Source organism: Chiloscyllium punctatum, chromosome 49 (genome assembly GCF_047496795.1).
Source record: "Chiloscyllium punctatum isolate Juve2018m chromosome 49, sChiPun1.3, whole genome shotgun sequence".
In the NCBI taxonomy this organism is placed as follows: Eukaryota; Metazoa; Chordata; class Chondrichthyes; order Orectolobiformes; family Hemiscylliidae; genus Chiloscyllium; species Chiloscyllium punctatum.
Genome location: NC_092787.1, coordinates 34,078,248 through 34,146,068, shown reverse-complemented (window position 1 = coordinate 34,146,068; position 67,821 = coordinate 34,078,248). Strand labels below are relative to the sequence as shown.

General features: G+C 43.5%; 1 protein-coding gene across 3 annotated transcripts; it reads right to left on the bottom strand.

Moving 5' to 3' along the window:
• Window positions 1-26,210: 26,210 nt before the first annotated feature.
• LOC140469551 (uncharacterized) lies at window positions 26,211-42,925 on the bottom strand. Of its 3 annotated transcripts, none has more exons than XM_072566164.1 (3): window positions 35,306-35,393; window positions 32,635-32,752; window positions 26,211-27,255 (listed from the first exon to the last, which is right to left on the bottom strand). In XM_072566164.1, the coding sequence occupies exon 3, from the start codon at window positions 27,144-27,146 to the stop codon at window positions 26,499-26,501; it is 648 nt and encodes a 215-aa protein (XP_072422265.1). In that variant the 5' UTR covers window positions 27,147-27,255; window positions 32,635-32,752; window positions 35,306-35,393; the 3' UTR covers window positions 26,211-26,498. The 3 variants fall into 3 exon arrangements, with proteins under 3 accessions (XP_072422265.1, XP_072422264.1, XP_072422266.1); XM_072566163.1 differs by having other exon boundaries at window positions 35,073-35,384; XM_072566165.1 differs by lacking the exons at window positions 32,635-32,752; window positions 35,306-35,393 and adding an exon at window positions 42,805-42,925.
• Window positions 42,926-67,821: the final 24,896 nt, after the last annotated feature.

Below are 67,821 nucleotides of genomic sequence, written 5' to 3'. Positions count from 1 at the left end.
AATTGTTTTTAGTTAGATTCCTACAGTATGGAGGTAAAAACAATGACTGCAGATGCTGGAAACCAGATTCTGGATTAGTGGTGCTGGAAGGGCACAGCAGTTCAGGCAGCATCCAAGTAGCTTCGAAATCGACGTTTCGGGCAAAAGCCCTTCATCTTTTGCCCGCAACGTCGATTTCAAAGCTACTTGGATGCTGCCTGAACTGCTGTGCCCTTCCAGCACCACTAAACCAGATCCTACAGTATGGAAACAGGCCCTTCAGCCCAACAAGTCCACACTGACCTTCTGAAGAGTAACCCACCCAGCCCCATTCCCCTAACAAACGCATCTAACACTATGGGCAATTTAGCATGGCCAATTTACCTGAGCATCACATCTTTGGATTGTGGGAGGAAACCCACACAGACACAGGTAGAACATACAAACAGTCACCCAATGCAGGAATTGAACCTGGGTCCCTGGTATTACGAGGCAGCAGTGCTAACCACTGAGCCAACATGAAGGTTCATGTGGTAAAGGTAGAAGAATGGCATTCGGTGAGATCATCCTTCGAGCAAAATGGCCTTGTTTTGCAAAGTAACAATTCTGTGAACATTTAATTCTGAGCCCTCTAAGGAAATATAAGGGCAGAGTTTGTAAAGAGATCAGACTGAATGAGTATCTTGGTGAACAAAAGATACAGATACAGAGAGGTATTGGGATGGAATCACAAATCTTATTAATTTGCACACACCCCAATATTACCGCAGTTAAAAATAGGAATGCTTAATAGACTGGAATTAGAGTAGCAAATAAATCTTAGACATTTATGCAGCTGAAGGGGATGAAGGGTAAAGATTGGTACTTATTATAGTCCAGACACAACAGCCAGGAGCACAGCCTTCCTGTATCTGTTCTATTTAGTCCTTTAGTTCATTTGAAAGGTTTCATTTTTAGTTACACCAGAGCAGACAGCTCTATTCTCCTCAATCTCTCCTCAATACTGCTATTAAAATTCAAATCACTGGCGTATACTTCTGTCTGGTTAATGGATTAGAATTGGCCGATGAGACTGTAAATTTACTGTATGAAATGTCTGCAATTGTATTGCCAGACTGCCAGACATATGAGGGGATTTATGAAAAAATCTTAGCATATGGTCAGGTGAATGTCAGAGCACCCACTGTTCAGATACAATCTACTGATAATTGGTAGAATTGACTTAAAACTGATTGGCAGCAACACAGTGGTCAGAGCATCATAATTGTCAAAGAAGCTGGGAACAAATTTCCCATGGGTTAAGAGTTGTAAATAATACAGGTGGTGCCAGTCTTGCTGGTAAGATGTACAAAGTTGTTTGAAATGTTGCTAATTTACTTTCAGAAACATGATGACAGAAGGGCACATTACTAAAATATTTGCATTAACCAAGATTGAAACATTCAGGAGAATTGAAGGGAGAGCTGGAGTTGTGAGTTATGATACGAGCTGGCAGTCAGAAGGAGAGAAAATTAGAAGAGGTTGCTAAAGAACTTAGTCCTAGTTCTTTAGCTTCATACCATTCTGCTGGTGACACTAGAGCACAGGTACAACTTTAGCCTGCTCATTTGAGCCATTGGAGCATGTGCAGAGGTCAGCTGTTTAAAGGAACACTGTCCCTCTGTGTGACAAAGACTAAAGTCAACCTGGACAGCAGGGAAATCTGATCTTGAGCAACAAATAACAATATAATAAGCTAGAAATTATTCTGAATTCCTCCTGCAATTTTATTATTGTAATAATTGAGTTAATCTTGTTTTACAGGGAGAGGGTTCAGAATGGGAAACTCAGATGTGACATCAAATTAATCTGAGAGTCACTCAATTCAGCAGGTCCTGATCGTTATTGGTAATATGGAAGAAGAAAGCAGCATTCCCAGCCAAGAAAAACCATTCCCATGTTGTGCGTGTGGTCAAGGATTCAACCGGTCATGTGATCTGGGAAGACACAAATGTGACTGAATGAGGGCCAGAAATATGCCCAGTTTCCAGCTGGAATCTCACTGACAGAGTCACATTGGGGAGATGTCATTCAACTGCCCCACGTATGAGAAGGGATTTACTCAATCTTGCAACCTGTTGTGGCACCAGAGAGTTCACAGTGGATTTAGACTCTTCACCTGCTCTATGAGAGAGAAAGGATTCATTCAAATCTCCCACGTGCAGAAACATCAGTGCATTCACACTGGGGAGAGGCCATTCACCTGCTCTGAATGTGGGAAAGGATGCACTCAGTCCTCTGACCTGCTGAAACACCAGGGAGCTCACTCTGGGAAAAGGCTGTTTACTTGCTCAGAGTGTGGGGAGGGATTCACTCAAATCTATCACTTGCTCAGGCATCAATGAACCCACACAGGGTAGAGGCTATTCAAATGGTCCATGTGTGAGGAGAGATTCAGTGATTCATTTCACCTGCTGAAACACCAGCGGGTTCACACTGGATAGAAACTGTTTACCCCTCTATGTGAAAAGGGATTTGCTGAGTTCAACATGACTGAGACACCAGCAAGTGCGCAGTGGCTCTGTGGTTAGCACTGCTGCCTCATGGTGCAAGGGACCTGGGTTTGATTCCAGCCTTGGGTGACTGTCTGCATATTCTCCCTGTGTCTCCAGTTTCCTCCCACAACCAAAGGATATGCAGGTTCGGTCAATTGGCCATGTTAAATTGCCCATAGTGTTCTGGGATATGTTGGTTAGGTGTGTCAGGGTATGGAGACTAAAAGGGAGGTGGGGGGTGGGGTGGTAATGGATCTGGGTGGGTTACTCTTTGGAGGGTCACTGTGGACTTGTCAGGCTAAATAGCCTGTTTCCACACTGTAGTGATTCTATGGAGGGATTCCACATCATCTTGAAAACCTCAACTTGATCTCCCCTCATTCTTCTAAATTCCAGAGTCTAGGCCTAAACTCTTTAATCGCTCTTCATACGACAAATCCCTCATCTCTGGGATCAGTCGAGTGAACCTCCTCTGAACTGCTTCCAAAGCCACTACATCTTTCCTCAAATAAGGGGACCAAAACTGTACACAATACTTCAGGTGCGGTCTCACCAATACCTGTATAGTTGCAAGAATGCTTCCTTCCCTATATATTCTATTCCTTTTAGTTATAAAAGCGAACATTCCATTTGCTACTTTTATTATCTGTTGAACATGTATGCTAGTTTTCTGTGATTCATGAACGAGTACACCTAGATTTCTCTGCACTGGAGCACCCCAAAGTCCCTCCCCAAGATGCAAGACCTCACACTTACCCAAGTTAAATTCCATCTGCCACATTTTGGTCAACTCTCCAAACCTATCTATATCCATTTGTCAGCTTCTTACTTCCTCCATGCAATTTACTGTTCTGCCTATTTTTGTGTTGTCTGCAAACTTAGCAACAGAGTCTTCTATCCCTGTATCCAAGTTGCTAATGTAAATTGCAAATAACTGGGCCCTGTAGCAGCCCACTAGTTACATCTTGCCATCCAGAAAAAAAAATTATCTCGACTCTGTCTTCTGTCCATCAACCAGTCATCTATCCAGTCTAATAAATTATCTCTAGTCCCATATGATCCAACCTTGTGAATTCATCTTTTGTGCGGCACCTTATCAAATGCCTTCCTGAAGTCCAGATAAATTACACCTACAGAATCCCCATTATCCCCTGTGCTTGTTACATCTTTGAAGAACTCCAGCAAATTAGTCATACATGATTTATCTTTCATAAAAACATGCTGACTCTGATGGATAGCACTTTGCCTATCCAAATGTCCTGATATTGCCTCCCTTGACAATTGATACCAGCACTTTCCCAACAACAGATGTTAAACCAATTTCCAACATTTGGCTCCCATCCTTTTTGAATAGGGCATTATATTAGCCATTTTCCAATCCACTGGAAGTTTTGTGTCCAGGAAATTTTGGAATATTGTAACCAATGGATCTATTATCTCTGCTGCTACTTCCTTTCTTACCCTCAGACATAGGCCATCAGGCCCAGGGGACTTGTCTGTCCTCAATCCTAATAGTTTGCTTAGTACCTTTTCCCTATCAATGGCGATTGTTCTAAGTTCTACCTTATCAATTGCTTCTGACTTGCCTGTTCCAACAGGAATGGTACTATTGTCCTCCACCGTGAAAACTGAGACAAAGTATTGATTCAGCATCTCTGCCATCTCAGTGTTACCCACTATTAGGTTTCTGGTTTCATCTTCCAAGGGACCAACATTCACATTAGCTACCCTCTTCCCTTTTAGATACCTCTCAAAGCTTTTGCTATCCCTTTTGATATTTTGTGCTAGTTTTCTTTGTAATTTACCTTAGAACTTTTTGTAATTTTTTCAGATCCCTTTGTTTATGTTGAAAATTTGCCAATCTTCCAGCCTGGCCTTTGTATTATGGTAAACTTAGGTTTTGACTTCATATCGTCCTTGGCATTCTTGTTTAGCCATGGGTGTTTTTTATCCCCCTTATCATCTTCCTTTCTCATTGGGATATGTTTTAGTTGTGAGGTATTGAGTACATAGAACATAGAACATAGAAGAATACAGCGCAGTACAGGCCCTTCAGCCCTCGATGTTGCGCCGATCAAAGCCCACCTAACCTACACTAACCCACTATCCTCCATATACCTATCCAATGCCCGCTTAAATACCCATAAAGAGGGAGAGTCCACTACTGCTACTGGCAGGGCATTCCATGAACTTACGACTCGCGGAGTGAAGAACCTACCCCTAACATCAGTCCTATATCTACCCCCCCTTAATTTAAAGCTATGCCCCCTTGTAATAGCTGACTCCATACGTGGAAAAAGGTTCTCACTGTCAACCCGAGCTAACCCCCTAATCATCTTGTACACCTCTATCAAATCACCCCTAAACCTTCTTTTCTCCAATGAAAACAACTCCAAGTGCCTCAGCCTTTCCTCATAGGATTTTCCTACCATACCAGGCAACATCCTGGTAAACTTCCTCTGCACCCGTTCCAGTGCCTCCACATCCTTCCTATAGTATGGCGACCAAAACTGCACACAATATTCCAGATGCGGCCGCACCAGAGTCTTATACAACTGCAGCATAACCTCAGGACTCCGGAACTCAATTCCTCTACCAATAAAAGCCAGTACGCCATATGCCTTCTTCACTGCACTATTTACCTGGGCTCCTTAAACATCTGCCACTGCTCATCTGATGTCTTACCATTTAGCCTTCCTACCCAATCTACTCGGGTCAAATCTGTCCTCATGCCTATATAATTTCCTTTGTTTAATTTCAGAACACTTCAGTGGGACTCCAGTTCCTCACTCCCAAAATGTATTTTGAATTTTATCTTACTAGGGTCACTATTCCCTAGGGAATCCTTCACTATGATGTCATCAATTAATCTCTCCTCATCATATTATAAATAACAGTAGTATCAAAAAATAACCCTGACATGTACTTGTGAAGTCATTGGCGGTAAACCAATCCTGATGAACTAGGAAATCTCTTTACACACACTGTGCAGGTGCACAGTCTTTACCCAGTGTGAATGTGTTGAAGTACAGAGATGATGGGATCATTTCCAAAACTTAGTTACAATTGTGTATCTGTAGAATAACACTTTACGTACAATATGAGTGACATAGTGGCTCAGTGGTTAGCACTGCTACCTCACAGCGCTGGGGACCTGGGTTCATTTCCCACCTCGGGCAACTGTCTGTGTAGAGTTTGTACATTCTCCTTGTCTGCGTGAGTTTCCTCCGGGTGCTCTGGTTTCCTCCCACAGTCCAAAGATGTGCAGGTTAGGTGAATTGACTATGCTAAATTGCCCGTGGTGTAAGGTGCATTAGTCAGGGGTAAATATAGGGGAATGGGTCTGGATGGGTTGCTCTTCGGAGGGTCAGTGTGTATTTGTTGGGCCGAAGGGCCTGTTTCTACACTGTAGGGAATCTAATATCAGCACCTTTAATTAAGCAGAGATGCATAAAATCAGTACAAACAGCCCAACAATTCCTTGGTGTAAGGGAAAAAATCCTTCAGCTGTGTGGTTTTTGTGAATTTGCTGGTGTGTTAACAGCTTGGATGGTCCAAGTGAATCCCTTCCCACACATGGAGCAAGAGAAAGGTTTCTCTCCAGTGTGAACTTGCTGGTGTCTCAGCAGTTTGAATGATCAATTGAATTCCTTCCCACAAACAGAACAGGTGAACGGCTTGTCCCCAGTGTGGCTGTGGCAAAGTCTTTTCCCTGGGGTTGGGGAGTCCAGACCTAGAGGGCATAGGTTTAGGGTGAGGGAAAAGATATAAAAGAGACCTACGGGGCAATGTTTTCACACAGAGTGGTACGTGTATGGAATGAGCTGCCAGAGGAAGTGGTGGAGGCCAGTACAATTACAACATTTAAAAGGCATTTGGATGGGTATATGAATAGGAAAGGTTTGGAAGGATATGGGCCGGGTGCTGGCAGGTGGGACTAGATTGGGTTGGGATATCTGGTCAGCATGGACGGATTGGACTGAAGGGTCTGTTTCCATGCTGTACATCTCTATGACTGCGTTGGTGCATTTCCAGCTGGGATTGGTAAAGAAATTCCTTCCCATGATTCCCACAGTCTCTCCCCAATGTCATTGCACTGGTAGTTGAACATTTCAAATGAATCTTCACAGACGTTTCCCCACATAGACCATGTGTGTTTCTCCCCAGTGTGAATGATGCTTTTTTCTTCAATGACAAACATCCTGAGATAATTAGGTGATAATAAATAGAGTGACTGTCAAATCTGGATGTTTCATAAGTGCAAGTCAACTTTTCAAACAGAAAACTAAAGTAGAAGAACTCATACAGGTTGTGAAACTCCTGTGAAATCTGTGAACACATACAGGTTGTGAAACAGAGCAACAAATCAGTTCATTTGTGGAGACAACACTTGGGGAAACTCTGGATTATCATTAAACTGAATACATTCATAAATATCTTTCAGGGAAGGGAATGAATCAATGTTTGCACAAGGCTGCACAGAGACAGCAAGGTTGGAGAAGCTTGTATGAAGAAGCAGCATTTGTGTAGATCTATAACTTAATCCTGTTACTGCTTTCTCCCCACACCCATTGATCCCTCCCAAGGACTAAGAGCAACATGCTAGAAATCGAAACTAAAAACAGAAAATGCTGGAGATACTCAGAGGTCAGGCAACATCTGAAATTGGAATAGACGTAGGACCATTGCAAATTTGAAAATGTTTTTAGATGATCATCCAGAGGACTAGAATATATGTTCCATGCTGAGTGCTGGAAAATGGGACTAATGTAAATAGGTGCTTGATGACCAACATGGATATTGTGTTCAACAATTTTTTTTAATCAGAGATTTTGGTCCCATTTGCAGATGGTACAAAAATAAATGGTATAGTGGAAAGTGAAAAAAGTTATCTAAGATTAATAAGGTATTTTGATCAATTGGGTTAATAGGCTGAGTGGTAGATGGAGTTTGATTTGGATAAATGAGAGGTATTACATTTTGTTCAAACAAACAAGGGCAAGACTTACACAGTTAATAGTAGGGTCCTGGCTAGTGTTGAACTGAGAGGTGTAGGGGTTCAGCTACATAATTCATTCAAAATTGGGTCACAGATAGACAGTGTTACGGCGTGGAGGTCAACACCCCTCTGTTAATTAAAACCCAAAAACACGCAGAGAAGATAATCTCACCTTATAAAAGGAAGGTGACAAGTGGTGTAACCTACCCCTTACCCCCAAACTGTTATAAACGAGTTGATATGTGAAATGGAATTCCTGATACGCACTTCATAAGTAACAACTTACTTATCTAACTCCAACAACAAATTAATAGAACCACTAACAAACCAAGCAATTGCTTTCCAACTATTATTCCCTCACTGAATTAAATTCTATGCTGTTTTCAATGCAATTTTAATAATCCAGGTCCCACTTTTACAAATCCAATTACTAAGAACAGCAAGTTAAAACTTAATCTCTCAAAACTGCAGCAAAAACGTTTCTCCCAAAAACAGTCCTCATCCGCACTGTTGATTCTGCTGTCTTCTTCTGTCTGAAACACTTTCTCAGTCTGTCACATTCTGGTGTCTGAAATATTAGCTGAATGTGCCTTGTACCTTTACAGATTTTTTTTTTCCTTGGAGGGCTGGAAAATTCTTGTAAGAGCTCAGTATTTCTTATATGACGGGTTGTTCTGTGTTCAGATGACTGTTCAAAAATCCCTTGATTTTCAAAATTTTTGGGTTTATAATCTCCATTATGGCACATTAAATTCTTACAGGTTTCCAGGTGGCAAATTTAAATTCAATTGGTCCTTGGTCTCCAAGTGCCGTTTTAAAATAATTGGCTGAATTTAAACTGTTGCCTGGGTAAAGTGCGGCTTCAGTCTGCTAACTGTAAAACCCTTTGTTTCATTTCAAGTGCATGCAGCTGCACAGTTGTTCATTTTAATTCTAGGCACCTGAGTGGGTGGGGGCTATGGACCTAATGAGGGAGTCATGGAGGGAATGGTCTCTGCGGAATGCTGTTAGGGGTGGGGAGTGAAATATATCTCTGGTGGTGGAGTCAGATTGTTCGTGGCAGAAATGGTGGAGAATGATGCGCAGTGTCCAGAGATTAGTGGGGTGGAAGCTGAGGATCAGGGGGCTCTATCTTTGTTGTGGTTGGATGGGTGGGATTCAAGGGCAGAGGTGTGGGAAGTGGAGAAGATACACTGGAGGTCGTTGTTGGCCACGTGTGAGGAAAATTGCAGTCCTTGAAATAGGAGGTCATCTGGGATGTCCTGGAGTGGAATTGCTCCTCCTGGGAGTATTTCCAACAGAGACGGGAGGAATTGGGAATAAGTGATTGAGTTTTTACCGGAGCTGGGTGGGAGGTGGCGTAGTCCACGTAGCTGTGGGAGTCAGTGCGCTTGAAGTAGATGTTCGTGTTCAGTTAGACGCTGGAGATAGAAACAGAGGGGTCCAGGAAGGGGGAATGGAGTTGTCTGAGATGATCCAGTGAATGGAAGTCAGGTTGGAAGGTGTTTGTGAAGTGGATGAACTGTTCAACCTGTTGTCTCCTGCTTTCTATTTATATGTTTGTCCTGGATGGGGTTCCTGGGGTTTGTGGTGATGTCATTTCCTGTTCATTTTCTGAGGGGTTGATAGATGGTATCTAGATCTGTGTGTTTGTTTATGGCGTTGTGGTTGGAGTGCCAGGCCTCTAGGAATTCTCTGGCATGTCTTTGCTTAGCCTGTACCAGGATAGATATGTTGTCCCAGTCGATGCCCACAGTCATCCTGAACAGAAGGGACTACATAGAGAAAGCCAATGCACTACTCACAGACACCAACACCTACCAATAGGTTGCGCTAGACCCAACCCCACAACTAGGAAACAAAATTACATATCTCCTAAGAAAATTACACAATTCCGGACAATTAAACAAGACGGAATTCCAAACAATGAAACCCGGCGGGACCAACACCCCACGATTCTATGGACTACCAAAAATCCATAAACCAGGAGCCCCCCCCTCAGACCCACAGACTCACTACCTGGAACTCCAACTTACAGACTGGCCAAAGAACTACACGTAAGACTGAAATACCTAGAAGAAGAGTCACAGCACTCCATCCACTCCACCCAGGAATTCCTAAAAATCATCAAAAACACCAAAACAGAGGAAGACGAAACAATGATCTCATTCGACGTAACAGCACTGTTCACCTCCATCAACAATCGACCTGGCAAAGGAAACACTTACCACACTTTTAAAAGAGACCATCACACACACACCAACCACCATCAATCACATCACCAACAAAAACATCATGAAGCTAGTGGACCTGTGCCTCACCACCCACTTCACTTTCAACAACAAAGTCTACAAACAAACCAACGGCACCACCCATGGGATCTCCGCTATCAGGATTCATAGCAGAAGCGGTAATGCAAAGACTAGAACAAACAGCCCTACCAACCATCAAACCAAAAATCTGGGTCCGCTACGTAGATGACACCTTTGTCATCACAAAACGAAACAAGATAGAAGAGACAATTAACATCATCAACAACACCCTCACAGGCATAAAGTTCACCAAGGAGGAAGAAACTGACAACAAACTCACATTCCTGGACGTCACAGTCGAAAGAACGGACAACGACAAACCTGCGTATACAGAAAACCGACAAACACTGACCAAATACTTAACTACACCAGCAACCATCCCAACACACACAAAAGAAGCTGTATCAGAACATTGTTCCAACGAGCCACCTCTCACTGCAGCACAGACAAACTTCGGAAAACAGAGGAGAACCACCTATACAACTTATTCAAGAAGAACGGATACTCAAAAATACAGCCCGCAGATTCCACAAGAACAAACCAAGTCAAGCAGACCTAACACAGCCAGAAACCCTAACCACCTTACCATATATCAATGTAGTTTCAGAAGAAGTGACAGCCAGACTACTAAGACCCCTTGGAATCAGAGTAGCACACAAACCCCAACACACTCAAACAAAAACTAACAAACCTAAAAGACCCAGTACATCCCATGGACAAAACCAACGTCGTCTACAAAGTTCCATACAAGGACTGCCACAAAAACTAGGTAGAACAAACAGGAAGAAAGTTAGCCACCAGGATACATGAACACCAGCTAGCCACAAAAAGATACGGCCCTCTCTCCCTCGTAGCCCTACACACGGAGGAAAAAAAACATTTCAACTGGGACAACACATTTATCCTGGGACAGGCTAAGCAAAGGCATGCCAGAGAATTCCTAGAGGCCTGGCACTCCAACCACAATGCCAAAAACAAACACATAGATCTAGATACTATCTATCAACTCCTCAGAAAACAAACAGGAAATGACATCACCACAAACCCCAGGAACCCCATCCAGGACAAAAATAAATAGAAAGCAGGAGACAACAGCTTCGCTTCACTTGGAGGTTGCCACTGATGATGTTACCTAGCCAGGAAATGAAACATCTGGATATCAAACCTAGAGCTCAGCAAGCAAACAGACAGCCTAAATTCTAACAGATTTGTCAGGAATGACATCCCTTCGATGAAACAATGCTGATTTTTCCCTATTTTACCATACACCTCCAAGTATTCAGAAATCTCAGCCTTCGTAATGGACACCAAAATCTTACCAATGACCTAGATCAGGCTAATCGGCCTATAATTTCCTGTCCTTTGTCTTACCCACTTCTTAAACAGGGATTTGCATTAGTGATTTTCCAGTCCTCTGGACTAACTTCAACAATTCCTGAAAGATTATCACTAATGCCTTCACCATCTCTTCCAAAGTCCCCAGGATAGAAATTAAGAATAAACAATGTTTCTTATAATTTCAATTAGTGTATAACTCTTCGCCTCCTAACCTCATGTCAAAGGAGTTTCTGAGAACCCTCACTGTTAGCCCTGGATAGAAATTCAGAAATCACAAACATGGTTTGAGTTTAGTGTGTGCGTGCGCACGCGTGTGAGATTCTATTCCTTCCGACTAAATAAAATCTGAAAGAACTGTAAATCAGGAACAAAAACAGAAGTTGCTGGAAAGGCTCAGCAGGTCTGGCAGCATCTGTGAAGAGAAATCAGTTAATGTTTCAGGTCCAGTGACCCTTCCTCAGTTCTGGTGGATTACTGTTAATTCCAATATCGTTGGACTGTTCACAATCACTACTATACATGTAGATATAAGAAAAATTATTTTAAGCCAATTTATAACAATATATATTAAGAAAAGCAAAATTGACTACTGGGAAACACAACGACAAAATTTCCTCCTGCCTTTAAAATACTGATTCATTAGGATGCTCTGCTTCCTGTCAATCAGTCAATTCTACATCATTGCTGTTACTATCCATTTTATTCCATGAGTTCTTACTTTGCTCACAAGTCTTGTGAATCACTCTGTCAAATGCCTTTTGGATGTCCGGTACATCACATCAACAGCATAGGGTTGATTAATCTTCTTGGTTATCCCTTTGACAATGCCAAGAAGTTAGCGAGACACAATATCCCCTTCAGGTTATGCTGGCTTTTCTTAAACAAAATCTCACATGGGCAACTGCTAATTAACATAAATTGTTTCTAAGTTTCAAAACCAATGAAACTAAGCTGATTTAATCCCACTGTAATGTTTAGAACATAGAATAACGCAGCACAGTACAGGCCTGTGGGTCCTTGATGTTACGCCAACCTGTGAAACCAACCTGAAGCCCATCTAGCCTACACTATTCCATTTTCATCCATGTTTATCCAATGACCATTTAAATGTTCTTAAAGCTGGTGAGTCTACTACTGTTGCAGGCAGGCCATTCCATGCCCTTACTACTCTGAGTAAAGAAACTACCTCAGACATCTGTCCTATATCTGTCACCCCTCAGTTTAAAACTATGTCCCCTTGTGCTAGCCATCAACATCCAAGGAAAAAAGGCACTCACTGTCCAACCTACCTAATCTTCTGATCATCTTATACATCTGTTAAGTCACCTCTTAACCTTTTTCTCTCTAACAAAAAACAGCCTCAAGTCCCTCAGCCTTTCCTCATAAGACCTTCCCTCCTTACCAGGCAACATCTTGGTAAATCTCCTCTGCACATTTTCCAATGCTTCCATTTCCTTCCTATAATGCGGTGACCTATTATGCAATACTCAAAGTGTGGTCACACCAGAGTTTTGTACAGGTGCAACATGACCTTATGGTTCAGAATCTCAATCCCTCTGCTAATAAAAGGTAACACACTGTATGCCTTCTTAACAATCCTATCAACCTGGGTGGCAACTTTCAGAGATTCATGTACATGGACACAGATCTCTCTGCCATTCCACACTGCCATGAATTTTACTATTAAGCCAATACTCTGTATTGCTGTTATTCCTCCAAAATGAGTCACCTCACACTTTTATGCATTTAAACTCCATTTGACACCTCTCGGCCCAGCTCTACAGCTTATCTATTCCTGAAGGGCTTATGCCCGAAACGTCGATTCTCCTGCTCCTTGGATGCTGCCTGGCCTGCTGTGTTTTTCCAGCATCACATTTTTCAACTCTGGTCTCCAGCATCTGCAGTCCTCACTTTCTCCGAGCTTTTCTATTTCCCTCTTGTAACCTACAGCATCCTTTGTCACTATCCAAAACTCCACTGACCTTAGTGTCATCTGCAAATTTACTAATCCATCCTTCTATGCCCTCATCCAGGTCACTTATAAAAACGACAAATAGCAGCGACCCAAAACAGATCCTTGTGGTACACCACTAGTAACTGAACTCCTGGATGAATATTTCCCATCAACTACCACCTTCTTCTTTCAGCTAGTCAATTTCTGATCCAAACCGCTAAATCACCCTCAATACCATTGTGGGATATAGGTAAATTAATGTTACTTCTGCAATTCTGCAATTCCATCTTACAAAGTAAAATGAACTCACACCAGTGTGTAATTGTTTTAGCCAAGAGCTGAGTCAACAAGAATGGAAACGATGTGGAGGAAATATATAATTGTTTTTGTATTAGCTAAAACTGTATGTCAGAAGGTAGACATTATGGGCAAGTAGATAAGATGTTGTGAGGGGATGAAGCTAGATACGCCTGTACAAACAGTAGGTATAAACATGTGCTTCCCACTTTTACAAAAACACAGGATCAAACCCCAATTAAAAGGGTCATAGGGATCAGAACGGCCTCGGGAAAGGCACAGATGAAGGGGGTAGATAATGATGAAGAAAGGATATGCCTAACAATGACCTATAGCAGGATGAGGTCAAACGGCCTTGTGAGGCCAGAAATAAGCATTTTGTCACAGACAAGGCCGGATAAGGCAAGACGTAAACAGGGGTAATGGGGGCCGGTCTTAGGGAAGTGGACGATGTAAACAGGGGAGGGAGCAGTGTAAAACAATAGACATCAAATCATATAAATGTTGTGTATGAATTGAATTTGGTGTGTGTATGTCCCTTGCCTTGTAGACAGTGGACATCACACCCACTTGCAAGTGTAAAATAAATGGCACTACTGATTCAGATCTTGTCTCGGACTGAAATTATTGAAGTGAGTGGGCTTTGTTTCTCACAATTGGGGGCTGTCCGGGATTTTCTTCCATCACCGGGGGGAGTGGCTGGCCTTGGACACTGGGAAGACGCGTCCCGTTTATACAGGTGGGACCTGTATAAACAGGACGGGTTGCACCTGAACCAGAAGGGCACCAATATCCTGGGAGGTAGGTTTGCTAGCACTCTCCGGGGGGGGTTTAAACTAATTTGGCAGGGGGATGGGATCCGGCCTTGTAGTCCAGCAAGTAAGCTAGCTGTGTGTCAGGATGCCCAAGACTGTAGGGAGGCTGTGGAGAAGGTAGCACTGACAGGGACGACTTGCGGACACAGAGATGGGCTCAAGTGCGTATACTTCAACGCAAGGAGTATCAGAAATAAGGTGGGTGAACTTAAGGCGTGGATCGGTACCTGGGACTACGATGTTGTGGCCATCACGGAAACATGGATAGATGAGGGACAGGAATGGCTGTTGGAGGTTCCTGGTTACAGATGTTTCAGTAAGATTAGGGAGGGTGGTAAAAAAGGAGGGGGGGTGGCATTGCTAATTAGAAATGGTATAACGGCTGCAGAAAGGAAGTTTGAGGGGGATCTGCCTCTGGAGGTAGTATGGGCTGAAGTCAGAAATAGGAAAGGTGCAGTCACCTTGTTGGGTGTTTATTATAGGCCCCCCAATAGCAGCAGAGATGTGGAGAAACAGATTGGGAAACAGATTTTGGAAAGGTGCAGAAGCCACAGGGTCGTAGTCATGGGCGACTTCAACTTCCCAAATATTGATTGGAAGCTCTTTAGATCAAGTAGATTGGATGGGGCGGTGTTTGTGCAGTGTGTCCAGGAAGCTTTTCTAACGCAGTATGTAGAGTGTCCAACCAGAGGGGAGGCCATATTGGATTTGGTACTCGGTAATGAACCGGGACAAGTGGTGGGCTTGTTAGTGGGTGAACATTTTGGTGATGGTGACCACAATTCTGTGACTTTCACCTTGGTTATGGAGAGAGATAGGTGCGCACAACAAGGAAGATTTTACAATTGGGGGAAGGGAAATTACGATGCTGTAAGACAGGATTTGAGGAGCATACGTTGGGAGCATAGGCTGTCAGGGAAGGATGTGGTGGAAATGTGGAACTTTTTCAAGGAGCAGATACGACGTGTCCTTGATATGTATGTACCGATCAGGCAGGAAAGAAATGGTCGTGTGAGGGAGCCTTGGTTGACGAGGGAGGTTGAATGTCTAGTAAAGAGGAAGAAGGAGGCTTACATAAGGTTGAGGAAACAGGGTTCAGACAGAGCAGTGGAGGGATACAGGATAGCCAGAAGGGACCTGAAGAAAGGGATTAGGAGAGCTAAGAGAGGGCATGAAAAATCCTTGGCGGATAGGATCAAGGATAACCCCAAGGCATTCTATGCGTATGTGAGAAACCTGAGAATGACGAGAACGAGGGTAGGTCCGATCAAGGACAGTAGTGGGAGACTGTGTATTGAGTCAGAAGAGATAGGAGAGGTCTTGAACAAGTACTTCTCTTCAGTATTTACGAACGAGAGGGACCATATTGTTGAAGAGGAGAGTGTGAAACAGACTGATAAGCTAGAAGAGATACCTGTTAGGAAGGAAGATGTCTTGGACATTTTGAACAACTTGAGGATAGACAAGTCCCCCGGGCCTGACGGGATATATCCGAGGATTATGTGGGAAGCAAGAGAGGAAATTGCAGTACCGTTGGCAATGATCTTCTCGTCTTCACTGGCAACGGGGGTGGTACCAGGGGACTGGAGAGTAGCGAATGTTGTGCCCCTGTTCAAAAAAGGGAATAGGGATAACCCCGGGAATTACAGGCCAGTTAGTCTTACTTCTGTGGTAGGCAAAGTAATGGAAAGGGTACTGAGGGATAGGATTTACGAGTATCTGGAAAGACACTGCTTGATTAGGGACAGCCAGCACGGATTTGTGAAGGGTAGGTCTTGCCTTACAAGTCTTATTGAATTCTTCGAGGAGGTGACCAAGCATGTGGATGAGGGTAGAGCAGTGGATGTAGTGTACATGGATTTTAGTAAGGCATTTGATAAGGTTCCCCATGGTAGGCTTATGCGGAAAGTCAGGAGGCATGGGATAGAGGGAAATTTGGCCAATTGGATAGAAAACTGGCTAACCGGTCGAAGGCAGAGAGTGGTGGTAGATGGTAAATATTCAGCCTGGAGCCCAGTTACAAGTGGAGTTCCGCAGGGATCAGTTCTGGGTCCTCTGCTGTTTGTAATTTTTATTAATGACTTAGATGAGGGAGTCGAAGGGTGGGTCAGTAAATTTGCAGATGATACGAAGATAGGTGGAGTTGTGGACAGTGAGGAGGGCTGTTGTCGGCTGCAGAGGGACTTAGATATGATGCAGAGCTGGGCTGAGGAGTGGCAGATGGAGTTCAACCCTGCCAAGTGTGAGGTTGTCCATTTTGGAAGAACAAATAAGAATGCGGAATACAGGGTTAATGGTAGGGTTCTTAGTCAGTTGGAGGAACAGAGGTATCTTGGGGTCTATGTACATAGATCTTTGAAGGTTGCCACTCAGGTGGATAGAGTTTGTAAGAAGGCCTATGGTGTATTAGCGTTCATTAGCAGAGGGATTGAATTCAAGAGTCGTGAAGTGATGTTGCAGCTGTACAGGACTTTGGTTAGGCCACAGTTGGAGTACTGTGTGCAGTTCTGGTCGCCTCACTTTAGGAAAGATGTGGAAGCTTTGGAGAGGGTGCAGAGAAGATTTACCAGGATGTTGCCTGGAATGGAGAGTAGGTCGTACGAGGATAGGTTGAGAGTTCTCGGCCTTTTCTCGTTGGAACGGCGAAGGATGAGGGGTGACTTGATAGAGGTTTATAAGATGATCAGAGGAATAGATAGAGTAGACAGTCAGAAACTTTTTCCCCGGGTACAACAGAGTGTATCAAGGGGACATAAATTTAAGGTGAAGGGTGGAAGGTATAGGGGAGATGTCAGGGGTGGGTTCTTTACCCAGAGAGTGGTGGGGGCATGGAATGCGCTGCCCGTGGGAGTGGTAGAGTCAGAATCATTGGCGACCTTTAAGTGGCATTTGGATAGGTACATGGATGGGTGCTTAATCTAGGTTAGAAGTTCGGCACAACATCGTGGGCCGAAGGGCCTGTTCTGTGCTGTATTGTTCTATGTTCTATGTTCCCCATTGAGGAGCAGTCTCGTGTCCTGGTTTGGTCTGCTCCCTTGGGGGACTGGTACCAATCCCACAAGAGAGACATCTGAATCAGACAGTGATAGGAGCTCGATAGACAATACGGCACAAAGGGGCCAGGCAACTCTGTGCACAGACCAAGGTAAGAAACCTGACTTTTAAGTATTGCCTTGGTGGCCAGGATTGAGTTTTAGTAGTTAATAAGGGACTAATGAAGGAACTCAATATGGGTTGTGCCGTGGGTAAGGAAAAAGCCTCCGGGAAAACAAAAGAAGGAAAAAGCAATGGAATTGGAGGCGGGGTCCCTTACAACATACCTCCAGAAAGTCCTTTGGGGAGGATGTTGTGGAATTGGCAAAATAATACTTGTACAGGGGAAAAAGATGATTAAATATTGTTGCTTCATATGGACTAAGGAATCCATTCTTCGTCCTGCCTCTTTTGGCCAAAATTCAGGTCGGACAAAGACTGGGTTTGTAAATATCTGAATTTATTTGTCAATGAGTGTGTGTGAGAGAGAGAGAGAGAGAGAGAGAGAATGAAGAGAGCTGTACAGCTGGTAGAAAGTTTAACCCTTTGTGATTTGGTTTGAATGCACATTTGTTTGTTGGTGATTGAATGTTTGCGTTTTATTCCCTGGAGCTTGAGTTCCGGGACTGTTTTGAATCTGATTTTTATTATGGAAACTTAACATGATTTCTTTTAAGGTTAAGGATTCTATAGAGATTATGAAATAAAAAAGAATGATAACTCCTGTTCTTCTTACAGGTCATGACTGCCTTACTATCAGTTTCTAACTAATCTCTTTTATCTTTACATGAAAGCGATTAATGGAGGACAGTTGAAGTTTCAGTTCAACATTAGATTGTAGTAAAAACAAGATCCTATGGTTAATATCTGTGACCTTGGATTCGGCCATTGTTCATGCATTAGAAGTTTTTTTTTAAACTTGAATAGACAAATAATTTTAAGGCAGCTCTGATTATTTCAAGACCTATAGTATTGTAATTGAGCAATGATTGGTCAGCACTACTTAAGAAAACTAATTTTGGATTTAAATTAAGGGACTAAAAATGGGTGATTACAGTGGATTTCAAAATTGAGAACTGTATGCATTTTACATTTTGAATATTAAATACTGAATAAATGAACGTAAATATATAAATATATTTACAAGTTTGGAACAGGCTTTAAAGTTAGTCAAGCATGAATTGGTGTTTGAAGATATGGGGAGCTAGAAATATTGCAATATTTCTTTAAAAAAAGAAAAAGGGGAAGAACGTAATGACTTATCCCCTTCGGGAGGTACCAATAGGGGACAAAGAGATTGGGTTTGTAAGTGTCCCCCTCAGCAGTGGGGAGGTCAGAACATTTAAAAAAAAAGAAATGAAGGTCCAGGTTGAGGATCCGGTGGGGTTGTCTGAACAAATTGATCAATTTTTGGGGCCCAGTCTGTATACCTGGGCTGAGTTAATGTCTATTTTGAATATACTATTTACTGGGGAAGAAAGGGGACTTATATGGGGAGCAGCCATTAAAATATGGGACAGGGAACACCCCATTGGAGATGGGGATGTTGGACAGGGAGAGGTGAAGTTTCCCCTCAGAGACCCCCAGTGGGAAAACCAAAATCCGGAGCATAGAGAAGAAATGAAGGAATTGAAAGACCTGATTCTAAAAGGTATAAGAGAGGCAGTTCCGAAGTCACAGAATTTGACTAAAGTCTTTGAAGTTAGACAGGAGAAAGATGAGACTCCTTCAGCTTTTTTTTTGCAGAGATTAAGAGACTCAATGTGGAAATATTCTGGAATGAACCCTGAGAACCCTGTGGCACAGGGTCTTTTGAAAGTACATTTTTGTGACAAAGGAATGGCCAGACATACAGAGAAAGATACAGAAGATAGAAGGGTGGAGTGAAAAGCCATTAGATGAATTGTTAAGAGAGGCACAGAAAGTGTTTGTAAAGAGAGAGGATGAGAGACAGAAACAGAAGGTGAAAATGATGGTAGCTGCGGTTGATGAGGTAGTTAAGAAAAGAGTGGAACCAATAGTGAGCAACCGGAGCGGCGGGTGGCAGCATGTCGTACAGAGAGGACAAGGGGGAGCGTTTGATAGAGGGTTCGAGCGACAGGGGCAGAGCTGGAGGTCTCCACAGGCAGGATGCTATTATTGCGGAAAGATAGGGCACTTTAAGCGGGAGTGCCCTGCTCTGAAAAGGGAAGAGAGGGCAATTCCGCTTATGAATTTTGATGAAGTATAGGGGTGTCAGGGGTTCCTGCCCCCAGGGACCCACCAGGAACCCTTGATAAACCTGAAGGTGGGACTCTGTAGGGAAGAGGTAGTCTTCCTAGTAGATACGGGGGCAGCACGGTCATAGCTGAATTTTAAACCAAAGAAAGTAGGAATGTCAACACGGTCAATTACTGTTTCGGGGGTAAAAAGGGGAAGGATTTACTGTTCCAGTATTTGAACCTATGATGATAGAAGGTCCTAAGGATAGGGTCTCACGGGTTATTGCAGATTGTGGATTGATTCCTATGGACAGAAGACTAAGAAATTATATCTCAAACTATTAGAGGGGGAACCACAATGTCTAAGTTGGGATGATGAGGCAAAAGAGATCTGATCCATGCCCCCGTGTTAGCCTTACCTTCCTTAGATAAACCTTTCCACCTCTTTGCTACCATAGATAAGGGAGCGGTTTTGGAAGTATTAACCCAGAGGTGGGGGAGGGAATTAGTACATGAAGAATTGATTAAACGAGTCTTGGAGTCCCTATTACTTCCCCGAGAAATAGCAGTAGTGCATGTAAATGGTCATCAGAAAGGAAATGAACCAGAGGTTAGGGGAAATAGATTAGCTGATGAAGTGGCGAGGGAAGCCACCCTGAACCCACAAGAAGTGGTGATTCATTCCCTAATACCTACTGTCCCAAGTCCTAGGGAAGCTCCTATATTTACTGAAAGTGAAGAAAATGAATTGAGAGATTTAGGGGCTGTAAAAACAGCAGACGGGCATTGGATGTTACCTGATGGAAGGAGAATGTTAAACAAAATGATGATGCGAGAGATTATGGCTGTCCTACACCAAGGCAGCCATTGGGGAGTACAAGCAATGTGTGATTTGGTTCTTAGGGAATATGGATGTAAAGGAATATATACAATTGCTAAACAAATATGTGAGGGATGTATCATATGCAGAAAGGTAAATAAGAAAGTCTTGAGAAAACAGACCCCGGGAGGAAGAGACCCAGGATTGAGACCTTTCCAGAGTATACAAGTAGATTATACTGAACTCCCCAGGGTAGGGAGACTAAAATATATGCTGGTCATAGTAGATCATTTATCTGGTTGGGTTGAGGCATACCCCCTAGCTACCGCCACTGCGAGTGGAGTGTCTAAAACAATATTGGAGCACATAATTCCCCGACATGGGCTCGTGAACCATATAGATTCCGACCAAGGAACTCACTTTACCTCTAAAGTGTTACGGGGGGGTAATGAAAGGGTTGGGAATTTCCTGGGAGTTCCATACTCAATGGCACCCGCCATCATCAGGAAGGGTTGAGAGAATGAACCAAACACTCAAATGACAGCTCTCTAAACTGATAAGAGGAACCAGACTCCCCTGGATCAAATGTTTACCTATAGCTCTCTTGCGAGTACGAACAGCCCCAAGGAAAGATTTGGGACTATCCCCCTATGAAATCTTATTTGGATTACCTTACTTGGGAATGAATGGAGAATTGCCAAGTCCCGAAACTAAAGATTTGTTTTTAAAGTAGTATATGCTGGGCTTGTCCTCCTCTTTGTCTTTCCTCAGGAAACAGGGTTTATTGGCACAGACTCCACCCCTTGAATTCACCGTTCATCCCATCCAGCCGGGCGATTGAATCTTAGTAAAATCATGGACAGAGACTAAATTGCAGCCGGACTGGGAAGGGCCGTACCAGGCTCTTTTGACCCCCGAAACAGCGATAAGGACAGCAGAGAAAGGCTGGACTCACTACACTCGGATCAAAGGGCCAGTGGACCCTCCAGTTGAGGGGGAGTCTGGACAGCCGAATCAACGCAAGATTCGCTGAAACTCAGGCTAAAGAGACTTTGAGTAACTGATTATACAGTGGCGACGCGAGCGCGGGATTATTTCTGTAAGATTGTATATTCAGCATGATGGTTAGAATACTGGGAATGCTGCTAGAGATATGATGCTAGCCCTTTTAGTATTGGGATTTTGTCAAATATCATTTTCATATGTATTATTAACGGTCCCCAAGTCTGATAATCCACAAGTAATAGACGCTGATGTATGCAGCTTAGTAAATTGTGGGGATGTAGATAATCAGAGACAGTACCGCAGCTCTGAGATACATCTTAAGTCCTATGGGGATAGCCTTGGGGATGGTACTTAGTATAGTGGTCTCATCACAGTGCACCGGGCCCCCTTCCGACCAGCTCGTGATTGTCCCGATAAAAAGTGTAACCCAATATACCTAACGATAAGGAAAACCACATGGCACGAAACAATCCTGGTGGGGGGGGGCACCTATGAGATACAATGAAATGAAATGTTTGAGATAGAAATGAAAGCAAATGGGAAGGATTTCTTGGGCTATTGTTTTTGAATTAGCATAGGACGGGGAAAACGGGTAGAACTACTGGGTAATAAGATACAATCTTTCACCCCTCCGGCTGATCCTAAAGTAGTAAAATTTATAGAGGTAAAGGACTTGAAACAGACCATTGAAATAGAAACTGGGTACGGGGATGCAAATGCCTGGGTTGAATGGGTAAAGTATACTGTGAAAAGTCTGAACAAGAGCAATTGCTATGCATGTGCCTCCGGTCGGACAGTGACCCAGGGGGTTCCCTTTCCGCTAGGGTGGAAGCGAGACAGGAAGGGCATGAAATGTATGATAGCCCTGTATCAGGATGAGACTGCATGGAATGATAGGAATTGTACCTCCCTATCTCTGATGTTCCCTCCCTTGGAGAAGAAAGATGTAAAAGGTCCCTCCCTGTTTTCTGCTGCTGTTGGAAATCACACATCGTGTGTGCGTAGACGAGGTACAAGTCAGTCGAAAGATTTGGGGGAGCTGAAATTATGTACAGAAATTAAGAATGTAACCAAAATGGAGAAGGGAGGGAACTACTCAGCTCTGAAGGTTCCCCGAGCGGATCTGTGGTGGGACTGTGGAGGCAAAATATTGAGACCCACGCTACCTCCAGATTGGAGAGGGATATGTGCAATTGTACAATTGGCAATTCCATTTACCCTGGCATTTGAGAAGGAAAAGATAGGAGGGAAAAAGGGAAGGGGTAAGAGATTACTGTTAGACACTTCTTTCGATGACAGGATTTATCTCGATTCGGTAGGAGTCCCTAGGGGGGTACCTGATGAATTCAAGGCTCGTAACCAGATTGCAGCAGGCTTTGTGTCAGCTCTCTTTTGGTGGGTAACAATGAATAAAAATGATCATACCCTGTATACGAGGGCTCACCCAAAGACTGATTGAAACAGCCTTGATGAAACAGGTGCCCCTAAAAGGAAAATGCAGAAGATAACAAATGGTAATTAAAGAAAAAGGGGGAAATTGTGGGATATAGGTAAATTAATGTTACTTCTGCAATTCCATCTTACAAAGTAAAATGAACTCACACCAGTGTGTAATTGTTTTAGCCAAGAGCTGAGTCAACAATAATGGAAACGATGTGGAGGAAATATATAATTGTTTTTGTATTAGCTAAAACTGTATGTCAGAAGGTAGACATTATGGGCAAGTAGATAAGATGTTGTGAGGGGATGAAGTTAAGCTAGATACGCCTGTACAAACAGTAGATATAAACATGTGCTTCCCACTTTTACAAAAACACAGGAACAAACCCCAATTAAAAAGGGTCATAGGGATCAGAACGGCCTTGGGAAAGGCACAGATGAAGGGGGTAGATAATGATGAAGAAAGAATATGCCTAACAATGACCTACAGCAGGATGAGGTCAAACAGCCTTGTGAGGCCAGAAATAAGCATTTTGTCACAGACAAGGCCGGATAAGGCAAGACGTAAACAGGGGTAATGGGGGCCGGTCTTAGGGAAGTGGACGATGTAAACAGGGGAGGGAGCAGTGTAAAACAATAGACATCAAATCATATAAATGTTGTGTATGAATTGAATTTGGTGTGTGTATGTCCCTTGCCTTGTAGACAGTGGACATCACACCCACTTGCAAGTGTAAAATAAATGGCACTACTGATTCAGATCTTGTCTCGGACTGAAATTATTGAAGTGAGTGGGCTTTGTTTCTCACACCATTCCTCAGTATTTTATGCAATAGCCTACCGTGGGGAACTGCATCAAATGTCTTACTAAAATCCAAGTACACTACATCAACCGTTTTACCCTCATCCACCTGTTTGGTCTCCTTCTCAAAGAAAGCAAGGTTTGTGAGGCATGACCTATGCTTCACAAAACAATGTTGACTATCATTATCAACTTATTCCTCTCTAGATGATTATAAACCCTAATCTGTTCTAACCCTTCCCAACACTTTATCCGGAACCAAAGTAAGGCTTACTGGTCGAAAACCAGCAGGGCTGTTTCTACACCCCTTCCAGAACAAGGGGACAACATTTGCTCTCCTCCAGTTTTCTGGCCCTCTTCCTGTAGACAATGATGACATTAAGGATCAAAGCCAAAGCTTTTGCAATCTCGTCTCTACCTTCCCAGAGAATCCTAGGATAAATCCCATCTGGCGGTTTATCTATTTTCATACTCTCCAGAATTGCTAACAACTCCTCCTTATGAACCTCAATCCCATCTAGTCTAATAGCCTGTAACTCAATATTCTCTTTAACAACAGTCTTTGCCCAGCGTGAATACTGTCAAAAAAAAAATTAATTTTGCACGTCTCTGATCTTCTCAGACTCCACGCACAACTTCCCACTATTATCCTTGATTGCCCCTAATCTTACTTTAGTCATTCTTTAATTCCGGATATACCTATAGAAAACTTTAGGTTTCCCTTGATCTTACCTGCCAACGACTTCTCATGTCATCTCTTGGCTCTTCTAAGCCCTTTCTGTAGATCCATCCTGGCTAACTTGTAACTTCAAGCACCTTCACTGAGCTTTCATGTCTCATTCGCATTGACCAGAGATTCAACTTCTTTAGTAAACCACGGTTCCCTTGATCGACCATTTCCTCCCTGCCTGACAGCTTCATGTTTATCAAGAACACGCAGAAGTTGTTCCTTCAAAAAGCTCCACATTTCAATTGTGCCCACCCCTTGCAGCTTCGTTCCCTATTCTATGCACCCTAAATCTTGCCTAATTGCATCGTAATTGCCTTTCCCCCAGCTATAACTCTTGCCCTGCCATATATACCTGTACTTTTCTATCGCTAAAGTAAATGTAAATGAATTGGGATCACTATTACCAAAGTGCTCACAGACCTCCAAATCTAACACCTGGTCTGGTTCACTACCCAATACCAAATCCAATGTGGCCTCACCCCTTGTTGGCCTGTCTACATAGTGTATCAGGAAACCCTTTTGCACATATTGGACAAAAGCTAATCCATCTAAAATACTTGAACTATAGTATTTCCAGTCTATATACTACCGTTACTCTCACTCCTATCCAGAATTATCTTTGCTATCCTTTCCTCAATATCACTGGAACATTTGGGAGGACTACAGAAAACTCCCAACCTCTCCTTTCCTGTTTCTAACCTCAGCCCACACTATCTCAGGAGACGAGTCCTCATCAAACGCCCTTTCAGCCATTGTAATGCTGTCCTTGACTAACATCGCCACAGCTTCCCCTCTTTTAGCATGTTTCCTGTCCTCAATGAAACATCTAAATCCCAGAACCTGCAACAACCATTCCTGTCCCTGCTGTATCCATGTCACCGAAACAGCCACAACATCGAAGTTCCAGGTAACAATCCACACTGCAAATTCACCCACCTTATTCAGGATGCTCCTGGCATCGAAGTAGACACACTTCAAAACCACCTTCCTGCCTGCTGGTACACCATTGCAACGTTGAAACATTTATGATGTCACTTCTCAACCTCCTGGTCACTGGAACTATAATTCGGGTTCCCATCCTCCTGATGAATTAATTTAAACCCTCCTGAAGAGTATAAGCAAACCCCCACCCCCAAGAATATTGGTACCCTTCTGGTTCAAGTTGTCGACCATCCTGTTTGTAGAGGTCCCACTTACTCCCAATTATCCAAGTATCTGAAACCCTCCTTCCTGCACCATCCCTATAGCTACGTGTTCAATGTGCCTCTCTCCCCTATTCCTTGTTTTGTTAGCATGTGTCACGGGTAACAAACCAGAGATAAAAACTTTGTTTGTTCTAGCTCGAAGCTTCTTAGCTCCCTAAATTTCTGCCTAAAATCCCCATCCCTATTCTTATATATGTCATTGATACCTACGTGGACCACAATTTGGGGCTGTTCCCCCCCACTCCCCAAAATCCCAAAAACACGATCAGAGACATCCCGAATCCTGGATCCGAGGAGGCAACACACCAACTGTGAGTCTCTCTTTCCCACAGAACCTCCTATGTGTCCCCCTAACTAAGGAGCCCCCAGTGACTAATGCTCTGCTCCTTTCCCCGCTTTCCCATTTGAGCAACAGGGATAGATTCTGTGCCAGAGACCTGCACCCCATGGCTTACCCCTGATAAGTCACCCCCGCCAAACAGTATCCAAAACAATATAACTGTTATTAAAGGAATGGCCACAGGGGAACCCTGCACTGTCAGCTGATTCCCTTTCCGTCCCCCGACTGTAACCCATCTGCTTTTTATTTGTACCTGAGGTGTGGCTACCTCCCTGTAAATCCTCTCAATTGAAAACTCTTTCAATTCTCTACTATCTTTAACAAGGATTAGAATTGAAAAAATATTGACAACTGATCCTGCAATTTCCATTCTTATGTCCCTGACTCAAATGCATCTTCTACAGTCTCAGTTGATAATTAACTTTAATAATAGACAACATTCCATACCCCCTCATCAACCATTAACAAAATCCAAAGTCTGCAGTCACTTTTCAACTCGCTGGTGTTTCAACAAATGTGATAACTGAGGGTATCTCTTCTTGCACTGGGAACAATGAAATGTCCTCTCTCCAGTGTGAACTTGCTGGTGCACTGTGGAGTTGAGATGATCGTTTTAACCAGACCTCAGTTACAGCATCTAAATAGTCTTTCGTAAGTGTGAACAAGTTAATGGGACATCAGGTCCCCAGAAGTATTACAGCACTTCAGGTCCCTCTTCATTGTGGACACACTGGTGACTTTGCAGGTCAGATGAGACAGCGAATCCCCTCCCACACTGAGAGCAGGTAAATGGCCTCTCCCCTATGTGGACTCGCTGGTGTGACAGCAAACTGGATAACTGAGTGAATCCTTTCCCACACACAGAGCAGATGAATGGCCTCTCTCCAGTATGAACTCGTTTATGTTTTAGCAGGTTGGATGAGTGAGTGAAGCCCTTCCCACACTCAGTGCAAATAAATGGCCTCTCCCCAGTGTGAACACGGTGATGTCCCAGCAAGTGGGTTGACTGAGTGAATCCTTTCCCACACTGAGAGCAGGTAAATGGTCTCTCCCCTGTGTGGATGCGCTGGTGTTTCAGGAGATGAGTTGATTGAGTGAATCCTTTCCCACATCTGGTGCAGGTGAATGGCCTCTCCCCAGTGTGACTGCGCCTGTGCATTTCCAGCTTTGAAGGCGATTTAAATCCCTTCCCACAGTCTCCGCATTTCCACGGTTTCTCCCCAGCATGATTGCACTTATGTTTCGACAGACCAGATGATTGCCTGAAACCTCGTCCACACAAAGAACACACATACGGTTTCTCCTGACACTGAGTGGTTCTTTTTCTTTCCATGCTCAACATCCAATGATATTCAGGTACTGGTAAATTGGACAACTCGGTCAGATCCTGATGTAATGTTTGGTTTCAGACTCCAAAAAGTGTAGAGATCTCTTCTTAATACCCTGTGAAACTGATTTAAATAGAAAGGGTGAATGAGACAAAGCCATAAAAATACAAAAGGTAGATTGTGAAATTGAGCTGAACAAAACGGACAATTTGTAAGGTCAACCCTTTGGGGGATAAAAAGTGACCATGAAAGCTGCTGATCGATAAAAACCCAAATGATTCATTTAGATCCATCAGGGAAAGGATCTTGCCACCTGTCTGGTCCTCTGGTGGCTCTGGGAGGAGATGAAGCGAGTACAAATAATGGATCTTACACATCTACAACTTGATCAGATCTTTGACAGAACATCCCAAACTCCCAATGTCCATCTACAAGTATCAGAGTGCAGTTGGAGGTGATGGTGTTCACATAACAAGTTAATGTCCAAATCCAAATTTCCATCTCACCTGACTTCATGCTCTGTTGCGCACCCATTCCTTTCTTACCTCGCAAATACATGAACACACTCTTGGCCGGCCTCGTTGTTGCTACCACTCTGTAGCTTTGAGTGCATCCAAATCTCTGTTGCCCATGTGTAAACTCACAATAAGTCCAGTTAATCTACCATCCCTGTAATCAGCGAACTACAAAAGCTATTGTTTTAAAAAGTACCAATATTTTTATATTGTTGTGCTCACTTCCTTCCTGGTAATGATTATATCTGTTTTTCTGTGCTCCCTTTCAGTCACAGAACCCTTAGATATTGCTTCTTTTAGGAGTATTGGAGGATATGCCACTGAATTTTTCAGGGTAGAATTAGACCTTTTCTGGTGACAAGGATATAAACTGGGATGACATCAAATCGGAAAGTGGGATTAAGACCACAACCAGATTTGAATGATCTTATTGAATATTCAGTGAAACCAATCTTTTACACCAATGTGTTATTCACTGCCTTAATATTACTTCTGTTTCTCAGTGCCAGATGTTGTAATAATTTTGTTACATAAACAATTCATTATAAATACAAACTAGTGATACTGACGTAGACATGATGAATACACACCCACTATTAGAAACACGGGAAATTCAAAAAGGGTGGAGAGGGCACCAAAGAGGGAAGAGGTGATACAGAGTTACGAATGGACATGGATTTAGATCCACAATGGCCTGGAGTCTAGGAATCTTTCAGAGATAACAGACCAGAGTGCTAAAACTTCCAAATTCTAGATGAATGGTCAGAAATATACTCCTCTGAAACAGTATCAATTTTCAATTTTGAAACCTCTTCTTGGAGCCAGTAGCTTTAAAAAAAACATCAGAAACAACTGGAGTCACAGAAAAATCTCACAGCTAAGGAAATCCCCAGGGAGGGAATGATGTCACTATGCAATTATCACTGTGTGATGATATCACAGTGAAAATAACTCCCTGAAGGATGAGACTGAGGAGTTGATAGTGGGAAATACTGAAATAACAGAATGAATCAATATTTTGCCTCACTTCTCATGGGGGAGGAAACTAGCATCAATAGTTCCAGGTAATGCAGATGTTATAGAAAAGGGAGCATTTTAGAACAATCACCATGACGGAAAAAGTACTGAGCAAACTATTGGGATTGAAGGCAGACAAATGGGTGGCATTGTGGCTCACTGGATCCATTGGTTATAACTTTCTAAAGTTTCCTGGATATGGAAATGCCCCAGAGCAATGGAAAAGTGCTAATATAACACCCTTATTCAAAAAGAGGAGGAGGCAGAAATTGGTAAACAAAAGACCAGTTAGCTTATTTAGTCTCTTTGGGAAATTGTTGGAATCCAAAATGATGGGAGTCATAACAGGACATTTGAAAAGTCAAAACGCAGTTCAGAGTCAGCATGGTTTTACCAAGATCAAATTGAGTTTGACTAATCTGCAAGAGATTTTCAAAGATGTACCAAGCAAACTGGATAATGGAGATCCTATGGATGTTGTACATCTGGACTTCCAGAATGCACTGCATTAAGGTATCAAGCAATAGGTTAATACATAAGGTAATATCACATGGGATTAGTGATTGTTTATTATCTTGGATGGAGGATTGGCCAATGAACAGAAAGCAGTGGAAAGGGTTCTTTTGTGGTTGGCAAGTTGTATAAAATGGTGTGCCAAGGGTTTCATTCACAGGAGCTAACTATTTAGTGTCTATATTCATGACCTGGACACAGGGACAGAAGGTACTATTGCACATTTGGCTATGAATATTAAAATGGGTGGAAATATAAGCTGTAATAAATAAATAAAAACATATAAATGATCACAGATAAATTAAGTGGATGGGCTAGAATATGGCAGATGAAGTTTAATGTGGGTAAGTGTGGATTTGTCCATTTTGGAAGAAGGAATAGAAAGACAATTTATTAACTACATGGAGAGAAAATTCAGGGTGCTTGTCTGCGGAGGTATCTGTGTGACCTCATGCATGAATCGCAGAAAATTAGTCCACAGGTATAGTAAGCAAGAAGGACAGCATGATGGCTCACTGGTTAGCACTGCTGACTCACAGCACCGGAGTCCCAGGTTCGATTCCAACCTTGGGTGACTGACTGTGGAGTTTGCACATTCTCCCAGTGTCTGCGTGGGTTTCCTCCGGATGCTCCGGTTTCTTCCCACAGTCCAAAGATGTGCAGGTCAGGTGAATTGCCATGCTAAATTGCCCATAGTACTGCATTAGTCAGAGGGAAATGGGTCTGGGTGGGTTACTCCTCAGAGGGGCGGTGTGGACTTGTTGGGCCGAAGGGCCTGTTTCCACACTGTAGGGAATCTAATCGAATCTAATGTAATATCCATGACTCCACAGCTCACCGTGGCAAGGAGTTCCAAAGTCTCTCAATCTTCTGAGCGAAGACATTCCTTTTCATCGGAGTCTTAAACTGGCATCCTTAATCAGAGACCATCCCCTCTGATTCTAGATCCTCCATAATTTATACTGTCAAGCCTCTTAAAGATTGTGTCGACTTCAATGAAATACCTCTTTTTCTTCTGAACTCCACTGGGTAGGGTACCCAACCTGTTTAGCTTTGGCTCATAAGACAATTCCTCCATACCAGGGATCATCCGAGTGAACCTTCTCTAAACTACCTCCAATGAAATAATATATCTTTTCATACATAATCAGGCCAAAATTGCCCACAGTACTCTAGATGTGGTCTCACCAGTATCTTGTGCATTTGCAGTATGACTTCCTTACACTTCTACACAACCCCCTTTAAATAAGGGCCAACATTTCATTAGCTGCTGCATCTGCGTGCCAGCTTTCCGTATTACATGCACAAATAGGACAAACCAGTGTTGCAGCTTTTGCAATTTTTTTCCATTTAAATGATAATCCGTTCTTTTGTTCTGCCTTCCACAATGAACAACTTCACATCTTACCACATTATCTTCCATTTGACAAATTTTTGCCCACTGACACAACCAATCAACATCTCTCTGTAAACTGTCTCTATCCCCTTCAAAGTGTGCCTTGACACCTATTTTTGTCATCTGCAAATTTTGCTACAGTGCATTCACTTCCTTCCTCCAAGTCATTTATATTGTAAAACAGTTGTGGTCCCAGCACTGCTCCCTGTCAAACTCCACTGGTCACTGATCACCAGACTAAGAAAGTATCCCTTAAAACACTAGCCCATTAGCCAATTCCTTCTCCATGCCAATATACTACCCTCAACATAATGGGCTGTTATCGATGACATAACCTTTTGTAAGATATCTTGTCAAATGCCTTTTGGAAGTCCAGATGCACCACATCTCCTGGTTCCCTTCTATGCATTGTTGTTGGGACATTGTCAAAAAACTCCAATAAATTAGTCAAGCACAACTCCCCTTTCATGAAACCATACTCAATCTGCTTGATTACACTGATCTTCCAAATATTCTCCTACTACTTCCTCCGTAATGGATTTCAATACTTTTCCAACAATAGACGTTAGGCTAATCGGCCTTTTATCTGCTTTCTGCCTTGCTCTCTTTCTGAAGAGGGTAATAGGTGGCGGATTTAAAACAGGCAGGAGGAGAAAATAGTGCTCTCAAAGGTCATGAATCTGTGGAATTCATTACCCCAGAATGAAGACATTGAGTAAATTTAAAGAGGACATCTATGGATTTTTAAAGAGCAATCAGTTGAAGGATTATGGAAAACATGCAGGTACGTAGAGTTAATGCTAAGTTGATCATACCAAGTGGCAGAGCAGGCCCAAGGGGCTGAATTATCCAGACTTGCTCCTAATTCCTACCTTGCTAACTGCAGTAATTTAATAATGCAATACCTTCTCCTCACTTACATCCTTCACTGTTTTGCCTGAAGATCCTATATCCCGGAATGTTGAGTTGCCAACTGTTGATCTTGCTCAAATACCAAGACCAAATTTTAAAAACATGTAAATGTAAAATGGACTAAAAGCATCCCATAGAAATGTTTGTTCCAAAAGCAGTTATTGCACCATATGCATAACGCCCATTTTGCAAACTGATTATCCCAAACATCTACCATTCTTTACAATCAGAAACTAGAAATTCCTGAACCGACTGGGTTCCAAAGGCCTCAACGTTAAACTCAACAGCTCCTCCACCATTGTCACTCCAGCTCAAACGGATACATCTTCAGGGTTAAACCCAACAGCTCCTCTTCTATCTCTATTCCAGTTCAAATTCAAATTTAACTAATGCTTTCAAAATAGAAAAGTATAAACATCTGAAGTGAAAACAAAAAGTTGTTGGGCTACAGTGAAAGGAAGTGGAGTGAAATTGGCTGATTTGCATTGTCAGGCAGCCAGCAGGGCTGTGAGAAATGGCCTCCTTCGATCCTGTAATCATTCCATGAATCTGTGAAAAAGGATCTAAATTGGAGGCAGGGAGTAAACCTTTGGAAATAACAATTCACTGCTGCAAATCAGCTCTTAATTGGTGTTTTTATTTCTAGACTCTGTTCTACAAACAACTCCCGGAATGAAACAATGAAAATATACCAGATGTTGGTCATCTGAAAAAAAAATGAAATACCAGATAGTTCAGCAGAGTATTTGACAGAATGCAGAGTTAACATTCAAGGGTATGCAGAAAGAATATGGTGAGTGAAAATACTGCAGAATATGATGATTTACATCAGCTCAGCAGGGGATGATAAATGATTGCCAGCTCAGGAAAAACAATTCCTGATCTTGGGAAGATCAAGGTGGTGAATCAGCAGCATTTAATCAGGAGATGGACAGCAAAGGAAAGCTCATTTAATCACATTTGGTCACAATAACAATATAATACCAGATAAGGTTAAAAGACACATTTGTATTAAAGTACAGCAACTTAGACAATGGCAAAGAGATGATCATGATAAGAGAAGTAAAACAAAACAACAGGCCCAGAGTGATACAATGAGAGAACAGCACAAAACCCTGAAATTGTGGATGGACACTCAATAATACTCACTTCTGAAACAACTTCACTGATTTCAACTTTAAAATGTCCTGCTTGATGTTGCAGCTGAAAAAGGTAGAAAAACTGTAGCAAAAGAAAAATTTCCAAGTTTTCAAAGATATTCAGCTTCCTGTAAAATAAGATTACAAAAATCAAAAGTGTCAATTAAATTTTAAAAATTTAGAGGAGGCAACTTCTCTTTTGGCTGGAGTCTGCTTTAAGTAAATCTTTGTTTCCTAATCTCCATTGAAAGGAGTTTCCAAAATCCATCACTGTCACCCCAAATTAGATATACACAGCATTATTTTACAGACAAGAAAGTTTAATTGCAAGCTTAGGTTGGAGACACTGTGGTGGAAGAAAGATTTGAGAGAGGAGTTAAAGTTTAGAATACATTGTGGAAAGTACAAAAATATAAGCTACAGGATGAAGTGGTGTTCCTGCTATGTGATCCTTCTCCTGGAATGACCAGTGAAGCTTTTGTACTGCACTGAAGTTGAGAGTGATGTTGTATCAATGTAAGTTTTTCAGTTTTTTTTAAAGTTGACAACAATTCTCACTGTACCTGCTATACTGTTCTCTGGCAATCTGGTCTTATGCACATTCTCAGATCACTTTGCACGACTAAAAGGAGGAATAGTCCCATGATATTTGTGTTCTCATTTTACAACTGTGTAAAATCAGCAGCACAACTACTCCATTCATTAACATCACATGTCCTCTAAGGCACTTTACTGAAGTTACATGTCTTCTTGGAAATGATGTACTTCTGTCACTGTTCCAAATTATTTCCTGAACTTTCAAAAACAATCATCACTGCAGAATTGACCAAAATCCATCTGCCTCGAGTTTCCAATTCAAATCCCAAGGATCGTATATGTTACACACCTCTACCACAACAAGGGTCAGGTGAATTGGCTATGTTATGCTAAATTGCCCATAGTGTTAGGTGCTTTAGTCAGGGTACGTAGGGAAATGGCTCTGGGTGAGTTACTCTTTGGAGGGTTGGTGTGGACATATTGGGGCAAATGGCTTGTTTCCACACTCTAGGGAATCTAATCGAATAAGTCATTCCCATTTATTTCAAAACAATTCATGTGCCTGAACTATCTCATCTTTCAACACAGGCTGAGTAGTATCAAGACATCACTTCATACCTCAGCTACACCTCCTACATAAATTCCATATTTGGTCCCTAACTGGCCTTAGTCCTCCTTTCACCAACTTTAAAATTTAAAGTCTACAAAAGTTTGTTTTCCAGTTATAATTTGACTGCCAATCTCATTTTGTACTCCCTTTTTGATTTTCTATCTTTCTTGTTCAACTTCTCCTTTAATAATTTCTATATTCAGATGGGTTCTCAACTGTATTTTCTCCCTCACATCTGCAATAAGCACTTTTTTTTAATGTCTTTGCCATCCCTGCCCCGGCCTCCCCCTTTCTGCCTGCCACTGCCCAAGCCTCCCCCTCTCCACCTGCCCCTGCCCCTGCCCAAGCCTCCCCCTCTCCGCCTGCCCCTGCCCAAGCCTCCCCCTCTCCCTCTCTGCCTGACCCTCCCCCGGTCTCTGGAATCCTTTGCCCTTCCACTTGACGGTGTCTGAAATATCTCTTTTTCAAAAGGTAGTCTACAATTTTCCATGCCAAACTCTGACTCCATTATATTTGGCATAGGCTGTTCTTACTCCATTGGAATTAAAATAATATAGAGTAATACAGCATTAGAAGACCCCTTCAGCCCATCAAATCTGTGAAGCCAAAGCTGCACTAAATCTACATCAGTACCACCTCCAGCACCAGACCCATAATACTGAATATTATAACATTTCAAGTGCTTGTCCAAATCCTGTTAAAAGTTTGAGGTTCCCTACGTGCAGTGTCCTCTCAGGTGGTGCATTTGAGACCCCAGAACCCTCTGGGTGAAATTCATTTTCTTTAAATCCTCTCTTATTCTCCAGTCTTCCACACTGGAATGATGTCTCCTTGTTAATCACACTTTGATTAAGAGGGTCTCAGTTGGATATGATGATTTAATTATTTGTTAGTTGACTATTCCACATTATTTTCATCACCATCAGTCTAAAGCTTAAGATAAAATGATCCCCAATCCTTTAAATATACCTCATTTCCAAGAGCTAGGTCTAGTACTGCCTTCTTTGTCACTAGATGGAAAACACATTCAGGGTCAAAATCCTGAAACTCCCTCCCACACCAAATGGACTGCAGAGATTCAAAAAAAAGCCTCTCTCCACAACCTGGTCTAATTCTGTTACGGTTGGGCAATAAGAGCTGGCCCAGCCAGCAAGGCCCAGATCTTACATCGGAATAAAATAAACTACAAAACATTTTCCAGAAAACGTTTTTGATACTCGTACTTTAAGCAAATATTAACACATATTTTTCTCCCTATTTTACTGATTGTTATTCCCAATCGAAATCATATCTTTACCCACCATCCCCGAAGGTGGTGATTGCCCCAGATCCAGGCCGCAGGAGTGCTGCGCACGCGCAGTCCCACCCGGCATCTCACACATGCGCAGTGACGGTGATGACAATGGACGGAGACGTTTCTTTTCCTCAACTGTCGGCGGTGAGGATGCGAAACGTTGGAGAAAGCGCTAGAGCGGACGGGTGGCTGGGGAAGGTTTATAAATACTTATTAAATAGCTCAAACTCGATTAACAACCTGCAAGTCTCAGATTTCCAATTCTGGTGCCTTTGCCCGGGAGGAACTGGCTGTTAACGTCTGCCACCTTTGAATTCGCGCATGCGTGAACAACGCCGTGACGCACATTGTTGGCGGGGCTTCAGCGTCACTGATTCTCACTGGGTCCTAGTGCCCACAAATCTCCTGATTTACAATCCACGTGATATTTTCCACAACTACTAGGTATCGAGGTCTTCCTGTTGGTGGAAATTGAATAAAGATTCGTGCACTCTGTGTCTCACATCTACACACACACACCATGGGTGCTAGGGTAAAATAAGCACTACCGCAGTTAGGCGGTAGTGTGGGGGTTAAAAATAAAAAAAAATAAACTGGAGTGTTCCAAGAAGAAAAAAAAATTAACAGGGGATTTTGATAAAAAAAGAAAACAAAAACTAGGTATGTCAGGAATGTCTCATATTCTTTGGAAATAACATTCTCGCTTAGTTAGGCAGGGTCTTGTTGCTAATTTTGACTTCATTTGGTTTGAGTAGATTTTTGGGGGGGGGGAGGGGAAAAAAGTTACAGACAGACTGGAATTGTCTGTTCGTTCTTTCTATTCTGGACTGACAGTGAGAGCTTTTGTAATCTCCTTTTACAAGCTTTTGTTAGATGATATGCCGACTGAAAATCAAATTTCGGACAGAGTCACTCAATTCCTTCAAACATGAATATCATCAGCCTCTGAATATACAAGGAGAAGTGGTTGAAATGGTTTTTGTTTTGTCTAAAAGAGACAATATTAAATGTCACTATGTCTGGAAAAACAACATAAACAGATCTGTGCGAGAGAGTTCTGTTACACATTCTGAGAAAGAATCACAGCATTTGCAGTAGAGACAAACTGTACACATGTGCATCACCTGATCATCTAAACTGGAGGCACAAGGACACCCGTGCTATCGAGAATACATGTGGGAAAGGATTCAATTACCATCTTAACTGTACAATCAGAGGTGCAGTCACACTGGGTGGGGGTGTGGGTGGGGGGGGGGGGAGGAACAATTCACCTGCCCCTGTGTGCAGTAAAGGATGTGCTCGATCATTGCACACTGTAACTCACCAACATGTTTTCTGATAGCAAGCGGTTAATTGTTCTGACTGTAAGAAGTGCTTTAAAAACAAAAAAAAGTCTGCTGCCACAGCAATATACTCACATGGGGAGAGGCCATTCACTTGAGCTGAGTAGGAAGGGATTCACTTGTCCATCTGGTCTACTATATCACCAGCAGATTCACACAGGGGAGAGACTGTAAACCTACTGATCCATCCAACCTTCGGATACACCTGAAAATTCTCTGGGGATAGACAATTCACCTACTGTGTTTGTGGGAAGGGATTTACCCATTCATGTAACCTTCTGACTCATGAGCAGGTTGACAGTGGAGTCAGGCCATTCACCTGTTCTATCATTTTTCCAACCTGCAAATTAAAGGATTCACACTCAGGAAAGGCTGTTTACCTGCTCAGTGTTGGAAGGAATATTCAGACTCATTCTGGTGAAAAACCAGCGAGCTTAAACTGGAGAGAGGTTGTTCATCTATAATATGTGTGGCAAGGGATTCATTCAGTCATCACACTTGCTAACACACCAGCAAATATGCATGCAGCTTGCAAGATCTGAATTCCCCACTTGCTGATGCTGTTATATACAAGACAAAGCCATGTTTATTTTGAATGGCCTGATTTTTTGATTAGATTTTATATTCTGGATAAAACGTAGACAAAATTACTTCGTTAAAGATATTTTTGGAATCGTTGTCTTTCCCAGCTGAATGTTTAATCTCACCTGGCTGGAGTCTGAAAGGACAATCTGAGAGGAGGAACGTATGTCAAAAACAGGTCTTCAACCTGGACACAGTCCACCTGGGCCACACAGAGGGACTTTTGGTCTTTCTCATTTGTTTTCACTCAGTTAAGTCCTCACCTTTAATCTTGAGGTGTGCAGTGTTGTGGAGTTGAAGGCATGTACTGTACCTTGAAGAGAGAGTGAAGTTGAAAAGCTTGCAAGTCTGTCACGTGACTGACTGCATGCAGAGTATGCTGAATAATTTGAAGTTGTAACATTTACCTGTGAAACAAATAACTGAGGTGGTTGCTATGGTTTCATAATAATTCGAATTCAACCAATAACCAGTTAGAATTACGCTCCAAGATACTAAAACCCAATCAAATTTGATTTCTTTTACAGTTTTGACAACATCAAACCAATGAGACAATCTGATGTTTTTGGATGTTAAAAGCAAGCATTTTGAGCAGTTAGCCAGAGAGAGATTAAGAGACTGCCATACACACTGCCCACTGACTATCTCTCTAAAAAGGTACCTTTTCATGTGAAAAATCTGTGCAACTGAAGATGACCCAGGAAGATACAGAGAAGGATTGACACTGCTTCTCGGAGGTGTTATCGGATCAGTATATTGTTGTAGATTGGGAGGTAGGTAAATCCTTAAGACAAAGGAGTGTAGATAGTTGTTGTTTTATGTTCTCTTTTGGAGCTAAAGAAGAAATTGTTAATTTTCTTAAATAGTGGAATTTGGATAGATCTCTGTCACTCATACTTTAAGAGATTACGAGGTGTAGTGAGCTTTTCTCTGTGTCTGGTTAAATTTGCAGAAGAGTTTACCCAATGTGGTAAATTTGGCATCGTCACTCTCGTCTGTGGTTCAGTGATTCGAGGCATGGAATGGCTCCTTTCCAAATGTGTTGATAGTCAGAAAGAATGGGGATGAATATTGGAAACGTGCTGAAAAATCAGATTAGTGTCAAACTGCGATTTGATTCAAAACATATTTAAAAAAAGCAATGGAAGGTGGAGATCTGACACAGATTTGTGTAAATACCGAAAGAACTGCAGATGCTGTAAATAAGGAGCAAAAACAATTGCTGAAAAAGCTCAGCAGGTCTAGCAGCATCTGTGGAGATGGGTTCTGAGGAAGGATCACCGGACCCAAAATATTAACTCTGATTTTTCTTAAGATGTTGTCAGACTTCCTGAGTTTTTCCAGCAACTTCTGTTTTTGTTTGTGACATAGATTTGAATGTTTGTGACCTGTTCCTCACTGAAAGCGAACAGCAGACTTAAGTTTCCAGTCTGAAAATAGTACTGGATCCTTTTTGAACATTTGAACCAATTTGTGTTACAAGTCTGATTTATTGAGCAGAAACTCACTTAAAATACAATAGTTAAAATCTCTAGTTAACATTGCAAATGGAGAAATTTACATGCATCTGTGTGGTTCTTTGACACTGATAATGCTTTTATTGTCAGGTAAGGAAGAACCCACATTGTGCCCAAGAATTTCATCTTGAATTGATATGTTTACAGCACACTGTTCTTCTAAATATTTCTCCCCTGAGAGAGGAGTTACTGAGGAGTTAATATCAGCTGACATTCCCTGAAAGGCTGATGCAAACAGATTCAAAAGTAACTTTCAAATATAATTGAAAAGGAAGTATACTAACAGCTTTGGTGAAAGAAAGATTACAAATTGTTTCAAACAACTGACACAGTAGGCCAAATGGCCTTGTTCTCCTTTCAAATTCCATTACTGCCGAATTTTCACTCAAATCGATCCAAATCAATGCAATTACATGCAAAGTAGCTGTTTGAGCTATCAGCATTTGGAAATTTAACAGCAGCCGTGTTATCCAATGCTGTAGGTCACCTTTTCATGATTTGAATCAGATTTCAGACTCATTAGGTTGCAGAATTGACTTCTGCTTCGGAACCTGATTGCAGTTATCAATTGTTCAGTCGCTGCGATGCTGAAAAACACATGATCTTCTGGCCATCATCTGAGCTAATAAAATTAATTTTGTTCCTGTGGGCTTACATTAGAACATGTAAGAATTGATCTTACTGTACTAGACCATGTCACACTTAATCTTCCAACAGTTATCATTGCAGTCGATCATGTTTTGGTTTACTTTAACCTCGAGATTGGATCAGGAATTTCAGCACAAGAAACTGGTGGTGACGGCGTTCATGGAACCAAGGAAAGCTAAGCTCTCAAGCAAAAAATTGCAGGACTTTGCACCATAAGAACATAATAAAATAGGAACAGGAGTAGGCCATCTGGCATGTCAAGCCTGCTCCGCTATTCAATAGGATCATGACTGATCTGTTCATGGACTTACTTCCACTTACCTACCCACTTACAATAACCCTTGATTCCTTTACTGTCAAAAATGTACCTATCTTTGTCTTTAAAACATTCAGTGAGATATCCTTGACTTCTGCACTAAGTAGGGAATTCCACACATTCACAACCCTTTGGATGAAAACGATTCAGTCCTTAATCTGCTCCTCCTTGTTTTAAGGCTAGGCCCCCTAGTTCTAGTTCCACCCACCAGTGAAAACGACCTCCCTGCTTCTATTCTATCCATGCCCTTCATAATTCCACATGCTTCCATAAGATCCCCTCTCGTTCTTCTAAATTCCACTGAGTTTAGCCCCAGCCTGCTCAATCTCTCCTCTTAAAGCAACTGTCTCAATCCCAGAATCAACATAGTGAACCTCCTCTGCCCCCTCTCCATTGCCAGGACATTCTTCCTCAAGTAAGGAGACCAAACCTGCATGCAGTGCTCTAGTTGTGGCCTCACCAGCACCCTATACATCTGTAACAACCTCCCTGTTTTAAAACTCCAGCCCTTTAGCAATAGAACATAGAACAATACAGCACAGAACAGGCCCTTCGGCCCACGATGTTGTGCCGAACATTTGTCCTAGCTTAAGCACCTATCCATATACCTATCCAATTGCCACTTAAAGGTCACCAATGATTCTGACTCTGCCACTCCCACAGGCAGCGCATTCCATGCCCCCACCACTCTCTGGGTAAAGAACCTACCCCTGACATCCCCCCTATACCTTCCACCCTTCACCTTAAATTTATGTCCCCTTGTAACACTCTGTTGTACCCGGGGAAAAAGTCTCTTGACTGTCTATCTATTCCCCTGATCATTTTATAAATCTCTATCAAGTCACCCCTCATTCTTCTCCGTTCCAATGAGAAAAGGCCTAGCACTCTCAACCTATCCTCGTACAACCTATTCTCCATTCCAGGCAACATCCTGGTAAATCTCCTCTGCACCTTCTCCAAAGCTTCCACATCTTTCCTAAAATGAGGCAACCAGAACTGCACACAGTACTCCAAATGTGGCCTTACCAAGGTCCTGTACAGCTGCAACATCACCTCACGACTCTTGAATTCAATCCCTCTGCTAATATACCAAATCCCTTCCATATTACCCACTGCACCAGCAAACTAACATTTTGTGATTCATGCAGAAGGACACCCAGGTCCCTCTGCACAGCAGCATGCTGCAATTCTTCACCATTTAAATAATAAGTTTATTTTGCTGTTATTCCTATGATAATGGATGATCTCACATCTATCAACATTGCACGCCACCTGCCAGACCCTTGCTCACTTGCTTAACCTATCTGTACCCTCTGCAAATTTTGCTCTATCACTCATGTTAGTGTCATTTGTGAACTTTGACACACTACACTTGGTCCCCAATTCGAAATCATCCCTGTAAATTGTAAACAATTGTAGTCCCAACACTGATCCCTCAGGCACACTATGGGCTACTGATCGCCAACCAGAAAAACACCCATTTATCCCTGCGATTTGCTTTGTTATTTTAAAAAAATTATCTATTCTCACTAATACATTACCCGTAAAACCATGCATATTTATCTTATGTAGCACCACCTTGTTGAATGCCTTCTGAAAATTCATACCAAATCATTTACCCAAATTAACAAAAAGCACATTTAAAATTTCATACAGAAGATGCCATTTTATTTATCTAACTATCTATCAAGGCTATTTTTATAACTCAAATACTCCATTCAGCTAAATATCCTGCTAATCCTTTTCTGAACCGTCTCCAATTTAATAATATCCTTTCTAAATTGCCCATAGTGTTAGGTACATTAGTCAGGGGTAAATGTAGGGGAATGGATCTGGGTGGGTTGCTCTTCGGAGGGTCGGTGTGGATTTGTCGGGTTGAAGGGCCTGTTTCCATACTGTAGGTAATCTAATCTCACCTGCTTCACTTTGTTTCTGTACAGCCTGGCCTCCTTAGGCATTCAACTGATTTCAGATATCAATCCAGGGCACCTCTTTGAACCATCTCCAATAAATGTACACACTTACTGAAAATGAAGAAAATTCCACACAATATGAAAGATGCATCTTTACAAATGAACTTCCTTGCGTTTATGTTCAATTCCTGTCTTAAAAAGGGTAGCAGTCCATTAGCTTTCTTGTTTACATGCTGTATCTGTATCTAGATTAGAGTGGTGCTGGAAAAGCACAGCAGGTCAGGCAGCATCCGAGGAGCAAGAAAATCGACGTTTCAGGCAAGAGCCCTTCATCAAGAATGTACCTAACACTATGGGCAATTTAGCATGGCCAATTCACCTAACCTACACATCTCTGTGATTGTGGGAGGAAACTGGAACATCCAGAAGGAACCCACACAGACAGGGTGAGAATGTGCAAACTCCACACAAGTGGGAATTGAACCCAGGTCCCTGGTGCTGTAAGGCAGCAGTGCTAACCACTGAGCTACCTTGCGTAGAACTGCTTATTAAGAAAAGGTGTTAATGTGAGCAAGGATATGGGCTGTAGTGAAGTGGAACCTGATATGGGTGGAACTTGGAAACACTAGGCAGAAAACATTAGTAAGAATGTAAATATAAACCAAGCTGCAGTAGTAATATTGGGAAAGACACCAGCACCACTCTAATCTAGACTCTGACCTCCAGCATCTGCAATCCTCACTTTGGCCTTGCTTTATCTGTATGCTAACTCTTTGTGACTCATAATTTAAATCCCTCTGCACATTAGAATTTTACAGTCAGTCATTCTCCAATTCAGTAATATTCTGCTCTGAATTATTCTTCCTGCTAAAGTGAACAACTTCACATTTTCCCACATTATGTTCCATCTAAAACATATTTTGCCCATTCATTAAACCTATCTATATTTGACCTTAACCTTCTTATGTCTTAACCATAGCAAGTTTTACATCTTTAGTTACCATACCTTCAATCCCCTCATTCAAGGGATTAATGTAAATTCTAAAAGATTGAAAATTACACAAAACCAGGTTATAGTCCAACAGGTTTATTTGAAAGCACTAGCTTTCAGAGTGCTGCTCCTTCATCAGGTGATGTGTGATTTTTAACTTTACACATCCCAGTCCAACACCAGCACCTCCAAATCTAAAGGTTTTGTTTAGATTCAACCATTTACAAGACAGGTAAAAAACGCAGGTGTAATAAATCATTTTTTTTCTCAAAATGTGTGGTACTACACAGTCCTCTCTGTTTATGGGTGGAAACTAAGAAAAGCAATGACTATAAAGGAAAATTAGACCAGCCTTTCTGTAAAATAAGCTTTGGGGAAGGAGTATGGGAATGAAACAGACTGCACAGAAAGCTTGATAGGCCAAATTACCTCTTTTCCAGACCATAATGAATCAAAGTCTGATTTCTGCAGCTTCTACTCATAATATAAGCTATGAATCAATGGGGCAAATCCCCCAAGAACGTCCACAGTCGCTCTTTCCTCAGGTGTCGGGCCCAAGCCTGGACACATCCTCCAGGGCTGCTCCGCACATGATTTCAAATCTCTGGCAGGATTTTCCAGTGAAAGCGATCTCGGAAATCTTTTCCAGTAGATCCAACAACTTTCACAGCTCACGGTGACAGGAGTGACTCTGCTATATCTTTCTGTGATATGCGCTTGGAATGGACGATCTGGATAATGCTTCTCATTCAATGCGCTATAAAAAGCGTGAACAGAAAATCATCCTCCCGTTTGTCCAAGAATCAACCTGATAGCTATTTTGAAACACTGACAGGAGTGCCTTTTTCGAGTCTTTACATCGCTCGTTGATGTTTTGGACTCTCTAGCATCACCACAGGCTAAGGGCCGGGATGGTACTGATGTTATATGAGGTTCGGGTGTTGGTGGTCTTTCGTTAGTCTCAGCCCTCCAGCCGTATGGAGTCAGCCCTATCGTGGTGTGGGTGGATCAGTGCCCCATTTTTTATTTTTATTTTTATTTCATTTTTTTAGTGGGGGTTGGCTGATCCTTGTCTCTGGCCATCGCCATCTTGTGGTGTTTGTCCACTTGTCACTGAAGAGATGTAATAATTCGAGTGTCAATGATAACGTGAGTCTTGATGTCATTTGGGCGAAGGTATTGAATCGTTCAATGCTGAGGAATTTCATGAGTCTGTTAGTCATGTCTTGTGCGCTCATCATGAAGCCAAAGTGCTTGGGTTCCGAGCCTTCCTCGTCAGTTCTGTGATCTCAGCATTCAGGTGTTTATATTTGTCACTTTTCTCACGCCATGCCATTTCCAGTGCCTTACTGTCGTTCTCGTACCGCAGCGTGACATCTACTACCACGATCTTTTGATCTTTCTTAAATTTAAGATCGGGTTTCCACAGTGAGCCATCTGTTGTGAACAATCTGGACTCCACGTACGATGTCCAGCCGTACTTACTGACATGTTTTGGCAACTGGTCAGCGATCTTGTTATGGTGCTTTATACGAACGTTCTTTACAAATGGGCAGCATCCTGAGATTGTCTCGACTGCCATCTCACACCTTTGGCAGATTTTGTTTTGAGCTGGTCTTCCTCTAGATAGTGTAACTCTTGTCGGGTATAGATTACACTGCAGGAGTAAGCTGTTTATAAACCTACAGGATTTTTGTTGGCTTGCTGTTTTTAACCAAGAGTTAGAGATCTTGTTGTCTGTAAAGTACTGGATGCCTGCCCCTTGACATCCCAGCTTTTGCAACTTTTCAAATTCCCCCTCTCTCTAACCTACATACCTGTTGGGCAGTTTCTGTCACCCAGCGTCTGCCTCCTTGAGTGATTAGATTAGATTACTTACAGTGTGAAAACAGGCCCTTCGGCCCAACAAGTCCACACCGCCCCGCCGAAGCGTACCCACCCATACCCCTACATCAACATCAACCCTTACCTAACACTACGGGTAATTTAGCATGGCCAATTCACCTGACCTGCATATCTTTGGACTGTGGGAGGAAACCGGAGCACCCGGAGGAAACCCACGCAGACACGGGGAGAATGTGCAAACTCCACACAGTCAGTCGCCTGAGGCGGGAATTGAACCCGGGTCTCCAGCGCTGTGAGGCAGCAGTGCTAACCACTGTGCCACCGTGCCGCCCTATGGCTGTTAGGTAGGTGTGCAGGCACGATGGCCTTGATATGGGTCATCGGGTCCATTTCCTCTTCGCCGCCACTATGGCTGTTAGGTAGGAAATCTTCAATTTCTTTAAGGACTTTGAGCTCGTGCAGTCCCACAATGGTATCTGTGTTGCTCTCTCCTTTACACTGAAAGGAGGCTCAAATTACCACATCACTGGACATCTCCAGTGTCTCGTGTTTGCGAACAATCACGGATGGAATTTGCACCTCCAATTTTGGGATGCTGTTGCTGGCATACAAGACTTCATCAGCGGGATGAGGTGGGAGGTGTCGGAATTCTTTAGTGGCGTTACGGATTATTTGGTCCAGTTTTATGAAGGTAGTCTGAGATGCTTCGGTAAGGATCAAGTGGAAGTACAGTCTGGGGATGACATGTGTTTTAAGGATTTCTAACCATTGTTGTGGTCGGAGTGGTATTCCTATATTGCTTTAACCCAAAACTTAAGCTTCTCCTCCCACTCCCCTTCTGCCACACCTGCCCTCGGATCAATACAGACACCCTGGTACCTCTCTGTGTTGCCTGGGGGTATGTAGGCTATGGATTCATTTCACACCTTCCAGGTTTCAAAGTGATTGTATAAGAAGGTCTTCCTTTTAAATGTAAAGTGGAAGCCCTTCATCTTCGCTATGTTAATACTGAGGCCTGTATGGTCACAGTATGACTGGAGCAGCTTCAGATTTCTTTCCATTCCGGTGTGGGAGTCCGGTAAAGGGCAATGTCATTCGCGAAGGCCAAAGTCGAGCAGTTGACTCTTCTGCTGCCCAGGGGCAATGAAACCCCTGAGTTGGCCTTCTCCAGAGAGCATACCTGAGGATCCAAAACCATGTTAAATAAAATTGGTGAGAGTGGGTCACCCTGTTTTACACCCCTCTCAATGTTTATTGGGGTGATAGAGTTACCATTCCCTTCCACCACTGTTGTGTTGCCAGTGTAGAGGTCTTTGATCAGACCTATAAAAGCTCTGGGGAGTTGTACTCTTTGTAAGGCTTTGAGTAGTGGCTTGTGCCCAACCGAGTCAAACGCTTTTGCCAGATCGACAAAGACAACTGCGAGGCCCTTGCGTTTATGTTTTGCTTCCTTAATGATGTTTTCGAGGATGACAATGTTTTCATTGCATCCGGGAGTGGCTGCTCGGAGCCCCTTTTGCCTGGAGTTAATTTTGACTGTTTAACTAAGGCGTTTTGCCATGAACAGTCATAGCAGCATTGGACCAATAGTTATTGACCGGCAGTTGTCAATGTTTTTCAGGCAGTCTTTATCCTCACACTTCGGAATCAAGACCATTTGACTTTTTTTTAGTGAATCGGGTATCGTGCTTGACTTAAGCCACAGGGAGAAGGGGCGAGGTAGACAAGTTACCTCCTTTTTGTGAATTGCTCTTATGTCCTACAGTTTCAGGCCGTCTGGTCCAGCGGCACTGCATTCGTCTAGCTCCTTGATGGCCGCTTCAACCTCTTCTACCTGTATGGGTTTCATCAAGGATCCGTCATCAACTTTGCCAGTGTATGGGGCGTACTTGTTGATGTTTGATTTGTGATTTGGTGTGGATAGTTTCTCAGGGAAACATGTCTCCACTTCCACTTTTGAGAGAGGACAAGTGGATGAAGTCAGTGCCCCCATGATCTCGCGAGCTAGTTGGTGCTGGTTGGTTTTGTAGAGCTGCTGTGTTGCTGTAAACAACACTATACGTGCTGCCCATCTTTTCTTGGCCCCAGTATTGCTACCAGTCTTTTTGTGTTTTTTTGCCTGGTCTTTTTGAGGCTCCTTACATTTTCAGTCTTTCCCTACTGTTCATTAGTAAGTCGGTAATACTTTCCATCAGTCCTAACCCGAGGGTAAGAGTGTCCAGGTCATTCTTCGCACTCAAGAGCTCCTCAGCTTGTGTTAGCTGGTCAGCAACGTCCCTGTGTTTAGGGATCAAAGCCGCTGTTATTCGGCTGGCTCTTTGGCACGGGTTTGCATCATTAGGATTTTCCTGGACACTCTCCGCCTCTGATTTGTGCGAGTCATTAGTTGTGATTGACTTGCTTGGGGTTTGGACCTCCATCAGGGTGCTTCCAAGGAGTCTGTGTTTATCTGAGATTTGTTTAGATGTTTTTTTGTTTTAAAGATGCTGATAATTGATTTTATTTATGAATTTGCATCCTGCAAATCTCACTTCTAGTTCCCACAGGAGTGCCACCTCCTCCTGTGACCATATGCGATCACTTCACTTCTCCCAGGTTTGCCCTTGACTTTGGGTGCAGGAGTCCCAACTGAGTAGTAAACTATTGGTCACACACTCTGCATGCAAAGTCCCCTGCTTGGGGTTGTTTTTTGCCTTTGCATTTTGGATAGTGGCAGGAGATTGCACGATATTCTCCTGCTTTGGTGCAGAGTGAACATTTTGTTCGGATGTTCTTTATTTTGTGCACCTTAGTCGTATGAGTCTTAATCAGGCTCACCATGGGGAAGAGGGTGTTGCAATCCTTGCAGAACAACCCATGGGTGGGGTAGTGGATAATTACCTCTGGGACAGATGTTCTGTCGTACACTGGCTCAATCACAACTCCTTCCATGAAGGCAGTTGTCTCGGTTGTCCCATCACCAGTCTCGGTTACTGTCTCTTTATACTCTGTGCTCTGTATCGAGTTTTGATAACTCTTATGGTAGAAGGTCTGGGAAGTTATGCTTACCCCATCCATCGGGTTGGCCGCCCTCACGGTCCTTTCTACAACGTTATCTAGGTCATCCATTACTGGGTGAGCCGGCACCCTGAGAGGGGTAGCCAGCTCAGCTCCACGTAAGGCAGGAGATATCATCTCAAGGTCGTTGTCTCAGTTTGAACCAAGATGGCCCTTGTTGCCAGTTTTATTAAGCAGGTACTTGGAAATCTAAATGACTTATCACAGCTCGCAGTTGTAGATGAGACTGCGGGGAGGTAGATTATCTGGGATGCTTCCCAGCTGGACTGCCCCATTGAAAATGGAAGACTCATGTTTTTTGAAAGCAGGTCTGCGTAGACCACAGCCGCCTCGTACTTTTTCTTCATCGACAACCAGGAGGCACAACACCACCTATGTGCCAAAAATACATCAAAACTCCTGTGTGATCTAACCTTGCTAACCAGTCTACCATGTTGAACTTTGTCGAACACTTTATTGATGTCCATACAGATCACATCCACTGCTCCTGCCTTCATTAATCCACTTTGTCACATCATCTACACACTTGGAGACATGACAGTTAAGTTTCTTAACCTAACTCATGACTATATATGGGGAGTTTAGATCAGAGTGGTGCTGGAAAAGCACAGCAGGTCAGGCAGCATCCAAGAAGCAGGAAAATCAACATTTCGGGCAAAAGCCCTTAATCAGGAATAGAGGCAGGGAGCCTCCAGAGTGGAGAGATAAATGAGGGGGGTGGGGGGGGGAGTGGGGGGTGGGGGAGATGGGGGAGAAGGTAGCAAAGAGTACAATAGGTGAATGGGGGTGGGGATGGAGGCGATATGTTGGAGAGGAAAGTGGAGCGGATAGGTGGGAAGGGAGATTGGCAGGTAGGACAGGTCATGAGGACGGAGCTGAGCTGGAAGGTTGGAACTGGGGTAAGGTGGGGGGAGGGGAAATGAGGAAACTGGTGAAGTTCACATTGATGCCCTGGGATTGAAGTGTTCCAAGGCGGAAGATGAGGCGTTCTTCCTCCAGGCGTCGGATGGTGAGGGAGCAGCAGTGGAGGAGGCCCAGGATCTGCATATCCTTGGCAGAGTGGGAGGGGGAGTTGAAATGTTGGGCCACGGGGCTGTGAGGTTGATTGGTACTGGTGTCCCGGAGATGATCCCTAAAGTGCTCTACGAGGAGGCGTCCAGTCTCCCCAGAGGAGACTGCATCGGGAGCAATGGATTCAATAAATGATATTAGTGGATGCAGGTAAAACTTTGATGGATGTGGAAGGCTCCCTTGGGGCCTTGGATGGAGGTGAGGGGGGAGGTGTGGGCACAGGTTTTGCAATTCCTGCAGTGGCAGGGGAAGGTGCCAGGAAGGGAGGTTGGGTTGTTGGGGGGCGTGGACCTGACCAGGTAGTCACAGAAGGAGCAGTCTTTGTGGAAAGGGATGGGAGGGAAATATATCCCTGGTGGTGGGGTCTGTTTGGAGGTGGCAGAAATGTCGGCGGATGATGCGGTTAATGTGAAGGTTGGTAGGGTGGAAAGTGAGGACCGGGGGGTTCTGCCCTTGTTACGGTTGGAGGGGTGGGGTTTGAGGGCCGAGGTGCGGGATGTGGATGAGATGCATTGGAGGGCATCTTCAACCACGTGGGAAGGGAAATTGCGGTCTCTAAAGAAGGAATCCATCTGGTGTGTCCTGTGATGGAACTGGTCCTCCTGGGAGCAGACACGGCAGAGGCGGAGGAATTGGGAATACGGGATGGCATTTTTGCAGGAGGTAGGGTGGGAAGGGGTGTAATCCAGGCAGCTGTGGGTAGACAGTGGGTTTGTAAAAAATGTCAGTGTCAAGTCATCTGTCATTAATGGAGATGGAGAGGTCCAGGAAGGGGAGGGAAGTGTCAGAGATGGTCCAGGTGAATTTAAGGGTGGGGTGGAATGCGTTGGTGAAGTTAATGAATTGCTCAACCTCCTCATGGGACCAATGCAGTCATCAATGTAGTGGAGGAAGAGATGGGTGGTTAGTAACTACGGAAGATGGACTGTTCTACGTAGTGAACAAAGAGACAGGCATAGCTGGGGCCCATATGAGTGCCTATAGCCACCCCTTTTGTCTGGAGGAAGTGGGAGGACTCGAAGGAGAAATTGTTAAGGGTGAGGACCGGTTTAGCCAAACGAATGCGAGTGTCAGTGGAAGTAGCCATGATGGGGACGGAAGTGATATCATTTGATCATCATGGGAATGGTAGCTGTGCCAGCCACATGGCTAATGGCGTCTGAGCAGTTCCAGAGGCTGGGGGAATCTTCTGGAATGTTTGAGGAGTGCTGATTATAGAGGTGGGTTTATACAAGTTTGTTGTACTTACAGTTTTTGATGTTTGAGATGGTATTGAAATACTGTTTGTGGAGAGTATGAATTCTCCTGAGGATATAGTACAGAAGGGGTCCTTTGCAGTTCTGAGAGAGTGTGGCCCTCTCTACAGTCAGCTGAATCAGGGCTGACTGTAGAGAGGTTAGGTGCTGGCGCACGGCTGCAAGTGTGGAGCGGAGGATCCAGAAGGAGAACTGTTTCTGGTGGTTTTGAGTCTGTAGACTGTACTAGTTGTCCTGTTCAGTTTCAAACTGTGCTGGTTTGAATGTAGTCCGGAGTCTGTGTGGGATCAGTTGGTTACGGAGGCAGGCATTGAGGAAGCAAATGTGGCTGTGGTAGTGAGTCTGTTTCAGTATATGGTTGAAGAGCTTCAGGGCAGAAGAGATGACCTGGGGGTTGCCGTGAGAGAGAGAGACTCACTGAGATTCTTGTGGAGAGAGGAGGAGAACTTCTTCAAGGTAGGCATCCTTGAAAGAGGATTCATAGTAAGGTTCAAATCAGCTAGGCAAAAGTGAGGACTGCAGATGCTGCAGATGCCCTCTGTTTCTTCCCCTCCCGATGTCCCCAACAGTACCCTTGGATTACACCTCTTCCCACCCTAATTCCTGCAAAAACGCCATCCCGTATTCCCAATTCATCTGCCTCTGCCGTATCTGCTTCCAGCTCAACACCATCCCCATGACCTGTCCTACCTGCCAATCTCTCTTCCATCTATCCGCTCCATCCTTCCCTTTGACCTATCACCTCTATCCCCACCCATTCACCTATTGTACTCTTTGCTACCTTCTCCACACCCCCCCCACCCCCCCCGCCCCCCCCACAATTTATCTCTCCACCCTGGAGACATCCTGCCTCTATTCCTGATGAAGGGCTCTTGCCTGAAACGTCAATTTTCCTGCTCCTCGGATGTTGCCTGATATGCTGTGCTTTTCCAGCACCACTCTAATCTAGACTCTGCTTTCCGGCATTTGCAGTCTTCACTTTTTGTCTATATATGGGGAGGTGATTGCTGCTCAGCATTGTTGCTGAACTGTTAATCCAGAGACCCGGATAATGTTTTGGGGACCCAGGTTCAAAACACACCATAGCAAATGATGGAATTTCAGTTCAATTTAAAAGAAAAATCTGGAATTAAGAGTCTAATTGTTGAAAAGTCCCATGTGATTCACTAATGACCTTTAGGGAAGGAAACTACCATCCTTACCTGGTCTGGCCAACACGTTCACTCTTACCTGAATGAATGAAGAATAGCTGGGGTCTAAGACAGATCCCTGCAATACCACAGGGATTGGCAACTGGCTGCCACTCAAAAAAAAACCTGTTTATTCTGATTCTTTGGTTCCTGTCTGGTGGTCAGTTCTGTATCAGTGTTAATACCCCAATAGTCGAAACGTATGGTGCTGGAAACGCACAGCTGGTCACGTGGCGTCCGAAGAGCAGGACAGTTGACGTTTTGAGCATTAGTTCTTCATCAAGAATGTGGGGTTTGCCCAAGAGGGCTGAGAAATAAATGGGAGGGGGGTGGGGCTCAGGGAAAGGTAGCTGGGAATGCAATAGGTAGATGGAGGTGGGGGGGGGGGTGATGGTGATCGGTTGGAGTGGAGGTTGTGGAACAAGGTGGGAAAGAAGATGGACAGGGAGGGCAGATGCCCTCCAGCGCATCTTCTCCACTTCCTGCACCTCCACTCCTGAACCCCACCCCTCCAATCGCAACAAGGACTGAACCCTCCCCACCCACTAACCTCTGGATGCAACACATCATCCTTCACCATTTCCACCACCTACAAACAGACCCAACCACCGGGGGTATATTTCCCTCCCCACCCCTACCTGCGTTCTGCAGAGACCATTCCCTCTGTGACTCCCTTGTTATGTATCTGTTTCCCACCAACACACCCTCCACTCCCAACACCTTCCCTTGAAGAAAGTGTGAAACCTACATCTACACTTCCTCCCCCACCCCTTACCTCCAAGGCCCCAAAGGGTCCTTCCACATCTGGCAGAGATTTTCCTGCACCTCCACACACATCATCATACTGTGTCTGTTGCTCCCAGTGTGGTCTCCCCTACATTTGGAAGACAGAGCACCAGCTTGTGGAACATTTCGGAGAACATCTCTGATACAGATGCACTAAACAACCCCATCACCCTATGCCCGAATACTTCAACTCCCTCTCCCACTCCGCCAAGGACATGCAAGTCCTGGGACCTTCTCCACCGCCAGATTCTGGCCACCCGACGCCTGGAGGAAGAACATCTCATCTTCCACCTTGAGACCCTCCGACCACACAGGATCATTGTTGATTTCACCACCCTCATCTCCGCTCCCCCCACCTTATCTCAGATCCAACGTTTCAAGTCGGTACCACCCTTTTGAACTGCCCTACCCGTCCGTCTTCCTTCCCATCAATCCACTCCACCTTCCTCTCCGACCTATCACCTTCACCCCCACCTGCATCTACCTATCACATTCCCAGCTAACTTCCCCTCCCGAGCCTCCCCGCTCCCATTTATCTCTCAGCCTTCTTGAGTCAACCCCACATTCTTGATGAAGAAGTACTGCTCAACGTCGACTTTCCTGCTCCTCGGATGCTGCCTGACCGGCTGTGCTTTTCCAGCATCACACGTTTTGACTCTGATCTCCAGTATCTACAGTCCTCACTTTCTCCCAGTTAATACCCCAATAATTTTAACTTTACATGCTAATCTCTTCTGTTAGAACTTTGGAATGGCTTCTCAAAGCCCAAGGAAACCACATCCATTGCCTCCTGTAACCTGCTGTTGTGTAATTTTTTTTAAACTTTGTCCACCCCAGTCCAACACCAACACCTCCACATCATTACTTGAAAAAATTGCATTCTTGAGACTTTCCAGCCGATTTGTCCAGCATGATTTCCCTTTCTGTAAATCCATGCTAAGTGACTGTGTCCAATCCTATCATTGTTTTCCAGAGTTGGTTAATTAGTCTGCTGTGTCTTTTTATTCCACAATATAACTTTCCCTGTTTCTGATTGTAAGGGATTTTGTTCTCCTTAAACATTTTTTTTCCTTTCATATACCTTAAGGATTTACAATTAGTTTATATTTTCCCCACAAGTTTACTCTTAGACTTGATTTTTTTTCCCACTTAATCAGTCTCTTCGTCCTCTTTTGTTGGAATCTTAACTTCTCCCAGACTGCCATTGTCCCACAGGATCATATGACTGCTCTCTCATTGGAGAGAGATGACTAATAGTGCTTTAACCTGATGGCCAACATGCCTTAGGCAAGGGACAAAGTTAAGTAAGTTGGACCTTCATGGTGACCTCAACCAGTACATAAATTGAACATGTGCTGTTGGTGTCACTCTGCATCACACACCTGCCATCCACACAATTGAGCTAATCCACCCTCAGCCATTGCAGAATATACTGTCTGGAGAGGTGTGTCCTCCATTTGGGTCCTCAATGTATCGATCCAGAAAACCATCTCATACACACTCCAGGAATGTCTCCTTTATGGTATTGTCACTGAATTGATTTGCTCATTCTATATTCAGATTGAAATCACCCTCAATAATCATAAGACCACAAGATATAGGAGTAGAATTATGCTATTCAGCTCATCGAGTCTGCTCTGCCATTTGATCATGGCTCATGTGTTTCTCAACCACATTGTCCTGCCTTCTCCCATAACCCTTGATCCTCTCACCAATCAAGAAATGATCTATATCTCTCTTGAACATCTTAAATGACTTGGCCTCCATAGCCATCTTTGGCAATGAGGTCCAGAAGTACACCACCTCTGGGTGAAGAAACTCCCCCCTCCCCCCATCTCACTTCTAAAGGACCATCCCTGGACTCTGAGGCTATGCCAGACTCTGAGTAATGCTCCCAGTAGTTGGACTGCCGCATATCACCTGTTCCTTGTGGAGAAATTTGAAAAGAAAAACACTTCTGCTTGCAAGTCCATCAGGGAGTGGTCAGCACATCGCATCCTTAAGACCCTGTGGGAACAGGAGATGGATGATCTTGTTGGGTGGTTCCCTACGCAGCCTGTCAGAGTCACTTGGCAGAACATCTCATTGCCTGATCCAATGAGCACCAGGATGTTGCTTGGCTGGTGACGAGAAGGTCCTTCCTGTGAGATCCTTCATACATGCCTGGACTCTCTGTACCAGCACACGCTGACATCGAAGCAGTTGCAGTGGGAATGACACTGTCGCATTTCTCCTGCTGGAATATGCTTTTACAAAGGAACTCTAGAGACAGAAGCAGTGGTTTTTGGTGAGGTTTGTCCTGAGCAGCTCTGTGACACAGGATTCTGTACTCTATGGTCTCTTCCTTGAGATGCATACCAAGACAAACATTAATTGTGTCTGTAAAACCATCAACCTAGTGAAAGGTGCCCTTTGGTCTACCTGAAACTTGCTGGTCTTCCAGGTGAAAAAGGTGATCCTGACCAAGTGTTGCAGACTGGCACATTCCATGTTCAAGTCTATGTGCTAAGGGACGGACTAAAGCCTGGGGCAGCAGTCCCCAAGGCACAGTGATGAAAGACCACTGTCTAAGGTCTTTCTGCCAAAGTACAACAGAGATCTGTTCAGTTATTGGACTCTCCCAATGCCTCAGATACCCAACATTATTTAGAAATGTATTTAGGTTCGTTATAGCTGTTAAGAAAGCCCAAGCCCAATGTTTGTTTTTCTCTCTGCGTGTAAAAACAGTATAGATTGGAACTGTTCTACTAACTGTGTATTTACAGAAAGATTTCCTTTTTTGTGAATGGAGGTTATATTTGCGAAGAAAATTCCCAACAACAGTTCTAATCCAATTTACCCAGAATTTTATGACTGGGACATGAGCAAGGTGAAAGAGGCCAGCATTCACTGCTGTGAAGCTTTGACCTTTCTCCCACAGTGCTTTTCACTTACAGGATTGTCATGACTGCAGCAAGAAAGAAACAGTGATATGTATCCACAAGAGGACAGTGTGTGTCTGGGAGGGTAGTTAATCGGTGATGGTTCCCCATATCCACACTGGTCTTGAGGGAGGATCTGTCAAAGTTCTTCCTGTGATGTGGATGGAGGAAACCATGTCGTTAAGTGTCCCATTGCTCTCACTGTCTTTCCTCCCATTGAGGACAATATCTTGCAGAGGCTCAAGACAGCAGTGGGTCTCCTTAGTATTTACGACAGCCCAGTAACTTTTCTTAGTCACTGTTTCGGAGAGTCTTTCACACAAATTTCCGGATGAATTTTCAATGAACTCCAATTCACGATCTCCTTTCATGTCATAAACATTTCTCTTCCTCATACTAACCTTTTACCGGATTTAAAATTGTTTTACAGAGAATCACAAACGCACATTCCAATGTAAGAATTCCAAACAAACATTCCATCAGTATCAGAGAGTGAGTCAATTCATCAGGACTTGAAAACCATTTGGTTTTTAACATCTGTCTATTCTGACTGTGGGAAAAGATTTCAAACATCAGTGTGACTGGAAATGCACCAAGACACATTCACCCAAGTGATTGTTCCAGTGAACTGACTGTGGAGAGAGCTCTAGTTAGTTCCACAGCCTGAGTGAGAGTGTTCCAGTGAACTGACTGTCGACCGGTCTTGAACCAGTTCCACAGCCTAAATAACATCACCCCATTCACAGTGGGGAGAAACTATCCCTGCCCTGTGTATGGGCGAGGAGTCAGCTGATCATCCAATATGGAGATACATGAGGACACCTTTTCTACAGAGAAACCACGGATAGGTGCGGACTTTGGGAAGGGGTTCAAATACCTATCCCAGCTGGACTCACACTGGGGAGAGGCCACTCAACTGCCCCGATTGTGGGAAGGGATTCAGTGACTTATCCCAGAGTGAATGTGCTGGTGTGTCACCAGGTTGGATGAGTCACTAAATCCTTTAGAACACACAGAACAGATGAATGGCCTCTCCTGAGAGTGAACTCACTGGTGTGCTAGCAGTTTGGAAGATTCACTGAATCTCTTTCCACACTCAGAGCAGGGAAATGGCCTCTCTCAACCTTCTGACAAACCGGCGAATTCACTCTGAGGAGAAGCCATTTCCCTCTTTTGAGTGTGGAAAGAGATTCAGTGACTCTTACAAACTGCAAGCACACCAGTGAGTTCATTCTGGGGAGAGGCCATTCATCTGCTCTGTGTGTTCTAAAGGATTCAGTTATTCATCCAGCCTGTGGAGACACCAGTGAGTTCATACTGGGCAGAGGCCATTCATCTGCTGTGTGTGAGAGAAGGGATTCTCTCAGTCGGCCCAGCTCCTAACACACCAGCAAATGCGCACTGGGGAGAGGCCGTTCATATGCCCCGAGTGTGGGAAGGGCTTCAGTAGCTCAATTAACCTGCTGACACACCAGTGAATTCACACTGGGAAGAGGCCGTTCATCTGCAACGTGTGTGAAAAGGGATTCACTATATCATCCCACCTGCAGAAACACCAGTGAGTTCAGACTGGGAAGAGGCCTTTCATCTGCCTCATGTGTGGGAAGAGTTTCACTCAGTCATCTCATTGGCTGACACACCAATGTGGTCACACTGGGGAGAGGCTATTCCCCTGCTCCAAGTGTGGCAAGGCATTCTCTCTGTTATTCCACCTTTAGGCACACCAACTGGCTCATACTGATGAGAGACCTTTCAAATGTTCGCACTATGAGAAGAGCTTTAAAAGCAGATGCAAAGTGCTCAGACACCAAAGCATTCACACTGGGGAGAAGCCATTCCCCTGCACTGAGTGTGGGAAACGATTTGTCCATTCACAAAACTTTCTGAGACACCAGCGAATACACACTGGTGAGAAGATGTTACCTGCTCCCTCTGTGGGAAAGGATTTACTCAGTCATCCCATACTCTGAGACACCAGCAAGTTCACAAATGACAGCAGGGCAGGCATTGGCTGCTGCTGCTGTTGTTGTTCTTGACAAAACTTTTCTTCATGCCACCTCTGCTTCTCCTTCCCTAAACCTTAACAATGAAAACAATGTTTTATATTTCTACCTCAGCTAAACCTGTCAAAAACTTGTGCATGTGTCGCATGGTGTGGAACTGGACTCGAGTTCGGTCCTACAGAGAGTTTTTTAAAAGGTCAGCATCTGTTCCCTGATTTTCTCTTCTATATCTTGATTTATGAAGGTCAAGGTTCCATATATTTTGCTCACTGCTGTCTCAATGTATTCTGCAATGTGTATCGTGTCCCAACCTCTCAGCCAGAAGCTCTAGTTTCAAGTCCTTCAATATATCATCAGTGTTAATCTGTTTAATATACTCAGGTTCATTTGTATAATAAACTTATGTTAATTTGTACAATAGATCTGTGTAATCACCGATTGTTTGTAAACTGGATTGATTCATCTATAGAATTCTCAGAAGCTTGTGTCCATTGGTTGCAGAAGCCTGTGTTCCGTTGTCTAAATGAACCTTTGTTGTGGCTTCTGCAGCTGAAACTGCAGCTTTGTCTCTGTGCGGGTTTCAAGTCTGGGACCAGTGTGTGTGAGGTAGGGGTGGAAAGGGACAGAGGTAGTCTGCTTTCTCTCACACCTCCTCCTTCTAATCTCATGAAGCTCCCTCAGCTGCTCCACACCTGAGGGAGGTGTGCTCCAGGTAGAGAGAACTGGGAGCTGACTGGATGAGCTGGGATTTTGGCAGAGAGAGGACTTTGAGTGACAGACCTGAAAGGATTTAAAGTAAGCCCTGGTATCCGTTGTTTCTTTTGACATTCAGATGGAGCAGATGGTGTCAGACGGTTTCTTTCTGTGTATGTACGTGTAAGAATGAGTGTGGGTACTGTTGGAATGTCAATGCTAGTTTTGAATCTTTAACCTCCCCTGACCCTCCCTGAACCTCCAGGCTGAAGCAGACTCCAGGTACAGGGTCTATCTTTCGTGGGAGAGAGGGAGTATGAGAAACCATTGAGAGTGCTGGGAACCACTGCGATGGTGACTATCCCTTATGAGTTTCCATGTTTTTCCTTAACTGCAGTCTATCTGTCTAACCCTTTATCATACTTTCTTTCAATTTTCATGCTCTCTCTCTGTTTCTTTTTCAGTCTCTGCATTTCCCTGGCTCTGTCTCTGTCTAGGTCTGTGTGTGTGTCTCTCTCACTCTGTCTTTACCTCTAAGTCTCTATTCTTTGTCACTGTCTCATTTTTTTCAGTCCCATCACCCCGCCCCCTCCCCGCCACTTCCAACCTTGCACCAGCACAATCTCTTCCTCCATTCAGTCTCTTTTTCTGTGGTTCTTTCTCATGTATTTCTGGCTCTTGCCTCTTCTTTCTACCTTTATCTCTCTTCTTTCCCACTTCCTTTCTTTTTTGTTCCCTTTCTCCCCTATCTCGTTTCCCCTGTCCCTTCTCTCCCCACCTGTGTTTACCCCGTCTTTAATTTTCCTGCTATTCTTTCTAGTCTTTGAACCACCCCGCTTTGACCCCTGTCATAGAGTCATACAGATGTACCACATGGAAACAGACCCTTCGGTCCAACCCGTCCATGCCGACCGGATATCCCAACCCAATCTAGTCCCACCTGCCAGCACCTGGCCCATATCCCTCCAAACCCTTCCTATTCACATACCCATCCAAATGCCTTTTAAATGTTGTAATTGTACCAGCCTCCACCACTTCATCTGACAGCTCATTCCATACACGTACCACCCTCTATGTGAAAACATTGCCCCTCAGGTCTCTTTTATATCTTTCCCCTCTCACCCTAAACCTATGCCTCTAGTTCTGGACTCCCCCACCCCAGGGAAAAGACTTGTCTATTTATCATATCCATGCCCCTCATGATTTTATAAACTTCTATGATGTCATCCCTCAGCCTCCGACATTCCAGGGAAAACAGCCCCAGCCTATTCAGCCTCTCCCTCTAGCTCAAATCCTCCAACCCTGGTGACATCCTTGTAAATCTTTGCTGAACCCTTCCAAGTTTCACAATACCTTTTCGATAGGAAGGAGACCAGAATTGCACGCAATGTTCCAAAAGTGGCCTCGCCAATGTCCTGTACTCAATACTTTGACCAATAAAGGAAAGCATGCCAAATGCCTTCTTCACTATCCTATCTACCTGCGACTCCACTTTCAAGGAGCTATGAACCTGCACTCCAAGGTTTGTTTGTTCAGCAACACTCCCTAGGAGCTTACCATTAAGTGTATAAGTCCTGCTAAGATTTGCATTCCTAAAATGCAGCTCCTCACATTTATCTAAATTAAAGTGAACATAAACCACTGAAGTTTGTGGAGAAATTTAAGGACAAAAATGCCCGACTGTTTAGATGGACCTTGTTGTTACAGCCATTCAATTTGCAAATTGTGCATGTGGCAGGACCAGAAAAAGTGATTACTGATGCATTGTAGAGGCTTAATTGAGAAATGGAGATGTTTGGTGGCAGGAGTAAAACAGACTGAAACAGAATGTAGTCGTGCACGTTTGCATGGTTATAGTCAATGTAATGTACATGGGTGCTGTAGTGTATTAACCATTTAAGATTAAGGCGTTTCAAAATGAAACCATTTTTGATTATTGATTGTTCCTTTTTTTAAGGGGAGGAAGTGTGGTGATGCTGTTCCTTTAACAAGGTTATGCTGTCTTTGGCATTTTTTTTCCAGAGAGGTTGTAACAGCTGCGATTCTGAAAGGGTTTTATGGCCAATGTGATTGTAGCTAACAGACACTGCAAAAGGCTTTCAAGGTTTAATAAGAAAACTTGTACAATGAAATGGGAGTGACGATTCCTCCCCAGCTCAGCTCTCCTCTGGTTTGATTCGGTTTTAGCAAACAGTGTGAAGCTGCTGGACCCCAAGAAGCAGGCCCATGCTGATTGTTCCTCTCTCTGACATCTCTCCTGGGTTGATTTTTCCTTTTTTGCCAAAGGGGTTTTTGTGGGGATTGTTGCAAGTATTTGGAACATCATCATTAAATTGGGAAAATTTGTTGGGCTTTCAGATTGGTTAAGTTATTCTGTATTCTGCTCTCTTTTGTTTGCATTTCATTTAGTAATCTTGCAAATAAATTCTGTTTTGTTTTGGGCCAGGTCATCATTCCTGGAATGTCAGTATTACACCTGTTTAAAACAGCGAGCAAAGTTAGGGTCTGGGCTAATTTCTTGAACGTGCGTTCTTCAGAAATGAAGGAGACACAGGTGCTGACCCACATACAGACACACATAGCCGTTTATAATCCAAAGGGGTTCTGGTCTGGTCCATGACAGGTTATGAACAGGTTGCATCAAATGAGCTGCTCCTTGATCTATGGCCTAAGAATGATCAATACTACGTGGGGAGCTTTTAGTTTTCCCCTGGACTGTGAACAGATAATTTTGTGTGTGGAGCTGGTTTAATTTATCTATGGGGAGCTGAGTTTAGTCTTCAGATTGTAAATGGCTATGTGTGTCTGTATGTGGGTTCAAACCTGTGCCTCTCTGTCATTTCAGAAGAACACCATTTTCTGCACTGATGCTGCTAGACCTTCCTACTTTTTCCACCGATTTCAGTTCTGTTTCAGATCATCAGCTTCCGCAGTTCTTTAGCTGAAAGTGAGGACTGCAGATGCTAGAGATTAGAGTCGAGAGTGTGGTGCTGGAAAAGCACAGCAGGTCAGGCAGCATCAGAGGACCAGGAGAATCGATGTTTTGGGCAAAAGCCCGATGAAGGGCTTTTGCCTGAAACGTCGATTCTCCTGCTCCTCAGATGCTGCCTGACTTGCTGCACTTTTCCAGCATCACCCTCTCGGCTTCTGTAGTTCTTTGTTTCATTTAGCCTATGAGGACATAGGGCAGCACAGAACAGGAACAGGCCCTCCTGCCCACCATGTCCACGATGACCATGTTGCTGTTCTAAACTAATCCCACCTGCCTGCACATGCCCATATCCCTCTATTCCCTGCCTGTTCATGTATCTGTCTAAATGCCCCTTAAACATTGCTTATGTCTCTGCTTCTACCACCTCCCCTGGCAGCACGTTCCAGGCACCTACTGACCTCTGGTAAAAACTCACACAGCTGCTTTAAACTTGCCTGCTCTCATCCTAAACCTATACCCCTTTATATTTGACATTTCCAACCTAGGAAAGATTACTCACTCTATCTTTGACCCTCAATTTAATATATTTTAATAGGTCACCCCTCAGCCTCTGACACTTGAGCAAAAAGAGTCCAAGTCTGTCCAACCTGTTCTTATTGCTGATACATTCTCACCCAGGTAACATCCTGGTAAACCTTCCCTGCACCCTCTTTAAAGCTTCCACATCCTTTCTATGCTGCAAACAGGGAATTCTCTGTGAGGTGCTGGTTCATATGCTGTGACTTTCAAATGGTCAGTGATCTGTGGGGAGCTTATATTTATCCTAAGATTATTTTAATGAAACGAATTGTAAATAGTCAATCTTGTATGGAGAGTAAGTTTTTATCCCATGGAGTTTGAGTAGTAATATCACACACAACTGACACGAATGTGGAGATGATCTTTATTGTGACTACTCAGGCATGTGGTCTTTGTGTGCTCTGTGAATGTTCGGTTCTGTGCGCAAGTGTTGGCATCTCTTCTTCAAAGAAGAAAACCCTCCCTGATCATGGTCTCTTTGTCCAATCCCTGCTGCATTCCTTATGTCTGCATCTGTCCAAAGACCCAAACACCCTGTTGTCCCTACAATACCTCACAATATACAACCTGCTTAATCATCTGTCCTGTTGATACCCCTTTGAGACTTTCCATTTTTTAAAGCAGATTTCGATCACACAACGTGGTCTGCATTTGTAATGCTCTTCATGTCCTGTAACACTCAGTATCTCCTGAAACAACTCACGATAATACCACTAGGCCCATTCATCCAGAGACACAGATAGTGTTCTGGGGACCTGGGTTCAAATCATGCTATGGCAGATAGTGGAATTTAAATTAAATAAACAATAATCTGTAATGAAGTGTCCAATGTTGATCATCAGGAAAAAAAACCTCATCTCTCTCACGAATGCTGTTTAGGGAAGGACATCTGACCAGGTCAGGCCGACATGTAACTGTAAACCCACAGCAATGTGGCTGACTCTTAACCGTCCCTTGGCAGTTGGCCAATGCCACAAGCAGTGGAGCAATGAATGCTAGTCCAACTGATGATGCCCTCATCCCAGGAATGAATAAATAAAAGTACATACTTTCCTCTCTACTATTGCAAACACCACCAGCTGCAGCAATTCGTACTGCCATTGTAACATCTGTGGCACTCAAACTAACTCCAGCACATTCAACTCTCTCTGTTCCCATCATCTCATTAAACCCTGACAATGTTTCCTCTTCCTATTGCACATCTCTTGCTAGAAGACCTCTTGCCAGCCCTTTAACACCAACTTTCATATTTTGGTAGCCGTTTGCCATTTTCTCAAACACAGTCTCTTTTCGGTATTGTTGGGTATTTTTGGGGTCTTTTAAACACTTAATCGAATATGATCGTTTACATTCTGAGTGAGGGACAGGTGGGAACTTCTTTCTGTTTCAATAGAATGTCTTTTGTTGAGTATTTTACACTTTCCTTCAAATCTTTTCACTGCTCCTTTACAGCCATCCATTTCAGTCTGTTGACCCTGTTTACCTTGGTCAGTTCTCCTCTCAAACACACGGCATTGACTTTGGTTCTGTTTCTGATTGTTGTTTGCCCTTTGTGTGGTGACTTTAAAAAATCAGAATCCCTTCCAATTCCACTTTATCACAATTTCCTGGAGAATCTCTTAGTGTGACATTACTCATTCTCCTCATTTTCATTATACAGCAGAGATAGTTAGTCCCTAGACAGTTGTACAATATGCTACTGACCAAAAGAAACACTGACCAAAACTTTTTCCGAACCCCTCTTCAAATATCACCCTTGTCAGTGTGATTGTCCTAGATTATACCTTTTACAAATTCCAATAAATTCCCATTTAATGCAGTGATGATGAATGAATTGCTGATTCTGCTTCATAATCTGAGGCCCAATGCTTTCTCTGTAATGCCTTTGTTATCTATTACTGTCAGGATTACCCATCCTGCTTTCCTATTCTGCCCTACTCTCTGCAAGGTTGTGGACAGTTGAATATTTATGTTCCACCTGTAAATTGTGTGATCAAATCTCTGGTGATCAAATCTCATTTATACTTGTGTCATAATTCCATATATCTTATTGCATTCAAAATCAGAACAGAATAATTTACTCTTTCCACAATTTCCTTTCACAAACCTATTCATGATGTACAGTTCTGGTTAAACTCTGTCCCTTCCTGTTGCTTTCTGCTTGTCTTCAGCCACATCCTCATGCAGTTCCAATGCATCAACGTTTTTCTTTGGATTTGGAAATCTCCTTTCACCTGAACCCTGCCCTGCATCCTGTCTGTCAGTTTAAAGCCCTGTCCATAAACCTACTGATATGATTGGCCTGGACACTGGTCCCAGTAAAGATCCAGTTTTTTTTAATTCACTCGTGGAATGTGGGTGTCTCTGGCTGGCCAGCATTTCTTGTCCACTCCTAGCTGTTCTGGAACTGAGTGGGTTGCAAGGCCACTTCAGAAGGCAGTTAGGAGTTAACCACATTGCTCTGGGTCGGAAGCCATATGTCTGATAGACGAGGTGAGCGAGTAGATTTCCTTGTCTAAAGGACATTTGGTAGTCAGATGGATATTTCTGACATTGGCATTAGTTTCTGGATTAAAAGTCCAGTGAGAATAACACTAGGCCATTGTCTGACCCAGTCATAGCTCACTCATCCTGCCTCCCGATACCAGTGCACCATGAATCAAAATCCCTTCTTCCTGAAATCTTCCTGAACTCTGGTGATATCACCCAGTGCTATCTGTCACTGTGTGGGTCTAATTGCTGCCTCTGACTGCACCTTTTACAACTACTGTGAGATCCTGTGCCAACAGAATTCTCCACTTCAGGGAGAAGAGCTAGCACAGGCGTGGGACGCAGACTCGAATTTTCCAGATCTCTGTGGGACTCAGTCTCATTCTACCTGTATAAAGCCCACTGTGTCGGTCTAAATTCTCACCCTGTCTATTTTACTGTCCCTTTCAGCTACTCAGGAAGTTCCTGACTCAGTAGAATTCCTGCCTCGTCCATCACCACATTGAAGATGATTGGTAAGGCAGAGAGTAAAAAGGGCAAGGAGATCTTGAAACCGTCATTAAATTCTGCAGTGAGGTAAGATCACTCAGCAATCAGAGCAGTCAGAGGGCTGGAAACATCGGCCCACAAGACCTGACATAGATTCAGAACAGAGAGCATAAAGAACATAGAACATAAAACATTGCAGCACAGTACAGGCCCTACCACCCTCAATGTTGCACCGACCTGTGGAACCAATCTGAAACCTATCTATCAAAACTGTTCCATTTTCATCCATATGTTAATCCAATGGCAATTTAAAGTTGGCAAGTCTACGACTGTTTCAGGTAGGGCGTTGCACGTACCTACTGCTCTGAGAAAAGACACCACCTCTGACATCTGCCGTATATCTGTCACCCCTAAATTAAAAGCTATGTCCCTAAATGCCAATCATCACAATTCAAGGAAAAAGGCTCTTACTGACCACCCTATCTGACCCTCTGATTATCTTATATGTCTCAATTAAGTCACCTGTCAAACTTCTCTCTAACGCAAATGGCCTAAAGTCCCTCAGCCTTTCCTCATACTAGACAAATACTCATAAATCTTCTCTGAACCCTTTCCAATGCTTCTCTATCTTTCCTATAATGTGGTGACCAGAACTGTAAGCAATACTACAAATATGGTCACATCAGTGTTTTGTACAGCTGCAGCATGACCTCATGGCTCCAAAACTCAATCCCTCAACCAATAAAAGCTAACACACTATTTGCCTTCCTAACAACCCTATCAACCTGGGTGGCAACTTTCAGGGATCTATGTACATGGACACCGAGATCTCTCTGCTCAGCCACGCTACCAAGAATCTTACCATTAGTCCAGTACTCTTTATTCCTGTTGCTCCTTCCAAAGTAAATCACAGCCCACATTTCCACATTAAATTCCATTTGTCACCTCTCAGCCCAGCTCTGCAGCTTGTCCGTGTCCCTCTGTAACCTGCAACATCCTTCGTCACTATCCACAACTTTACCGAGCTTAGTGTCATCCGCAAATTTACTAGCTCATCCTTCTAAGTCTTCATCCAGTCATTTTTAAAAGTGACAAACAGCAGTGGACCCAAAACAGATCCTTGCAGTACCCTCCTAGTAACTGAACTCCAGGATGAACATTTTCCATCAATCATCACCCTCTGTCTTCTTTCAGTTTGCCAATTTCTGATCCAAACTGCTAAATCACTCTTAATCCTATGCCTCCGTAGTTTTTGCAATATCCGACAGTGGGGAACCTGTGATCAAACCAGTGATCGAATGCCTTACTAAAATCCATATACACCACATCAACTGCTTTACCCTCATTCACCTGTTTGGTCACCTTCTCAAAGAACTCAATAAGGTTTGTGAGGCACAACCTTCCTTTCATAAAACTGTGTTGAATATACCTAATCAACTTATTCCTTTCTAGATGATTCTAAAACCTGTCTCTTATAACCTTTTCCATCACTTTTACCCCCAAGACCTCACTTGTCTATAATTACCAGGGTAGTCTCTACTCCCCTCTTGAACAAGGGGGCAGCTCTTCAACCATGTTCTGAAACAGAGCCGCTACTCTTTGCTACCTTCCCCCATCCTCCTCTTTAACCTATCATCTTCATCCCCACCCCCAGTCACCTATTGTACTCTTTGCTACCTTCTCCCCACCCCCACCCCCACCACCCTCCTATTTATATCTCCACCCTGGAGGCTCACTGACTCCATTCCTGATGAAAGGCTTTTGCCCAAAATGTTGATTTTCCTGCTTCTCAGATGCTGCCTGACCTGCTGTACTTTTCCAGCACCACTCTAATCTAGACCCTGATATCCAGCATCTGCAGCCCTCACTTTTGTCAGTGTACTGAATAGCCGACATCTGCCCCTCTTTCCTATGTTTCTATCTAACACTCCTTGTCTCCATAAACTCTTTCTTTCCATGCTATCCTCCCTATCTGACGAAGGGCTCTTGCCCTGAAACATCGATTCTCCTGCTCCTCGGATGCTGCCTGACCTGCTGCGCTTTTCTGCACCACACTCTTGACTCTGATCTCCACCATCTGCAATCCTCACTTTCTTCTGTCCTCCCTATCAGTGTAACCTACACAAACTCCAATCACTGTAACTTTCTTACATTGCAGAATACTCTCTGTCATACCTCCTCCAGTCCCTCCAACCCTCTCAATCTGTTTCTTCTTCCAGCCTAATAACCTTTCCGTTAGCTGTTGCTGTCTTACTTATATCTGTAACAACATATTGTTCAGCGTCCCTACCTTTTCTATGCTGCGTCATTTCTACAGCCTCTCCCCGTCCACAACCTCCTGCCTCTGTCACTTTGTCTCCCACACTGAAACCTTTTCTGAAACTGCAACAGTGACAGTTATAATCCGGAAAGTGCTGGAATAATGAACAGATACGCTAGATATGATAACTGAACACTTAGAAATCAAAGGAATAAGCACAGTCCATAAAATGTAGGAATAGAATGAGGCCATTTGGTCCATCGCATCTACTCCACCATTTAATTTGTTTCTTAACCTGATTCTCTCACCTATTCCCTGTAACCCTTGATCTCCTTATTCAACAAGAATCTGTTTAATCTGTCATCAATTCATTCAAACACTTAGTTTCTGCAGCACTGAGTTGCATAAATTCACCACTCTCTAGCTGAAGGAATTCCTCTACGTCTTAGTTCTAACGGGTTATCCCTTCACTCTGCAGCTGTGCACTTCAGTTCAGTCCCTCCTACTCATGGAAACATCTGCTCCATGTCCACTCTATCCAGGCCCCTCAGTATGCTGTAAGTTTGAACATGATCCCCCACCTCTTTCTAAACTCTATCAAGTATAAACCCAGAGTCCTCAACTACTCCTTATATGACAAGCCCTTCATCGCTGGGATCTTTCTTGTGAGCCTCCTCTGTAGCTCCTCCAAGGTCCAGCACATTCTTCCTTAGGTACAGGGGCCAAGACACCACACAATATTCCAAAAGTGACAGAGGCTGGCCCTCTTGAAATGAATGCTAACATTTCACTTGCTGGTTTGAATCAAATTGAATGTCCATGTTAACCTAAAGAGAATAATGAACTTAATCTCCCAAGTCCCTCTGTGCTTCAGATATTTCATCATTTAGAAAATAGTCTGTGCTTCTGTTCTTTTGATCAAAGTGCATAACCCCAAACTTTCTGGCATTGTATTCCATCCACCACTTTCTTTGCCCACTGCCTGAGTTCATCTTTCTGCAGCCTTCCAGCTTCCTGTCATTCCACCTCTCTTTACAGATGACACAAAGTTAGCAATATTACCATCAGTTCCTTTATCCATACTAGTAATGTTTAACATGTAGAGTGTGGTCCCAACACTGACCCTTTTAGAACTCCACTCATCACCAGTTGCCATCCTGAAAAAGAACCATTTATTCCCACTCTCTGTCTTCTGTCAACCAGCCAATCCTGTATCCTTACCAAGTATGTTTTGTGGAAAATGAGATTTTGATTTCCAAACCCTGTTAGATTTGTTTTTTTTTGTCTGGCTGTATATAGAAAAGTAATAAGGAAAGGAATGAGTTATCCGGATCCTCAGAAAGTTTTCAATAAGGTGCCATTCAAGAGGTGAGTAAGTGGTACAAGTGGGATTGGAGGTAATGTACTGACATGGATTGAGAATTCTTTAAGAGACAGAGAACTTGTGGTAATAAATGAATTTTTGCATGGGCCACAGCTATTCACACTTTGTGTCAATGAATTAGATGAAGGGAAAACCTAATTTTTCCATGTTTGTTGATGACACAAAATTAGAGGGGAATGTGAGATGTGTGGAGGGACTGAAGGGAACATGAACAGTCTGCAAGTTTTTCTTATATAATGCATTGATGGGATGTGGCCATCATTTCTTTTCTATCTGTAGTTACCTGGGGAAGATGGTGGTGAGCTGCTTTCCTGACCCACTGCAATCCTTTGGGTGTAGGGACAGACACTGTACTGGAAGGATGGTGGTAGTTTGGAAATGCTGGTGTTCCCATGTGCTTGTAACTCCAGTCTTTCCAGTTTATCATTGTTCTGGGTTTCTGAAGTGATGTTGCAAGAGCCTTCCTCAGAGATCTCAGTGCTGCTTGTTG

What these genes read in the sequence shown, in the direction of transcription:
- LOC140469551 (XM_072566165.1), bottom strand. Translation starts at nt 27,146, where the DNA reads ATGTTGAGCATGGAAAGAAAAAGAACCACTCAGTGTCAGGAGAAACCG.